The 72,089-nt window shown below is 35.9% G+C and overlaps 7 protein-coding genes across 13 annotated transcripts; 5 read left to right on the top strand and 2 right to left on the bottom strand.

Annotated features, from left to right (window-relative positions):
* Positions 1-10,914: 10,914 nt before the first annotated feature.
* LOC111895348 (probable rRNA-processing protein EBP2 homolog) lies at positions 10,915-12,538 on the top strand. 3 transcript variants are annotated; one of them, XM_023891432.3, is made up of 2 exons: positions 10,915-11,045; positions 11,426-12,538. In XM_023891432.3, the coding sequence occupies exon 2, from the start codon at positions 11,434-11,436 to the stop codon at positions 12,340-12,342; it is 909 nt and encodes a 302-aa protein (XP_023747200.1). In that variant the 5' UTR covers positions 10,915-11,045; positions 11,426-11,433; the 3' UTR covers positions 12,343-12,538. The 3 variants fall into 3 exon arrangements, with proteins under 3 accessions (XP_023747200.1, XP_023747213.1, XP_023747205.1); XM_023891445.3 differs by lacking the exon at positions 10,915-11,045 and adding an exon at positions 11,067-11,091; XM_023891437.3 differs by lacking the exon at positions 10,915-11,045 and adding an exon at positions 11,178-11,200.
* A 4,420-nt stretch (positions 12,539-16,958) lies between these two features.
* LOC111895337 (subtilisin-like protease) lies at positions 16,959-19,500 on the top strand. The gene has a single exon (XM_023891420.3). It carries the CDS (start codon positions 17,123-17,125, stop codon positions 19,352-19,354), a length of 2,232 nt encoding a protein of 743 aa, XP_023747188.1. The 5' UTR covers positions 16,959-17,122; the 3' UTR covers positions 19,355-19,500.
* Positions 19,501-24,042: 4,542 nt separating this feature from the next.
* Positions 24,043-26,848, bottom strand: LOC111895366 (subtilisin-like protease). Its single transcript, XM_023891452.3, has one exon. The coding sequence runs from the start codon at positions 26,379-26,381 to the stop codon at positions 24,156-24,158; it is 2,226 nt and encodes a 741-aa protein (XP_023747220.1). The 5' UTR covers positions 26,382-26,848; the 3' UTR covers positions 24,043-24,155.
* Positions 26,849-27,226: 378 nt separating this feature from the next.
* On the top strand, positions 27,227-29,776 carry LOC111895375 (subtilisin-like protease 4). Its single transcript, XM_023891459.3, has one exon. The coding sequence runs from the start codon at positions 27,227-27,229 to the stop codon at positions 29,510-29,512; it is 2,286 nt and encodes a 761-aa protein (XP_023747227.1). The 3' UTR covers positions 29,513-29,776.
* A 9,899-nt stretch (positions 29,777-39,675) lies between these two features.
* LOC111895799 (uncharacterized) lies at positions 39,676-49,193 on the top strand. Its single transcript, XM_023891862.1, has 18 exons — positions 39,676-39,877; positions 40,353-41,838; positions 42,667-42,974; positions 43,507-43,836; positions 43,916-44,260; positions 44,390-45,055; positions 45,146-45,352; positions 45,431-45,574; positions 45,641-45,958; positions 46,046-46,170; positions 46,302-46,519; positions 46,795-47,022; positions 47,097-47,332; positions 47,591-47,835; positions 48,069-48,228; positions 48,486-48,634; positions 48,723-48,781; positions 48,883-49,193. Exons 1-18 carry the CDS (start codon positions 39,676-39,678, stop codon positions 48,908-48,910), a joined length of 5,454 nt encoding a protein of 1,817 aa, XP_023747630.1. The 3' UTR covers positions 48,911-49,193.
* Positions 49,194-58,695: 9,502 nt separating this feature from the next.
* LOC111895383 (protein GAMETE EXPRESSED 2) lies at positions 58,696-66,632 on the top strand. 5 transcript variants are annotated; one of them, XM_052764772.1, is made up of 18 exons: positions 58,698-58,992; positions 59,524-59,853; positions 59,933-60,277; positions 60,375-61,037; positions 61,128-61,334; positions 61,404-61,483; positions 61,582-61,723; positions 61,816-62,133; positions 62,215-62,339; positions 62,474-62,691; positions 63,020-63,247; positions 63,335-63,570; positions 63,868-64,112; positions 64,497-64,656; positions 64,973-65,148; positions 65,232-65,290; positions 65,392-65,509; positions 66,244-66,632. In XM_052764772.1, the coding sequence occupies exons 1-17, from the start codon at positions 58,833-58,835 to the stop codon at positions 65,507-65,509; spliced, it is 3,810 nt and encodes a 1,269-aa protein (XP_052620732.1). In that variant the 5' UTR covers positions 58,698-58,832; the 3' UTR covers positions 66,244-66,632. The 5 variants fall into 5 exon arrangements, with proteins under 5 accessions (XP_052620733.1, XP_052620734.1, XP_052620732.1 ...); XM_052764771.1 differs by lacking the exon at positions 66,244-66,632 and having other exon boundaries at positions 65,392-65,698; XM_023891484.3 differs by lacking the exon at positions 66,244-66,632 and having other exon boundaries at positions 58,699-58,992; positions 61,413-61,483; positions 65,392-65,698.
* Positions 66,071-68,052, bottom strand: LOC111895415 (subtilisin-like protease 4). The gene has a single exon (XM_023891500.3). It carries the CDS (start codon positions 68,030-68,032, stop codon positions 66,071-66,073), a length of 1,962 nt encoding a protein of 653 aa, XP_023747268.2. The 5' UTR covers positions 68,033-68,052.
* Between the last annotated feature and the right edge of the window lie 4,037 nt (positions 68,053-72,089).

Below are 72,089 nucleotides of genomic sequence, written 5' to 3' on the forward strand. Positions count from 1 at the left end.
AATTGGTTACAAATTTAGATAATATGTTTTTCTAGACCATATTAGTAGAATGCCAATATTTACATCCCCAAACTAACAAGTCTTGTAACATCTCAAAAATATGGTCCAAAAATTTCGTTTTAAATCATATAAGAAAAACTCATAATTCATAAAACAACATAATAAAATCACATGTCGTGTATCTCAACCATCATATCAAAATACTGTATCAAAACCATATATCAAAATATCAGAGTCTAAAATATCACAGGCTGAAAAACTGTGGTGTGTGCCATGCAGTCATCCCAAGCTCTTCCCTTTGCAACCGGAAGTACCTGAAACCAAAATTGAAAACTATAAACACGAAGTTTAGTAAGTTTCCCCAAACTACCACATACCATACACATATACATGCAACTAGGAGATACGGGCCCCGCCTACACTCATGGAGATACACCCCCTCCCCCCTCCCCCCCACACATACACACACATACACACTCCGCTAACTAGGAGATACGGGCCCTGCCCACACTTCACTGGCTATGAGATACGGGCCCTGCCCAAACTCAGTTACTATAAGATATGGGCCCCGCCCACACTCGGCTGTTATGAGATGCGGGCCCCACCCACACTCAGCTACTATGAGATACGGGCCCCGCCCACACTCGGCTGCTATGAGATACGAGTCCCACTCACACTCAGCTACTAAACATACATACAAGTATCACACAAACAACAAGTATAACTAAATCTATCAATCAGTCATATATATCCATACTCAAATAAAGCTATGAGATACGGGCGACACCCACACTCGGCTACTATGAGATACGGGTCTCGCCCACACTCAACTACTAATCATACATATGTGGGCAGGCCTTGGTGCCTTCGACCCGTTGATAGCTTATTTTATTTCCTTATTTTATTAGTTTATTTTTAGATTTTTAGATCTTTTTATCATTAATGCATTGTAATTTATTTATTTTTCTTTAGTATGGATCATACCGGGTGCTTGTTATGTTGCATGAGATATTTTGTAGGTTTTTCGGTGCTTGTTGCGGTTGCGGGTTGATTGGAGACGGGCATAGTGGGCTCCCGAGGCATTATTGGGCTTGGCGGAATCAAAGAAGAAGAGTTGGGCTTTGAAAGTTATTGTCTTGGATTATTTGGGCTTGTGAAGATGGATCATAAATTTCTAATTTTGGGCTTGGAGCATCCATTTGGTGGCTAAATGATGATTAGTGCATTTCAAATTACATGGACAAGGGAGGGGGGACCAAAGGAATCTTTGGTAGTGGAAGGGTGGAGTGGCTTGGTGGACCAATAAGATTACAGCAACATTTGCGCTGGTGAAATTTTCGTCGAGCGGGTACCCGCGCAACTGCCCAGTTTGGGCATTTTGGTCATTTGGCTTGACATAACCTTTAGGGATCAGATCTAGAGGCTAATTCACGATTTTTCCACCATTGGAGACCTGCAAGAGGCGATTTTGGGAGCTAGAAATCATTTCCTTTCATCTTTCCAAATCTTAGGTAGTTTCTTTATGCAATTAGATTATTGTTCTTGTTACTTTGTTGCCATGAGTGGCTAATACTCTTATTTGGTTGACTTTGGCTGAAAACCAATGAATGTTTGTGGGTTTTGAAGGATTTATGTTGATTATCAATTTATTCCATGTTTATGATTCTAGTTTGCAATTCTTATGCTTATTTGATGCTTTGATCATGAGCTTATTATTTGATTGAGCAATGGTTGATTTATTTCATTGATTTTGCATTGGATCATTGAATTTATCTAGAACAAAGGCTTTATGATGGTAGAAATCATCTCTAGCTTATGAATCATATCTCCTTTATGGATGTGTAAGCATTTGACATCCTCTAGGAATTGGGGATTCCTTCATTCTTAAGGCTAATTGATTTCTTGGGATTGATTGCTTCAATTGGCCCTTGATCTTAATTAAGAAGGTGTGTTGTGGGCTTCCCCAACCTCCATACTACCTATGAGGAATCTTGGCATATCATGCTTCATGATTATTATAACCAATTTGGGATGAAGAATAAGCTTTGTATTAGATCCTAATGATAAACACACAAATGTTCATTGTGTTGAATTGCCTTAGTTAACCAATTATTTCCAACCTTTGAGCATCTCATCAACTTGCTTAATTGCAAGGTTTTTAGTTATTCAAATATTTTAGTTTTCAAGTAATCAAACCCCCCCCCCTTTTAGTTTAATTGTAGTTAATTAGTTTAATTTCACTAGTTCTATTGAATTGCATTGGTGATTGAATACAACCATTTCCCCGAGGATCGATACCCCTTTTTACCATTATATTACGTTTATTTAGCAATCAAAGGGTGTAATTTGCTTGGTGGGCTTGACATCCCACCACCCGTTCTTCTGGAGGAAAACTCAACTCTCAAACTGGCTGCTGATATCTCACGTGAGGAATCTCCGATGGCTGCTCCAGCGACTACCCGACTATAAATTCACAAGGAACACTTAGTCAAAAACTAAAAATCCTTCTAAGGGTAAAATGACCATTTTAACCCTGGTTAAAGTAAATGCTTTGGTCAAAGTCAAAGTCAAGGTCAAGTTCCAGTTGACCCAACTCGTCGAGTTCATATGCTATTCAGACTCGTGATAAGCCGAGTCAACTCGTCGAGTCCCTTTACAGACTCGTCGAGTTCCACCTAGTACAGAATCGGGACAAATCGACTCAACCCGTCGAGTCCCCTTCTGGACTCGCTGAGTCCCCTTGTCTGTTTGGACTACTTGATGGATTAACTCCCTACACTTCAGATCCAAGCTTTATACTTCACATAAACCCTGAAAATGTCCTTTTAAGGGTAAAGTTTCTAACTTTACCCGTTAATACCTCTTCTTTATGGGTCTGGCTCAAACCCTAACTCCTTGGGGCCTAAAACTTAGTCCTTAAGCCATACATACACCAACTAAGACTTATAACCACATATCTAAACCCCTAACACTACTTAGACACATAAAGCCCCCGCCTTTCTCTTCATGCTTGGCCTTTTTGGGCTAAAAAGGCCAAAATAGCACTCTATGGTTTGCATGGGGGCTCTAATGGCATAAAGTTTGCACATTTATTCCTTAACAACCCTTAATGATCCCATATCAGAAAGGAACCTTGCTTGGTACGTCCAAATCCCAAAGGTCAAGCTATTTGAATCAAAACCCTCAAAAATGGAAAATGAGTAGATCTAAAGAATAAATGATCAAGTTATAGACTTGATTACCAAAAAAGAAAGGGAATGAAACGTTGCTTCTAGATCTATAATCTTTTCTTAGAGCCCTCAAGCTTCTTCTTCCTCTTCAAGCTTCAAAACACACAAAAACACTCAAAAATGGCTCACACACTCACACAATGCTTTAGGGGTTTCGTGGATTAGGGTTTGGGACTTGGAGGCTAGAAATGAGGCCATAAGGTAGGGATTAAGTTGCTTAAATAGGGTGTAGAACCCCGAAATTAGGGTTTCATCCTGGCAGGCCTACTCGCCGAGTTGAGGGCTCTCGACTCATCGAGTAGATGCTTTAAACCCACATCCAATACCGCTTCTACTCGACGAGTATGGGGCTCCCAACTCGTCGAGTAACTCTACAAAATAAAGAACATACAATTTAAATGCGTACCAGGAATGAGGCGTTACAAGTCTAACACGTTTTTATTCGGGTAAATGTCATATTAACCCATCAAACTTATCGTGTTTGTTTTAAAAGGTCGCTAAACGTTTTTTTTGCACATTAAAGGAATAAACTTACATTTCTTTGTTTTAAAATACCCTTATGTTACCTGAAACCGGGTTCAAAGGTAATACACATGTTAGGAAGGGTTTGACCGCCATGTCAACATCCACCTGGTTTATTATTATTATTTTGTTCTTGAAACTTTCTTTGGTCATGTTCATTATGAAACACAATATTATTTATATTGTTTGTAGAACATTCAAACACCATCACCTTAAACCGCCATCTGCAACCTTATATCACCATCTACAACCACCATCATGATTTCCCTTTCAACTTCTACAGATAAAAATTTACATAGAAAATATCCTTTACTAGCAAAAGTATCTTCCAAACAACACGCTCCTGAAAAAGTCACCATTAACACCCTTTCTTCATCTCCAACCCTTCAAACGTACAACAATATTTTTATCACAACCAATAACAATAACAAAAAATTCGAAAAGGGTATCCCCTCCATTTCTATACACAGAAAAAATCATCCTCAATTCTCAATTGTTAATTCCAAATTCAAATAAGAGTCAAATCCAAAAGATTATTTTTACTGTTGCGAAGAAATCTAAGATAAATAAGGGATAGATGATATACAGGTGCAAAAAATAGTGGATAGGAAGAAATGTCATCAGGGTAATCAATACTCGGAGTAAGGTGGCAGATTCTGGTGATGACGTGAACTCGCCAAACGTATCCAACGTGGAATCCAACTCCGCCTCTATGAATAGAACTCCCTCTATGTTACAGTTAATCATGATTTTGTTGATCTCATCTCTATCCAATCTCCCTGCAATGGGTTCTGAAGGAGGAATAGTGGATGATTTCTTTATATTGATCTTCATCGTCATCTTTTGATCACTTACCATGGTGAAATTGAAGAGAAATGGAGATGGGGTTTGAGAAATTACACACACAAATGTGTGTGATTAGAGGAAAGAACGAAGAATGCAATTAGATGTGTAGAGAGGAAAGGAAAGAAGGAGAAAATGATTTTGAAGTGACGTAGATCAAAGTAAAATGGCAAGTTAAACTTGGCAACTTATAAAATCAGGTAAAATGGTGTAATTAACAGGTTACCAACAAGTTTAGTGACCTATTGCACAGAAAATAACTTTGGTGACTAAATCGGACAAATGTGAAAAGTTTGTTGGATTAATATGACATTTACCCTTTTTATTCACTTGTTTTCCCCAAATAAAAACTAACAAGTCTAACACGTTTTTATTATATTGTATTTATATAAATAAATAAAACATCAAAAATAAAAGTAACTATTTTCGAAAAAAAAACGTCAAACGAATAAAAAAGATTATGTAAATGAACTAAATGTCAAAAAATGTATTCGAAAATATGCCAAAATGTTAAAAAAAAATAATCTCAAATTCATAAAAATAAAAATAAACAATAAAAAAATGTTATATAACTTAAATAATTGAACTAAAAATAAAAAAATTAATAATTATATCATCAAACAAAAAAATATGATTGTAAGTTGATTAGCCATTGATGACATAGGGTTTGTTTAAGATTGTAGTTTTTTTTAAGATACCCCTATTTTTAAAGTAAATAGTACAATTTCATTTTGTTTATATTTAGGTAACTTTTTTTTTGTAAACAATTGACCATCAAACTTGTTATGTTTATATGTTATCATTTTTATCTGAGATAGCCGGTGACAATGATAACATGTGAATACATTTAACAAGTTTGCAAAGATGGAGTTAGGATTTAAGAAATAAAAGGGGCTGACAACCTCGCATTGTAATAACATATTAAAATATAATGTTATACCCAAATAAGTAATAGAGTCAAAAAATTAAAATAAACTCACAAAGAATAATTCATTGAGATGTACTAGAAGCTACATCAATCATTATAAGAATCAGTCTTAAAGAGTTTTCAACAGAGAGTAAGTTAACTCATATTCATCCATTAGCATCAATCTTAAAATGTTTTTAACCAACTTTAAGCATTGAATAATATTTATCTAATAACCTTCTTAGTGAAAATTGATGATGTATACATCTTATCAGACCTTTTTTCAGGTTCAGGCGTACGTTGTGCGGCTAAATATGGTTCTGCCAACCAGGTTTTGTTCGGTCTTCTGCTAATGGTTCGGTTCAGCCGTTCAGGTTCGGTTTGGTCTTTTGTTGATGGTTTGGCTCTGTCATTTAGGTTCGATTCAGCTTTCTGTTGATGGTTTGGTTCCTCTATTCAGGTTTGATTCGATCTTCTACTGATGGTTTGGTTCAATAATACGTTTTGCTTCTTCCCAAGACTAAAGGTATACCAATCATCTAAATCATCTCAAGTACAGTTGTTAAGCTTCCTCTCCAAGAAAAAGGTACTTCCAACTATATATATACCTATCACATACAACTCGGGGTAAGCTCAAAATCTCTCTTATACACATCATACATACATATAGTTGCTTTCCTTCTGCTCGAAGGATCTGATCCATATATCGTATCGATACTAACTTGATCATTGGTGGCCGCTCCCGGGACGCAAGTCTTGAGGCGACTCTAACGATCTCATTTATGATTGTAATATGAATCACATCAGGGATCACTAGCGGCATCCAAGCACATATACGAGATCTCGACTTGATCAGCCCCATGGTGATTTTTTAGGTTTCATCATGGAGCGACATCCGTGGGACCATTAGCAAAATAGTCGTTGCCTTGTGCGTTCTAACATCATTCATACAACGATCTCCGCAGATTCAACACTATTCACATCAAGATCTCAACCCCCCCCCCCCATTGAAAAAGTTATGTTTCTAAATAATTTTTCATGCTTCAAGATCTCTATTATTGTATTTTTTATGGCACTTCAAAATTCTTGCTATTAACACTTTTTTTCCTTGAATGTATTTTGGTACAAAAGTGGAAATTCAAGCAAAAACTAGGATTTAAGGGGTCATAAAAAACACAAATCTTACCCCCACATCCTGATATATTATGTGTTCTTTTACGTGTAATATATAATATACCCTCCTCAAAACCATTTTTGCATCGAAAATAAAACTTTGTGCATCAAAGCCAAAAAAATAGAGGCCTAATAGTTGTAGTTGTGAATTCCATAAAGCCAATAAAAATTTTTAGTAAAAAAACATACATGCTTCATAAGGGTGCACCTTTGGCTTCAAAATAAGTAATTTCAAGAATACAAAGTTCTAAATACAAGATTAAAGTACAAGAAATATATGGAAAAGAATTGTTAAAGCTACACGTTCCTAAAAATTGAGTTGTTTACAATTGTTTAGCCACAAAAAGAATAGTACTGACAAGGTTTTACATAACACATGGGAGACAGTGTCAAAGCACCATTTAATTCTTTTTGTTGACTGTGATAATTTAGTTAATCCAGAAGTAAAAAAAGGCATTACAATTATTCAAGTTCTGTACACTTTCTCCACCACTAGGAATGAGTTTATAGGATACGGTGTCAAAGCTTTTTTAATATGGCTTGGGTTACTAACATTTCAGAATGACACTGCATGCATCACGTTTGTCAGACCAAAGCATCATGGGGTAGGCATCCAGATCATCATCTTCGATAACACCATACTCAACCCCGACATCCATCTCCGATATTGTCGAACAATCGATCACTCTCGAATCTTCATTTTAAGGATTGTTAGTCGTCTGGGCTGCTATTGGAAAACTGACAATAAGTTATTCAAGATCTGTTCGGTTAATTATCCAAAATAACGATCAAAAAAAGAATGAATTTGATGTCTCTTGATACAAAGTTATTATTTGAAACAATATTGAGAACAACATATGTTTTTTGTGCAAAAGAGTACCCAATAAAGATAAATAGATCGACTCTAGGCATAAACTTATCTCTTCCAACATAAGTAATTGAAACAAAGGATAAACAACCAAAGGAATGAAGTTATATTAAAGATGGATTTGTCCCATATAACATATTATATGGAGAAGCTTTGTGCAAAACTTGAGAAAGCAATCTCTTAATGATATGAATTAAAGCTTTGATAGATTCACCCCAATATGTAATTCAAATGCCCAATTGAAAGAATAGAGCTCTTGAAATCTCTAGGATATGTTTATGTTTTCTTTACACTATACCATTCTATTGTGATGTATGAGGAGTGGATTTTTGATGTATGATTCCATTTAATTGAAAAAAATCCAACTGCTTCATGACTTGATTCCAATTCTATAGCATTATCAGTTTTGATTGCTTGATGTTTATATTATATTGGGTTTTAACAAGTTGTACAAAATCTTTAACAAGGGAAAACATAAACCTTATGTGAAAGTAAATGAATCCATGTGATTCTGATATAATCATCCATAATTGTGATAAAATATTTAAAACCATCATGAGGTTTGTACTTGTATGGTTCCCAAACATCAATGTGAACTAGATCAAATGAAGCTTTTAGAGTTTGACTATTTGGAAATAGTAATTTGTGTTGTTTTTCTTTTGAAAAAATCATACATGATTTAATATGCGAATTATGCATAGTTGAAGGTATCAAAAAAAGATTATGAAGAGTATCAACAGAAGCATAACCATGATGAATGTGTCATTTCAAAGCATCATTTTGTGCATTAGCACTCATTACAAATGATTTAGAATTTGAAAAAGATGAAAAGACTAAAAGATTGAATGATAGATTATGTTTTATATGTTCATGTTCAAAAACATACAAATCATTTATTTTAGTTCCAAGAATCCCCAAAGCAAAGTTACTCTTCAATGAGGGGTCCTGCAGAAGACAGTTCTCATCAGTAAAGATGACAAAGGTATTTAACTATTTTGTCAATTTAGTCATAGATACCAAATTGTATTTGAAGGTGGGAACATATAAAACATCATGAAGAATAATGGAATCATAAATTTGAACTTGTCATGTATAAGATAAAGAAGTATCATTTCCATTAGGAAGCCCAATAAAGTGAAATTGATGAAGTTTTGTCATGGAATGGAAAAAAAAATCTTTGTTAGATCACATATGATCAGTAACACCAATGTCAATGATCCAAGAACTATGTGTATGAAGAAGATGAACATATTTAAGAACATTGGCACAAAAATAAAAGAATGAGAAACGATTGCCTTGAGAATTCATAGCTCTATGAAGCATAGAAGCATTAACATGACTTGTGGAAGCAGATAAATTATTTGAATGGTTTTTAAACATTTGCAAAAGTTTTTGGTATTGTTCATTGGTGATGTTTAGAGATAAAATAGAATTAAAAGCAACATTAGCACTTTGAAATATAGATTGATGATCATCCTTATATCCTTTTGTAAACTTGAAATTTGCAGAAAAACCGATTAACCGATAACATTTTACTTTGGCGTGTCCTGATTTCTTATAGTGATTGCATGTCAATAATTTATTGCAAAATGAATCTAGTTGATCAACAGAAGCACTCATTGCAATAACATCATGATTAATGATAGGAAATATATTGATCTCACGTTGATGTTTTTCTTTAATGATTAAAACATGAGCAGTAGACAAAGAGGGAAAAGGCTTCATCATATGAATCATTTAAACCCATAAGAAGCTGAACCAAACATTGATCTTCAAGAGATTTTTTTACCTTAGAAGCAGTACCACAATAACTAGCAAGAAATTCTTGAACCATTCACATCTCATCCCTATAATTCATCAATTTTGTATAATAGGTTTGAAAATTGTTAGAACTTTAAGAAATTGAGTCAAGTTTTTGCTGAATTTGATAGATCGAAGCACCGCTTGTTTGCTCATACATTTGGTTGATTTCTATCAAGATTACTAGAAGCAGATTGAAAAAATAAAATGATATCATCAATGTTTTTGTGCAACGAGTTCAAAAGCCATCAACAAAGCATAGAATTCACACGATACCATTATGAATAATTTTGAGAATTAGTTGCAGCTGCAGGTTGAATAATAGAGCCATCAACAAACACTCATTTGTTCTTTGTAGATAGATCAATCACCATTGATCTTTTCCAGCAGCGAATCCAACACCATTGATGACATTGGATACAAGAAGCAAACTAGGATTATCTTAAGATCCTAGATAATATAGGCTTGAAACAGGAATTATAGATGAATCATTGGTGTTAAGAGCATGAATTTCTTTCATTGCAATGAATCAACTGAAAAAAAGAATGATCAAGGAAGAATCGAAGAAGTTTTAAAAAACATAATAAAATTGATGAACAAGATCAAAGAACCATGATTCAATGGAAAACTTCTCATTAATTGATTAAAAAATGAATAACAAGCTACATATATACAACAAATCAACCCGAAACCTTCTAACTAACAATTTCTAACCAGCAAATTCTAACAACCATTATATTAAATTACAAAAATGCTCTTGAGGCCGTTTATTTTGTTATTTACTAAGTTGGTTAACATGTTTTGGTAAGTTATTTATAAAAGAATATAAGGAATTGGTAAATCCTTTTTCAAGACACTATTCTAGTTAGTGGTGCACAAAAAAACCGGTTCACGATCCGAACCAGTGTCCGAGCCGAAAACCGGTTCACATCTGAACCGGTCCAAGCTAGAACCGATCTGATGCCGAACCGAACCGGCGGTTTGAACCAATTCGTATTTCCGAACAACAGGACAGGTTTCGAACCGATTTACAATGAATCGGACTTCCAAACTGGTTTTGGACCGATTATGAACCGGTTTTTGAACCAATTATGAACCGGTTTTTCGAGATGTTTGAAGATGTTTTTTTTTATTATGTAACCTATAATATCCCAAAAAACAAAACAAACAATCAAAAAAATATACAATTTCTGCCGGTTTTTTTTAACATGTTCGAAGAACCGGTTTAAGATGATTCGGTTTGAAGTGAACCGGTTTGCAATAAACCGAACCGGCTTGTATAGGATCGGATAAATTTGATGGTGAACCAGTTTGAAACCGAACCGGTTTAAGGGTGAACCGATGTTGACTTTGTTGACTTGAACCGAACCGGTTCGGAAAAAAACCGGTTTGTACACCTCTTTCTAGTGGACTGTTTTTTCTTTTTTTTCTTAATGCTTATTAAGCCAAATAGTGGGTCATTTTTATGGGCTTTATTCCAGACGTTGGGTCTATGTATATATAAGGCCGATAAGCAGCAGCGCACAACGATTATACAACGATTATGAGGTTTAGTTTAATGGACTCAAATACTTCAATGTCATTTCTATGGGCTTTATTTCTGGGCCTATATATAACATAGACAATCGTCAGCGAAACATACACTGCGTTCTTTGAGGGTTTAGGGTTTATACATCCACACATCCGTCTCGCCCTTTTCAAGGTTAGTTCTCTACATCATCTGTCTACGAATATCATCACTTATCCAGGTAGTTTGATGTCAAATAGTCGGACTCCTGTTTTCTATGCAGATGTCCATTACATGTATGATTTCGCAAGTTTGGTGTTCTCAGATTAGCGAGAAACCTGAATAATCATGTAATTTTTCATCAGATAATCGTAAAAAATTACAGACTTTATGTTTTTATTATGGAAATTTATGCATTAAGGATTTACTCGATAATGACCTGTCTGTTGCTGTTAATTATGTTTTGTAACTGTTAGAATGTCGGTCGATAGGAAATTTGGTAGCTGGAATGCTTGTTTCTAGTTTGAACTTGTGGTATACTCACAAAAGATTTGTTGAATGATATTTCTTAACAGATTACTAGATGGCCATAAAAAAGCCCACACCAGAATTGTTACCTGAAGATCTCGATGTGGAGGCTTCTGAATCGGAACAAGAAACAGATTCTGAATCAGAATCAGAGTCAGAAGGAGATGAAGATATAAAATTATCAGAACCTTCAAAAACCTCCATATACAACAAAGAAGGTCTACTCGATAAACTTAATGACATCACCTGGCCTGAAGACATTGACTGGATCAACAAACTATCACTAGACATCCAACAAGAACAAGAAGTAGATGTCAATGATGACCTGGCACGTGAGCTGGCATTCTACACTCAAGCACTAGAAGGTACACGTGAAGCCTTTCTGAAATTCCAAACCATGGGCCTCCCATTCCTTCGCCCCACAGACTACTATGCTGAAATGGTGAAAACCGATTCCCACATGGAGAAAATCAAGGGAAGACTTTTATCTGAAAAGAGAAGAATGGAAGAAGCTGAAGAAAGAAGAAAGATGAGGGATAATAAAAAGAAGGCTAAAGAAGTACAAGCTGTGAAACAGAAAGAGAGGGTGAAACAGAAGAAAGATGAGATTGAATCTGTTAAGAAATGGAGGAAACAAAGACAACAAAGTGGGTTTGCTGAGAAGAAAGATGGTGACATGGGTTTGCCATTTGAAGGAGGAAAGGAATCAGATACATTTAAGAAGAATAAGAGACAAGGGGTGTCACCATGGGATAGGTCAGGTGGAAAAGGGAAAGGGAAAGAGCAAAAAGGAGGGAATGGAAATGGGAATGGAAAGAGGAAGAGTAGGGAGTTTAGGGATTCAAAGTATGGGTTTGGTGGAAAGAAAGGAATGAAGAAACAAAACACTGCTGAAACTACTAATGATTTTAAAGGGTTTAGAAACAGTGATTCTGGTCAAAACAAGAAAAGAAAGAAGTTTTGAAAGATTTGATGGATGCTTTTCATTGGTGTACTCTATGTTGTTGATCCACATCAGTTTTGTTTGTTTTGGGTCAGATTTTCAAGTTTTAAAATCGATATTTTGTTTTCATTTTGTGGCTTTATTTAAGTTGAATGTTACATTTTACTATTTTAGTTTCATTTAGGAATCAAATGAAGATATGACATTTTGGTTTTGACATATGCAGAGTTATGGAGTGTAGAAGTTCATTTTTCTTTTACTAACTCATAATATCAACTTACTTACATTTTCTTTACAGAAAACACCAATGTACATACAATTCTTTACTCATTATAGCAACGTACTTACATTACATTCCTTCACCGATAATTACCAAATGTAAAAAAAAACATACTTTTCACTTTTACCAAACTATTTTTGTTTAACTGGTGAATGTTGAGCATATGAGCTTGCAAAAGCTACTAAAGAATTAGGACCTGGTGAAATTTTGCTCAACTTTGAAATAAAACAAGAACATATTTTTCAATTTTTTTAAAGTTGAAAAACAAGGTGATGGAAATGATTTCTTTAGGCAGTGTTGTGCAGGTTAATGACGGTGGCTGAAGGTGGTGGTGGCGGCTACTTCTTTTAGAGAGAAAGAAGAAGATTATGGTAGAACGTAATAGGGATGAGATTTAAAACCAGAAAACTAGACCAAAACCGAAACTGTTAGAATCGGAATATGTAGAACAAGTTCGGGTTCTGGGTTTAAATAATGACTTTATCCGGGTTCCGGGTAATCCTGGTTTTGTGTCCTTCGCGTCAGCGTATACCAGGTTTAAGAACCAGAACGAGTTTTTGTACAAAATTTTAAAACATGCATATCTTATTCGTTTGAAATCAGATTGGCATGATTTTTTTTTCAGAGTGTAGTTTATAGTTTTTACATGATTTTCAACTATAATTTTGTCATTTTTGGTTTCATATTTTATTGACTTGTAGTCCCCTAAAGTTGAAATATCAAAGTTGGAAAATTTCTGTTTTTTTTTTCTTTTTTTTCTTTTTTTTTTTGTATTTTGTATTCAATGAAATTTTAAAACATGTTTATCTAATTCGTTTGAAGTCGGATTATCATTAGTTTTTTACAATTTTATCATTTTTAGTTTAATATTCAATATAGTCTCCGAAATCGGGATATAAAAGCTGGAAATTTTCAAAATTCAACCAACAAAGTAATTACGAAAAAATCTTTTTCAGTTATAGAGTCACTTGACCCGGTCCCATCTGACCCACTTTGATGTTTCCAGGTTATCCGGTTCTAGATCCACTTTACCTCGTACTTACCCGGAACCGAACTGGAACCGGTTCCTATATACCAATCAGGTTTCCGATACAATATCCTGCTAAATGGTTCCGGGTTTTCTAGGTCTGGTTTGGACCGACTTTCATCCCTATACTATACAGTTGATTAAAAGAAATATTAAATAGAAATGAGAAGGAATTTTACCTGGTAATGCAATAGATAAATTCAATAGTTGAAAACAAAATATGTGATAAGCGGAAATTCTCAATAGTTGAAAACATAGGAAAGTGCCTAAAGTGTCTTAAGATTACAATCAAACCGAGAGCCAAGATTGACATGATATTGAAGAAATCAATATTTCTTAACGATCATGTTGATTTTCTTTCTGATTTGGTTGTGGTTTACTGAATTTCTATCTTATCGACTGACAGTTCGGTTCTTGCCTTTTCTGCATCGGTTAAACAACATTAAAAATACAATAATTTGTAACACCCGCAAATTTGAGGAGCAACTTTGGGTATAAATCACCTTTTGAGGATTCGACACGACATGTTGGAGGCACCAACACGTGTGTCTAGATAAGAAAAGACGTGTGTTTCATTATGGGCAACACGACATGTTTCCTCTTGGAACACGGTGTGTTGATGGCTAGAATGAAACCCTAATCTACCAGTCATTCTACAGGTTTTGTGAGCGTACGAGGTAGACTGTAGGCCGGTGGGGTGTTCCATTCAGAGTGAAGGCTCTGTATGTATGTTGTTTACTATTATTGTTATGATTATGTGTTGTGTTGGTACTTTGGGGGAACTCACTAAGCTTCGTGCTTATAGTTTCAGTTTATTGTTTCAGGTGATTCAGATGTTTTGTGGCGAGACAAAGGTGTGACCGTACACATCCTTGATTTTACTACCGATTGGATCTTGAGAGACTGATTTTAAATAATGTTTTGGAAACAATGATTTTGTGAACACCTTTATTACTAAATGGGTTGATTTTAAAAGTTTAAATTTTCTTGAAATTTTTGGGATGTTACATTATTCTTGATAATCAAGCATTTCGTTTGGAATAACGTCAAATGTTTGTACTTCTCGATCTCCTCTATTACTCACCTTTGCCTCCGCCTTGTATTTGCTTCCATGTTCACCGGAGATCTCCTCCAACAATCTCTCTTTAGTCTCCGTAACTAAAAAGGTAAAGAAAACCCCCAACATATTCGTCACCGCCAAGATGATCATTGCTTTCTTAATCTTATGTCTATCACCATGCAACATGTACATTTGAATCCCAAAAGCACCCACCATTTCCCCGACCTTCCAGCGGCAACACTCATTGCATGGCAGGTTGATTTCACCCTGGTCAGAAACAGTTTTGTCAGTAAAACGAAAGTCGTGTTGTTAGGCCTGAAATTTGCGAAGAAGAAGGTCAACCCATATAGACTAGCAAACAACCATTTGTTTTCATGAGTGAAGAGGGCGTTGTACTTGATTCCGATATGAACATGAAAATGGACATCATGAAAAATCTTATAAACTGAATGTTAAACATGCCAGAAAAATTTATTATCAAATAATTTAAGATTGATGAGTCATGTTGTCAATGGCAAATCTAGGAATTCTGTCAGTTGGGGTCAATGGTGAATTCAGAGGCCCACGCTGAAAAAAAATGACGGGTTGCACTTAAAGATAATTTACAATACGTCTGAAAAGTTCTCAAAAAAATGTTCATTATGATCTACAATTTGAAGGGCCGTCTTTACTGGAAAAAAGTCCACAAATAATATATCTAATTATAACATATCATCTTAATATAAAATAATTTTCACTTGTGGACATGTACATTTTTAAAATCTAAAGTAGTGATAGTAAAATAAATGAAATAGAATGTTATAATAGTGATGTATCGATAATGTTTACTTGTAAAATATTTAACATGATCAAATGGTTTAGCAATTGTATGTTTGTAAGTTGTAACATTTTTTTATTAAGAAAATACAATTGACTTAAGAAAACCCACATAAACCAAGACGATTTGGTCAAATTTACCAAAATCAAATAAACATAGGATTACATATTAAAATTATCAAACAAAAATCAAGTTAAAAGGTTAAACTTATTTTGTGAATAACTCTTGATGACAATACAACTGGAGGTAGGAGTGAGCAAAAACCAAACCAACAAAAAAAAACCCGACTAAACCGCAACAAACCGCAACTGAAAAATCGAAACCGATACAAAAACCGAAAATGCGGATTTAATCTTAACAAAAACCGAAGTTATTGGTGCGATGCGGTTTTTATGTAGAAACCGGTCCATCAAAACCGAACCACACCGCTGGAGTATAAAGTATAAACATTAAATTACTCGATTATATTATATACGATTGTATATTATTTAAAAGACTAATATATATATTATATGTTGAATTTGAAGTACGTAGGGTTAACAATAAATGATTCTAAAACATTTAAAAGAAATCACACAAGTTTGTGAATCACTAAGAATTTCATAGTGTGTTTATTTATTTTATTTTATTTGGTAGTGTGTTTATGTTGGAAGATGCTACTGCAAATGGAAATGGAAGACTAATATAATTAATGGGATGCAGACTAATGGTACGAATCTGAATATATAAATCATTTATCTTGTATTTAAATAGAAATACAAAATGTCATTATACTCTTTATTTTTCCAATTAATATGGAAAACAAAGGAGAGGTTACAGTGATACTTATTATTTCAAAAGATTTTCAAATCAAGTAATGAATGTCAAAACCATACCAGTGAACATAAAAAAGCGCACCCAGTTTGACTCAATTTAAAATGACACCGAACCGATACAAACCGAAACCGCATTCGAAAATCGCAAAACCGAACCATTGAAAAATCGCACCCAATGGTTTTTACAATGCAAAAACCGCACCTTGCGGTTTGTGGTTCGGTTTGGCTCTAAAATCGCACCATGCTCACCCCTAACAGGAGGAGTAAATTAGGCGGTGTTTGAACTTTGAAAGTCAAAAAGACTTCGTTGCATGTTGTATTTGTTTTACTTTAGTTCTTAGGCAATTGAAGGCCTTTATTATAAAATGAATAATTAAGCCCAATTTAACAGACTAAATTTATTGTCCATCAAAAGTCGTTGGGGGCATAGGCCCTGCTGTTTGTAAATCAGATTAATACAATGCCTAAAAATTAAAGAAGATCCGTTCAATAATAGATACAAGTTCTTAACTTTAGCCAAAATTAAGAGAAAAAGTCAACTAAATATCATGCTTCTATTCTTGGTTATATCAAACTAATTTACTCCTTGTTGGCAAATCCAACAATGCTGCTTAGAAGTAATCCCCATAGCTACTTACTATGTAAGAACTTTTTTTTTAGCTTAGCCCTTTCCCAAAATCCAAAAAAGAAAGGTCATTTGCCAAATATCATCAATAAAGCTCTATCCAAAAACGTCCTGTGTGCTATATATATAGAATCTACAAACATTCAACAAGATGTATACTCAAATTGTTCAATAATCATGGATAGGAAGAGATATAACTTCCTACCAGAACTTTCTTTTTTGTTGGTTCTTACTTTCACCAACATCTTTGACACCACTTCTGCAAATTCCAACCAAGCGGATACCTATATTGTCCACTTAGATTCTCCTAACAGCATTGTGTTTGCTAAACCAGAAGAGCGTGAAAAATGGTACAATTCTTATTTGTCTGAAAGCAGCACTGGATCGGATGAAAAACCGAGCATGATTCATGCATATCACAATGTGTTCACTGGGTTTGCAGCCAAGTTGTCTACAGATCAAGTAAAAGCCATGGAAAACATGGATGGATTCATATCTGCAAGACGTGAGAGGGTGTACAAGCTGCATACAACACATACTCCCAGGTTCTTGGGATTGCATCAAAATCTAGGATTATGGAGAGGATCAAACTATGGAAAGGGAATCATAATCGGGGTTCTAGACACTGGAATTACACCAGGTCATCCTTCTTTTGATGACAAAGGAGTCCCTCCTCCTCCTCAAAAATGGAAAGGTAAATGTGAAGTTGCAGGGTGTAACAACAAGTTGATTGGAGCAAGGGATTTTACTGATAGTGCTTCGGGTTCACCTCTTGATGATGAGGGACATGGGACCCACACTTCTAGTACAGCTGCTGGGAACTTTGTTGATGGGGCGAATGTCTATGGAATGGCTAAAGGCACTGCTGCAGGAATGGCACCACTTGCTCACGTGGCCATGTATAAAGTGTGCGATGATGATGGGTGTTCTGATAGTGCTATCTTAGCAGCCATGGATGCCGCCATTGAAGAAGGAGTAGATGTGCTTTCACTCTCACTTGGTGGACTTTCTCTTCCATTTTATGAAGATGGTATTGCAGTAGGTGCGTTCAGTGCTATTCAAAAAGGAATCTTTGTAAGCTGTTCAGCTGGAAACTCCGGGCCTTTCAATTCAACTTTGTCAAATGAAGCCCCATGGATTCTCACAGTTGGTGCTAGTACCATGGATAGAAACATAAGAGCAACAGTTTATCTTGGAAACAAGGCTTTGCTTGATGGAGAATCTTTATTCCAACCAAAAGATTTCCCTCAAAACTTTATGCCTCTGGTTTACCCAGGTTTGACCGGTGGTCAACAGGCAGCATGGTGTGCGAAAGGATCATTAACATCCATTGATGTCAAAGGAAAGGTAGTGATTTGTGATCGAGGAGGTGGTGTAGCAAGAATTGACAAAGGACAAACAGTAAAAGACGCAGGAGGAGCTGCCATGATTCTCATAAATCAAGTAACCGATGGGGATTCTACAGAAGCAGATGCTCATGTTCTTCCTGCATCACATGTTGGCTATTCAGATGGTGTGTCAATCAAGACATATTTGAACTCAACCTCATCTCCTGTTGCCACCATCATCTTTCGTGGAACTGTAATTGGTGTAACTACAGCTCCCGAAGTTGCATCTTTCTCATCCAGAGGGCCCAGCGTGGCAAGCCCAGGAATCGTGAAGCCCGACATTATTGGGCCTGGAGTTAGCGTTCTTGCAGCTTGGCCTGTTTCTGTTGAAAACAAGACCACAAATTCAACATTTAACATGATCTCAGGCACATCAATGTCATGCCCTCATCTTGCTGGGATATCAGCATTGTTGAAAAGCGAACATCCTGATTGGTCTCCTGCAGCTATTAAGTCAGCAATCATGACATCAGCAGGTCAGGTAAACCTAAATGGTGACCCAATCGAGGATGAGAGAGAGCTTCCTGCTGACATTTTTGCCATAGGTTCTGGGCATGTCAATCCATCAAAAGCTAGCGATCCGGGATTGATTTTTGATATACAACCCAATGATTACATACCTTATTTATGTGGTTTAGGATATACAAGCAAACAAGTTGGAATCATCGTGCAGAAAAGAGTTACATGCTCAAAAGTAATTCCAGAAGCACAACTCAACTATCCTTCCTTTGCTGTTACTTTAGGAGTAGGGGATTCCAAAACTTTTACAAGGACAGTGACTAATGTTGGTGAAGCTAATTCAACTTACACCATAACAAGTTCTTCTATTCCAGATGGTCTAAATTTAGGTATTGGCACTGGGGGGCTTAAGTTCACTGCATTGAACCAAAAAGTGACATTTGAAATGTACTTCATACGGGATAGTCAGTATGTGGTCAAAACTCCATATGCGGAAGGATTTATCACTTGGGGTTTTGGTAAATACTCTGTCAGAACTCCATTTTCTATCAAGTTTGTGTGAGGGGAATTAATTAACAACCAACGTGGTGATACAGAATCAAATAAATTTTCCAAGTTTTTGTTGAATTCCACTCTCTTTCTGGCTTGTTTCCATTGATGAAGAGCATGGTAGTTCACCATTAATAATACTTTTGTTATTCATGATCATATCATTACACTGTCAACTGCATTTAATGTTGAGTGTCGGGTATCAAGTACTAAAACCTCAGAAACATACCATACTCTGTACGGCCTCGTAGATATTTTTCACAACAATAACACTCGGAGTAAAACTTCTTAAATATAAATAAATAAGAGAATGATATTAGTTTGTTAAACATACGCATCAAGTTATAGACTTGTGATTCATGAATATAGATTCATTTCTGATTTCCCGACAGTTACTCATGATTTACTCATATTTGTATTGACAGAAAGATATCGATTTAGCGAACTCCTCGTGAATTAGGGGTGAGCAAAAACCGACGCGCAAACCAACAACACCGAAAAAACCACATTAACCGAAACCGAAAAACCGAAACCGAAATGAAAACCGATGGTGCAGTTTTTAGTTTTGCAAAAACCGAAAATACTCGGTGTGGTGCGGTTTCTAGTCTCGCAAAAACCGCCAAAAACCGAACCGCACCGCACATATATATATATATATATATATATATATATATATATATATATATATATATATATATATATATATATATATATATATATATATATATATATATATAAAGTGTTGATATTTGTAAGAACCAAGAACTTATGACAATTAAAATTTCTATAAATGTAAATATTTATCTTATCTATCGGAGGATGATTGTATATTTTTAAACATACATTAAGCGGTATTTACAATAACAAATAATGTTTATGACCTTTTTTTTTAATATTCAAATATGAAGAGTACTAGTGATATAGTACCATTTTTATGAATACATTAATTGATATTATCGTATGTACTTATGAAACAAATATTATATTAAATTCATATTATATTAAAAGCATTAGAAACATGTTGATTGAGTAGTTATGTAATTTGATTTCAAACCAAGAGGTGGTGGTATCGGTTTATCTCCAATTAATGATTAACACTCCTCATTTGAGTCAAAGTAACTCGCTAAGTTACTTGAGATTGAGTAAAAAGGCAAAACGAAAAAAAAAGTAACAAAAAGCCGCAAAAAAAAAACCAAACCGCAATAAACCGCATTAAAAAACCGCAAAAACCGAACCGCATAAAACCGAACGGTGCGGTTTATAAATTTCAAAAAACCGAAGTTGCGGTTTTCGGTTCGGTTTTGGCCAAAAACCGCACCGAACCGCACCATGCTCACCCCTATCATGAATCATTTGCTTATCTTTTTTAAAAGTGGATAATGGGATCGTCATTCATGGTATTGACTTAACTAATTATAGTCAAATAAATAGGATATGCATATTTTTAGAACCGATGTATGTAAAATATAAACAACAAAATTGATTAAACAATAAAACGAGGAGGATCCTTAAGGATATTTAGCCCCAATTAGTTTACGTTGTTGGGTTAAACACGCTAAGACCCTCCCATCTCGAGTCTAGAAGATGTAGGCAACAACCATCCTACAATCTTCTCCCACGAACATAAGGCCGGACGGAGTGATGCAGGAACAGTGTGCGGGACTCGTTCCCGCTCGTAGGAAGGAGGCGCGGGGAGGAGGTGAGGTGAGGGTTTTTTTTTTTTTTTTTGAGTTGCAGATTTTAACCAGAAAGAAGATGAATGTTTTTGGAAATTACATATTTGGCTCCTATGTTTTGGTCTTATGTCAGAATACATTCAGTTTTGAATTCTCTTCATAAAAATAGTTTTTGAGAATTACAAAATAGACCTTATATTTTTAATTTTCTACTAATTTAAATACTAGGTTTAATATAATTTTTATTTTAATTCATTAAATACTTTTTTTAATTAAATTATTGGTTGTTTTTAATTTAAAAATTTTAAATCATAAATATCAATTAATTTTATTTAAAAAATATATAAAAAAATAGTAAGGAGAGCTTCCCACTCATTCATTGAGTTTTAGGTGAGGGAAAAGGTGGTGTGGCCCACAAAAAGTGAGGGAAACATCCCTTCCATACCCTCTGTGATGTGTTTTCTATGATGAAACAAAAATCTAAAAAAGTGAATGATGGAAAATCAAGTCTAACAACACTAAGCAAACAAAAATTATTTCACAAATAAAGTGATAAATACTACATTGCCCCAACTCTCTAACGAATTATTCCATTCTCTCCAAGGTGAAAGACCGAAGGGAAGAGATAGTAAAGCAGCAGGAAGGAAAAAGTAAAACACATAGGGTGCGTTTAGTTGCGAAAAAATGGGCCGTTTTCCGGAAAAAAATTTAAAAGAAAAATGAGAATTTTGAAAATGCGTTTAGTTCGTCTATTTTTCTAAATTTTTCACGGAAAATAAAAATTTTCTGTTTTTTTTTTAAATTACAAAGAAGTTGGAATTTTTTGGAAAACCGATAATCATTGTTTTCCATATTTTTCTAATTCTAAAAGTTTTCTAAAATATAAACACTCACTCTCACCCCATCAATCTCTACCTATCCTAATCTTACTACCCCCAACCCACCACACTCCTACCTACTTACACTCACTCCCAAACCCACCCCAACCCCCACAAACACACACACACCCACACACACACACACACACCCACAAACACACACGCCCACCCACACCCCCTTAAACATACACACACACACACACACCAGCACCCACAAACACACACACACACCCACAAACATACATACACAAACACCAACCCCCACAAACACACACACACACACCCACCCCCACAAACACACCCACACCCATACCCACAAACACACACACACACACACAAACTCTCACCCCCCCCCCCCCCCACACACACACCCACCCACCCACCCAACACCACTACCACAATCAACGATCTATCATCACCATCATCACCACTACTACCCTATCACTAGCACCACCACCGCCGCCATCACTACCACTGTCACAATTATCGCCGCCACCACCACTGCTTGTCATTACCCTGCTGCCACCACCATTACCACTGTCGCCATCATCAACACCACCACTGCCCCTTGCCGCTGCCCCCACCACCGCCATCATCCCTACACCTACCCTACCACCGCTAACGTTTTCTAAAAATAAAAACCGATAGAAAAATACACATCTAAACATATTTTCTAATTTTTTAAAACTGAAAATGAAAAATGAATAAGTATTAACTAAACGTGTTTTCTAAATTTTCTAATGAAAACCGAAAACGGAAAACGAAAACTGAAAACTAAAAACTGAAAAGGGAAAACAAAAAACAAAAAATGAAATTTGTTTTTCCGTAACTAAACGCAACCATATTTTTTTGAGAGGCCGATGATGATCATGTATGTCGAAATGAAAAAACACAGAATGGACAGGTCGATGATGAAAGTCAAAGTTAAAAAACGCAGTGAGGAGGTAGATGATGATGATGGAGGTGAAAAAAACGAAGTGAACAAGACGGTTTTTCTTTTCTATGAAGTTGAATATGCAAGGGTAATTTTGGAAAGTTTTTTGTTTTTCTATAATCAACCCAATTTGACGGATTGTTTAGTTTTTTTTTTACCAAAAGAGTGTATTTGATATTTAGCATATAGTTTCAAAAACTTTCACAAAATATGTATAGTTTCAAATTTTTATATTTTTCAAAAACTTTCAGGTTTTTAACTATTTTTACATATTCTTTAAATATATTTTTTTAACTTTTTTGTAACTTTTTGTTAATAATTATCAATTTCCTTTAGAAACCCGATTATAACAAACAATTTTTTAAATCTCAACCAACAATAAATATTTGCAAAAATCAACAAACAATTTGATCCGATTTTGATGTTATGGGTCAATTTTTGTAAAACGTGAAATTCAATTTTTTGATTGTTGTTTGACTTGACACCCCATTGCTTGGGAGATTTTCTTTTCACAAACCTGTGAATTATATCATAATTAAGAGCTGAATAGTTCATTACTACTATCAAAGTTTGACAATTTTATTTTAAAACCAACACATTTGCAATTTCTTTAATGCATTTGAAACCTAAGACACTAACAGTGGCCTACATTTTTTATTCAACAATTACAAACATATTTTTTGATAGCCCACAAAGGCACAAATACATTTCATTAAAGCAATTGAACTTCAATGTTTAGAAGTTACAAACACTAACAAACAAAATGAAATTTAAATTGTTTAATTATTTTGAAACATCCCACAAAATGAAAATGAAATTGTTTTTGTTTTCAATCACCTATTGAAAGGCTAGAGTCGGCCAAAGTCAAAATATAGTATATATCATTAGTATCAATTTCAGTCAATCGGTTGATAAATATGATTAGCTTAAAGTTACAAAAAGTAAAAAATAAACATACTATAAGAAAGTAAAAAAATTAGTTAAAAAAAATGAAAGTTAAAATTATTTGATAAATATTTTTAAAATTATACTTATTTATAAATATATTTTTCAAAAACACCATTTTGATTAAAATCTCAAAAATACCCACTCTTTTAGTACTTTTGGGGGCTGCAAGGATCGAACTCGGATCCCTTGTGTAATCAATCAGCGCCCCTTCAAACTTGCATTGGAATGGTATTATTAATGACAAACAAAAAGCATAAGTATTATTAATGACGAACATCCATGTTCTTCATCAAAGGAAAAAACCAGATAGAGAACGGAATTACAACAAAAACATGAAAAACGTATGTGACTCTTTACAACACTAATTGGTTGTGCCCCTCAGACAAACTTGATAGAAAATGGAGTCCTGACCGAGTATTTACCAAAACCCCAAGTTATATATCCTTCCGCATATGGAGTTGTGACCTCAAAATCTCTATTCCGTAGGAAGAACGTTTGATATGTCAAACTTTGGTTCAATTCAGTGAATTTGAGCTCTGTAGTGCTAATACCTAAAAATAGACCATCTGGAATAGAAAAACTTGTTATGGTGTAATTTGAATTAGCTTCACCAACATTAGTTACTGTCCTTTCAAAGGCTTTTCCATCACCAACTCCAAGAGTAACAGCGAAGGATGGATAGTTAAGTTCTGCTTCTTCTATTCCTTCTGAGCACGTAACTGTTTTCTTCACGATGATCCCAACTTGTTTGCTTGTATATCCTAAACCACACAAATAAGGTATGTAATCATCCGGTTTTATATCAAAAATCAACCCTGGATCATTAGCTTTTGACGGGTTGACATGTCCAGAACCTATGGCATAGATGTCAGCAGGAAGCTCTCTCTCATCCTCGACTGGGTCACCATTTAGGTTTACCTGACCTGCTGATGTCATGATTGCTGACTTAATAGCTGCAGGAGACCAATCAGGATGTTCACTCTTCAACAATGCTGATATCCCAGCAAGATGAGGGCATGCCATTGATGTGCCTGAAATCATGTTAAATGTTGATTTTGTGTGTGTGCTGTTTTCAACAGACACTGGCCAGGCTGCAAGAACGCTAACTCCAGGGGCGATAATGTCGGGCTTAATGATACCCGGGCTTGCCATGCTTGGCCCTCTGGATGAGAAAGATGCCACCTCGGGAGCTGTTTTATTCCCAATTACAGTTCCATGAAATGTAATTGTAGCAACAGGAGATGGGGTTGAAATCAAATATGTCTTGATTGAGACACCGGATTCATAACCAACATGTGATGCAGGAAGAACATGAGCATCTGCTACTGTGGAAACCCCATCTGTGACTTGATTAAGTAGAATCATGGCAGCTCCTCCTGCCTCTTTTACTGTTTGTCCTTTCTCAATTCTTGCTATGCCACCACCTCTATCACATATCACTACTTTTCCTTTGACATCAATGTTGATTAATGATCCTTTCGCACACCATGCTGCCTGTTGACCACCGGTCAAACCTGGGTAAACCAGAGGCAAAAGGTTTTGAGGGAAATCTTGTGGTTGAAATAAAGATTCTCCATTAAACAAAGCCTTGTTTCCAAGATGAACGGTTGCTCTAATGTTTCTATCAATGGTACTAGCACCAACTGTGAGAATCCATGGAGCTTCGTTTGACAAAGTTGAATTGAAAGGCCCGGAGTTTCCAGCTGAACAACTTACAAAGATTCCTTTTTGAATAGCACTGAATGCACCTACTGCAATACCATCTTCATAAAATGGAACAGAAGCTCCACCAAGTGAGAGTGAAAGCACATCTACTCCTTCTTCAATGGCTGCATCCATGGCTGCTAAGATGTTACTTTCAGAGCAAGCAAAATCATCACACACTCTATACATGGCCACGTGAGCAAGGGGTGCCATTCCCACTGCAGTGCCTTTAGCCATTCCAAATACATTAGCACCGTCCACAAAGTTTCCAGCAGCAGTACTAGAAGTGTGGGTCCCATGTCCCTCTTTATCAAGCGGTGAACTATTAGTAAAATCCCTTGCACCAATCAACTTGTTGTTACACCCTGCAACTTCACATTTACCTTTCCATTTTCGAGGAGGAGGAGGGACTCCTTTGTCATGAAAAGAAGGATGACCCGGTGTGATTCCAGTGTCTAGAACCCCGATTATGATTCCCTTTCCGTAGTTTGATCCTCTCCAGAATCCAAAATTTTGGTGTAACCCCAAGAATCTGGGAGTATGAGTTGTATGGAGCTTGTACATTCTTTCAGGTCTTGCAGATACAAATCCATCTATACTTTCCATTGCTTTTACTTGATCTGCAGACAGCTTGGCTGCAAACCCCATGAACACATTGTGATATGCATGGAGGATGCTCGGTTTTTTATTCGATCCGATACCGCTTGATGATAAAAAAGAATGGTACCAACTTTGTTGGTCTTCTGGTTTAGCAAACACTATGCCATTAGGAGATTCTAAGTTGACAATATATGTTTCTGCTTGGTTGGCATTTGCAGAAGAGGTGTCAAAGATGCTTGTGAAAGTTAGAATCAATAGAATATAAAGTTCTGGTAAAACGTTATATCTCTTTCTCTCCATGACTATTGAAAAATTTGAGCATATTTCTCATCTGATGTTTATGAATTCAATATATATAGCACATGGGGGATTTTGTTGGAGACAGCTTACTTCATTGATGATATTTGGATTTTGGCTTTTTTTTTTTTTTTTTTTTGGATTTTGGGATAGGGCTGGCTTAATTGGGTGAATGGATGATATTTGATCTTTCTTGTTGGATTTTGGGGAAGTCTTACAAAGTAACCAACGATAGTGATTACTTTAATAGTAGCATTGTTTGAACTGTTCTAACAAGGAGGGGGTAAGTTACTTTCATATCTTAGCAAGAATACAAGCACTGTTTTTAATCGACTGTTTTCTTGATTTGGGCAAAAGTTAAGTACTTGGATTATTTTGCCTTAAATATAGGGAACCATGGAAGGAGGTCTACTTTGAAGCCCAATTATAATTTCGTGGCCCATCAGCCCATTTCACAAATCATATTGCATTGATATAGATAACTTATTTAACTTTGATGTTAATCTTTTAGTCGTGGGAAATAGAATTGAGGTTATTTTGGTCGGTTGGCTCTCTGTGTAAGCAATTTGACTATCATTTCCATGTTGACCTTATCTTTATATATAAAAATGAACATGTGTTGTTTTATATATTTAAATAATATACCATGAGATCTACATCTACCAAAAGCTAATTACTTTTTCTTATTATAAGTCTTTGGATCCAAATACAAAAACGCAACCCAAAACTTAAAATGTCCAAGTAATTTGTATTTGCTAAAACTACTTAAACCCTTGTACAAATTATAGACAAAGTTCTTAAAAAACCATATATAGCAAATTATTCTAAACCTCCCTCTTGTCTTCTCCATGATCTGTAAACGCCTGTCACGGATGACTATCAACGCACGCCTAATTTTCATCCAACTATTCCTTACATTCTCTGTTACCATTGCTGCAGGAGGTACTGAATCTGAAAATACACGTGTCAGTAGTACTGGCTTGAAAAATTACATAGTCCATGTAAAGAGACAAGTAGCTTCACTATCTACAATAAGCAGCGAAGATCTGAAGGCATACCATCGATCATTTCTTCCCTTTAATACTCGTCTTGCATCCTCGGAGAAAGAGGAACCATTACTTTACTCATACCAAAATGTTGTCAGTGGTTTTGCAGCAAGACTCACTGATGCCGATATTGAAGCCATGAGTAAAATAGATGGGTTTGTATCAGCTCGTGAAGAAAGAATCTTGAAGCTTCAGACGACTCATACCCCAAAATTCTTGGGTTTGCATCAGAAATCAGGAATTTGGAAAGAATCTGAGTTTGGGAAGGGTAGCATCATTGGAATGTTAGACACTGGGATTCTACCGGATCATGCTTCATTTAGCGACCATGGAATACCACCTCCACCTTCTAAATGGAAAGGAAGGTGCGAGTTCAATGCCTCAACCTGCAACAACAAACTCATAGGTGCAAGATCCTTTACAATTGGTGCAATGGCTTCAAATATAAGCAGGACACCAATAGATGAATTTGGACATGGGACACATACTGCAAGCACAGCTGCTGGACGATTTGTTAAGAATGCAGAAGCATTCGGTGGTGCTGCAGGTGGAACAGCCGTCGGAATGGCACCCTATGCTCATCTGGCAATTTACAAAGTATGCTCCAATGGAGATTGCCCTGACAGTGACATACTAGCGGGGATTGATGCAGCAGTGGCTGATGGAGTTGACGTGATATCAATGTCTCTTGGGTTGGAGGAAAAGTTGCCCTTTTTTCACGACAACATCGCGATAGCTTCATTTGCTGCAGTTGAGAAAGGAATCTTTGTGAGTTGTGCAGCAGGGAACTTCGGTCCGATTAATGGCACTGCAACAAATCTAGCGCCGTGGGTTCTAACAGTTGGTGCTAGCACCACCGACCGGAAAATCAAAGCCACCGCAAAACTGGGAAACGATAAAGAATTTGATGGTGAATCTTTATTTCAGCCGAAAGGCTCCCCTTCTTCTACACTTTCACCACTCGTGTACGCTGGTGCTAATGAGAAACAAGATTCAAAGTTATGTGTCAACGGATCACTTGAAGGTATGGATGTCAAAGGAAAAGTTGTGTTGTGTGAGAGAGGTGTGACAGCAAGAATAGACAAAGGAGAAGTGGTGAAGAAAGCAGGTGGTGCAGCTATGATATTGATGAATCAAGAAGAAGAAGGATTCAGCCTAAATGCCGATGAACATGTCCTCCCTGCAACACATGTGAGTTATGCAGCTGGAGAAAAGATCAAAGCTTACATTAACTCCACACTTACACCAATGGCATCTTTATTGTTCAAAGGAACAGTAATCGGAGATCCTTTAGCTCCATTTGTGGCTGCATTCTCTTCTAGAGGCCCAAATACAGTGAGCCCAGGAATTCTGAAACCGGACATTATTGGACCAGGAGTTAGCATTCTAGCAGCATGGGGAAGCGTTAGCAGCAGAAAGCCCTCATTTGATCTGCTGTCTGGAACGTCAATGTCATGCCCGCATCTCAGTGGTGTTGCAGCACTGCTGAAAGCTACTCATCCTAATTGGACACCAGCAGCTTTAAAGTCGGCTATAATGACTTCTGCAGACCTTGTTAATCTCAAAGGTACACCAATAGTAGATGAAACACTCCAACCAGCTGACCTATTTGCTACGGGTTCGGGTCATGTTAACCCATCAAAGGCAAATAATCCTGGATTGATCTATGATATCCAACCTGATGATTACATACCCTACTTATGTGGGCTTGGGTACAGTGATGAACAAATTGGGATCATTGCACATCGGCCGATTAAATGTTCAACAAAATCTAGCATACCAGAAGGCCAGCTGAATTATCCTTCGTTTGCTGTTAAACTGGGACCACCTCAGACATTTACAAGGACAGTGACAAATGTTGGAGAAGCTTATACATCGTATGTTGCTAAAGTTGTTGCACCAAAAGGAGTATCTGTGAGTGTTAGGCCCAACAAGATCAATTTTACGCAGATGAACGAGAAAGCCACATACTCGGTGATCTTCATCCGCACAAATGAGGCAGCAGGTGATCATTCTCATGGCTATATAACGTGGGTCTCCACTAAATACATGGTTCGAAGTGTAGTCTCTGTGACCTTCATCATGTAAAACCAGCATATGCGGTACTTATCTGGGTACTTCCGCGTGTTGAAGACCAAGTCAGAACTGATCAATTGAGAATAATCTGTGCTGAAGTCTTGAAGATGAGTCATAATCGGATAAGATCTAGGATTAGCCTAACATCTCTCCACGTGCTGTTAGCTGAATTTCCTATTTTCTAGGTACTTTTTCTAATGTGTTTTTGTATCAGCCAAATAACGACGGAATAGGTAAAATGATATATAATTCGAAGTCTACCTATTCTAAAATGAATAGGTCTGTTATACACATCATTCTTGGAGCTTCTCATTATAATTTTTCTATTTGTATAGGAAGTACTAGTATGTTTAACATATTCTCACATAAGCTTTTTGATTTTGGGTAAATGATATTGTAGCCCTATAATGTTTTGGGTTTTGGTCGAATCAGTCCCTTAACTTAATTTCTTGCTTTTTAAGGGAATAAAGTCCATTTTGTCGGGTCTTTTTGGCCATTTTGTAAAATATGAAGGGGTAAACCGGTTACCCCTTGCCACCTCGTTAAATGAATTATCAAATATGTTTTCCAGCTTATTTTCACCTTATTACTCCATTTATTATCTTCTGTTATTGTCTTTGATTGGGTCCATCGTCCTTATCTCAAAAAGAACATTATCTCCCCTGAAAAATTCCCTCCACCCTCGACAACTCCGCCTATCAAAATTGTTTCTTCAACAAATCCAAATATGTGTTCCACTTCCTATATCTCCAACCTCCATAAACATAAAAAAGAATCGAACGACATGGAGCGACATTTGAAACCTCCACATTTCATGTCGGACTAGCGGCGGTGGTTGCAGATTGCCTTCAATGCCTCCCTTGATTGTTCACCATCATCGATGATGTTTAGGTCTCTAAGCTGTTTCTCAATCCATGCATCACAATTCTCCAATAGGAGGAGATATCTTTAATGAGGTAGTGTTAGGGTCCATAGGGATCCACTACACTCCTCGGCCTCTTGACCATCGTCGACCTTTAGACCAGCATCAATATTGCAAACTCCATGATGAAGCATTTAGTTTGTGATTAGTTTTCTCATCATATTTTAAGCAAATATATGATCATATGAGGTTTGTGCTAAGTATATTCTAATTTGTAATTGTGATTTGAGGTTTGAATTGCATATATGAGGTTTGTGTTAGTTTGATTCTGAGTTTGTACTGATAGTGGTTGTCGGAGGTGAATTGGGTGCCAGTAGGGTGTGTCTGTAATGTTTTTCTTGTGTATTGAAGCACTATCGACTTCATAATTCTCGTATTAGTTGTGCATGTGTGTGTGTCTGTAATGTTTCTTTTTGTATTTACTTTTGAACTTGAAATCAAGGTAAGTTTGTAAGTGTGTTTTATAGAAAATCTTCGAAATAGTAGCGCTATTATTTGCTTGAAAGAAGATTAAGACAATTTGTGTTGTAATTTCTTGGTCTTTTATTACGAACAGAAGCAAATGATAAAAGCTCAAAAAACAGGGGAGATCAGCATGTCTGAGAACAAAAGCAGCTAAACGGTTGTAACAATTTCCAGTGGAGAGGGGGGGGGGGGGGGGGGGGGGGTTAAACTCATGACGTGATGATCAAAGCTTGATAGTTGATAAGTCGGTGTGAACAGTAATGGTGTATGTATGTTTATATGTTCCATTCTACAGTTCTTTAATTTTGACTTACAAGCCACGTCATCTTCGATCGATTGTTTGGAAGATAGAACCGGTTATTCCAAGTTAAGGGGACCAAATAAACAGGTCAACATACATTTTATTCCCTTAAAAAACAATAAATTAAGTTAAGGGACTGATTCGATCAAAACCTAAAACATTGTAGGGCTACAGTGTCATTTACCCTTTGATTTTTTTAAAGTCGTATGAGCTTAGCATTTCATAGGTTTGATTTTGGAGGAAAAAATTAAGAAAAAATAAATAAATACAACCACAAACACTAAAAGGATAATTATTTAGCATTAAAATAGTGTTTGAATTATAATCAACCTCTAAAATGGTGGGTTTTAAAGACTTTTACATTTGGCTTTTATATATAGTGTTAAAATGTCGCTAAATTTGAAGGTCCATTGGAGTATTCTAGCCCTTTAAAATACAAAAATTGTGTATGGTTAGAATTGCCCTTAGCACAGGGTATACCTTCAACTTTTTGGGATTTTTTTTAATGAATGTTAGAAGATTAAGATAGGGCTTCTTAAATTTTTTATTTTTTTATAATTTGATTCATTTATGAAAAACATTAAGTATTGTGAGATATTGACATAAATTTGTATAATTTAAAATTTTATGTTACCATAAATATCGTAGTTATTACGGTATTAGTTATAAACTATTCTTCAATTACATGATTAGGTTTTATAATTTTTTGAGGAAAAAAATTTTCTTAATAAAAACTGATATCTAAACAGTTTTTTTTTTATTTGTTTTTTTTTTTTTGCTATTTCAAATAAATGTATGACTCATTGCTCATGATAAGTATTAATAAAAATAAATACTAACAAAACCTTAATCACATATAAAACTACTAAAGTTATAAAATATAGACAATCTTTTTTGTTTCATAGATAAAATCTGATATAAAGAAATCATGGACACATCATAAATGAAGTCTTACATATGAAAGTATAAACGCTAGTTTGTTATAAATAAAAAGTAATAATATTAAATACAATAATAAAAGTAACAAATAGTAGAGGATGATCATAAAAAATGATAAAATAATATAAATTCGGATTGTAATATATATATATATATATATATATATATATATATATATATATATATATATATATATATATATATATATATATATATATATACCTTAAAAAGCATTTACAAGATTTTGTTGAATTTTAAGAGGTACAAGACCTTATGCAATATATACAATTAATTTATGCATACAGAAAAAGTCTCTCTAATCGTTTGAAATCTAATCTGGTCAAAAGTCAAATTTAATCCGGTCAAAAGTCAGATTATAGTCTTGCCTCCTCCACTTTATATCTTTCCTTATGTATCGGTAGTTTGTTACTTTAGTTGAATCGGCTCCATTTTATATCACATGCGTATAGATAGGTCAAGATAAGATTTTGAATCAGTCAATCATACCCTAATTGTCGGCCGGAGGAGATGAAAACCCGCTCAAAGAGCTCAACAGATTGAAATTTCCACTGATCTCCTTTAAAATCTGCCATCAATCTCTTAAAAAACCTAGCTCCTACCACTACCTCCGGTATGTTTCTTCGTGTATTGTGTTCATCTATGTGTTCTTTATTCACCATCTTCTGTCTTATTTTATTTTAAAGGTACGCTCGGCATAAGAGGAAAGAGGGGAGTGGTTTCGAATGATCTTTTGCTTCCTTCTCTTTTCTAGCATCGTCGATCATGTCGTCTCCATTAGAGTATCTCTCTCTCTCTCTTTCTCTCTCTCTCTCTCTCTCTCTCTCTCTCTCTCTCTCTCTCTCTGTGATTATCACGATCTTCTTCTCCCTTTCAAAATATCTTTCGTTCTCTCTCCTCACCTCCTCACACACCTCTTATGCTCACCAAAACTTAACCACAGGCATCTACTTCTCACTAGAAATCGACCCTCTCATCTTCTTTCTCATCTACTTATATTTGGCATTTAATGAAAGTTTCTTACAAAAGGGTTTGCAATTGAGAAGGTCAAGGTTAGTGCTTGCTTGAAGTCATCAACTTTTGATTTTAGGCACCGATTGGGTTTTGTTTCATCTCTGTTACGATATTTTATTTAGGTTTTCAATTGGAATATTTTTTTGAAGATACGATGAAATGCTACCTGTTTGTATTTGAGTATCTCATGTGATGTTTTCAGCAGGTGCTGGGAGTTTAAATGGAATGTGGGAACTCATGAATATCGATTATGATATTGATGTTTAGTATTGTTTGGTGTTTGTGTTTATAATTGAATTGGGTTCGTTTGATCATCCATGGATTCATCAGGTGATTTTTTATCTTATCTCATATGCTCTTTTCTTTCCATGGTTTTTTTTCTTTTCTTTTTTTCTCCTGAACTTTGATGTTTGTCTTTTTTTAGCAAATGAGAAGTGAATGATAATAAGTTGATTACTTTCAGATGTATGTATGAATTGTGGTTGACTTGTAACACCCGAAATCAGAAAGGCCAAGAAAGGAAATGTAAAATCCCAAGTCAGAATCAAGAGTTCAGGGGGTAAAGTGTAAATAAAGAAGGGGACTCGACGAGTAGGTATTCCGAGTTAAGTGACTAACTCGTCGAGTCGGTAGTTTAACTCGACGAGTTGGTGCTGAAGAGAGAAAAACCCTAATCACGGGGTTGTGCCCTATATAAAGAATGTTATGTTCCTCCTTCAACCTCTTTACCTTCCCTTTGAGTTCCAGAAACCCCAAAATTCGTGTGAGGCTTCATTGTTGAGGAGATTGGGGGCTTAGAAGAGGAAATTGGTGGAAGGAGCTTGAGAAATTGGAAGTTAGCATCAAGGGCTTGTATAGATCTGTGATCTACATCAGTTTTGGGCACATCTCTGAGGTAAGGAGCCTTATCTTAAGCTATTTCCTTGTGGTTTATCCTTGGTGGTTGTTTTGTGAGTCCCTTAGCTTGTTTTGAGACCTATCTCGGATTTGGGAGTTAGATCTAGAGTTGCTGCTCCAGATCTAGACTCATGATGGCTTAGAATGTCATAAAGCTTCAGTTCTTGGGTTGTTGGTAAAGCCCATTTGTTTAAAACCCAAGCCCTAGTGTGTTTTGGGCTTATATCTCCTTGGTATCACGTAAAGTTTGCAACTTTACGTGAGGGATAGCTTGTAGAATGGTAGATCTATGGATTGGAGCCCCTGCATGGCTTGAAATGCCTCTGAATGGATTGAGAACTGAAGATACTCGGCGAGTCACATGAGTGTACTCGACAAGTTGTATGAATGTGTGCATGAACTCGGCGAGTTGGAAGAACAACTCGGCGAGTCTGTTGAAGATTGCCTTGGACTCGGCGAGTCTGGTCATGGAACCCTAACCTTTTCTGGTTAAGTCGTGAATCAGTGAGTCAAGGGACGACTCGGTGAGTTGAGCAGGATGGGACTCGAAGATTCTTGGACTCAACGAGTCAGGGGGTTGACTCGGCGAGTAGAGTCAGTCAGGTAGTTTGACTTTGACTAAGGACTTTGACTTTGACCAAGAGTTGACCAGTTGACTTCTAGGGGTGTTTTGGTAATTATTAGTATTTATTGAGTTTAGTTATTTGGTGTTGACCGGTGGAGGAGTCTGTGTCGGTGGTTGGAGCAGCATGATCTTATATCTTCAGCCGACAATTGCAGGTGAGTCTTCTCACCATACCAATGGGTCTAAGGCACCAAGGCTGGCCCATCTTATGTTGTGTGATATGATAGTTAGGTTTATGCTAAGCGGTATGCTGGTAATTATGTGATATGCTAGTTGTCTTTGTGATACTTTCATGGAATACCATGTAGGGTAGCCCATGACACATATGCCACAAAACCCCTACAGCCCTGCTGTAGACTCTGTCTTGCTCTGGCGGCCGAACAAAATGCTGACCCTGAACGTGTACCCTCGTTGTACACTGAAAGAACTCCCCCACTAGGATCTCGAATCGACACCAGTTGACGCTTGCAGTCTATCAAAGCTCCATGACGGCTCAGCCAATCCATACCCACTATCACACACACGTCCCCCATCGCGATCGGGACCAGATCTATCGGAAACTCCACACCGAAGATCTCAAGGACACATCCTCTAATCACATCCAAAGCATACAAAGCTCGCTCATCAGCTATGGAAACTCGCAGAGGCCGATCCAATGCCTCTCGACGGGTACTAATATGCTGACTAAATGTTATGGAAACAAACGACCGACTCGCACCCGAGTCAAATAACACCAATGCAGGCACAGAATTCACAAGAAAAGTACCTACGCATATGATCATATAAGCATAAAATCTCAACTCAAATAAAAGATGAAAAGAAAATACATACCAGCCACAACATCAGGCGCTGCGCGGACCTCCTCCGCGGTCAATTGAAACGCTCTCCCACGATCCCTCGGGGCCTTGGCCTTCACCGGCTGAGTCTCGGTAACCCTAGCAGCAGGCACAGATCCCTGCGCTGATTCCTGTAGAAGCTGCGGGCACTTGGCCTTTCGATGGCCAGTCTGGTTGCAATGAAAGCAAACCGCGAATCCCTTGGGGAATTCTCTTACGATATGCCCCTCCTTCCCACACTTGTAACATACTCCAGCTCTGCAAGACCCCTCATAACTCTTACCGCACTTCCCACAAGTGCGGCCCTTCGCGCCCCCAGATCTCGAATCAACGGGTCTAGCCCGCTTGGCTGCCGGATGAGACTGGGCCGGCCGCCGATCCATCCTCTGAGACTCGGCCTCCTCCCTAGCCTGAGTCTCCAGCTCGATCTCTCTCTTCCGGGCATTTTCCTGGAGCTCAGCAAATGTCCAGTAAGTCGAGTTCACCACGAACTCCCGTATATCTCTCCTCAGAACACCCAGATAACGGCTCATACGAGCCTGCTCCGTCGACACCTGCTCAGGGCAAAACATCTCCCTCTCATGGAACTTCCTGGTGATGACAGTCACTGAATCAGTACCCTGCTTGAGGGTCAAGAACTCCTGGATCAACCGTTCCCTCTCTACCGGGGGAACATACTCCTCTCGAAACATAGTGGTGAACCTCTCCCAGGTCATCTCAGAAATCTCAGCCAAAGTAAAGTTCGCCGTCATGAACTTCCACCAATCCTTCACTCCCACTCGGAGCTGGTTCAAGGCGAACCGAACCCTCAAGTGCTCTGGACAAGAGCACATATAGAAACATCCCTCGATGTCAGAGATCCACCTCATAGCGGCAATTGGGTCCTGTGTCCCGTCGAACTCTGGTGGCTTCGTGTTGCTGAACTCCCGGAACAACAACGAGTCACCTCCCTGAGGTCTGGCAGCAGCAACAGCAGCAGTAGCTGCTTCTGCAGCAGCCTCAGTCAACGCGGCGTACCGCTCATCAAAAGTCTCGATCAATGTGGTCTTGATGTCTCCAAACATCTCAGGAATCTCAGCCCGGATGGCAGCAGCCACCTCCTCATGAATCATCCGACGGATCTCCTCGTCGCTGACACCACTGGTCTCAGGTGTGTGTCGAGTCCCAACCATGATGTCTCTGAAATACAACGAAAATTATCAGAGATTTGATCGAACATGCTCATACTCGATGACGCAACCCTACTCGTCCTTCGTCGTCCAAAAGATTCTTACTTGAAATGTCCACTGATCTGGTGTCTTCAGTAGTACGGGCCTAATACTACTGACCACACCGCACCAGCATTCACTTCAAGTCCTCCTCCTTGGATCTTGGATTACAAGTACTCTATTCTCATGAGCTCCTAACTGTTATTACTCGCTCTCAAAGCATCTCAGCAGCAGAAAACTCCTAGGCTAAGGCATCACAAATCAGGCCACTCTAGTCCTAATATGAATACTTAGCCTACTCTAGCATGCATAATATAACATATCTCATAACACATAATGTAAGGGTACTTTTGGGGAATTCGTCGCTTGGGCACTGGCTGATCGTACACACGACTCTGCTCTGTTTGTCTCAAAACTCTGTTACTCTTTTCAAAAATTTCATTTTATTATAAAGATTCTCCTCAATTCCTCAGTTTGAGTTCAGATACGCCCGAAGATGCATCCGAATCCCTCAAACCAAGGCTCTGATACCAACTTGTAACAACGTAAATTTTCAAAACAAAATTTTCATTTTTAAAACCATCATTCTTCACAAATAACATCAACATATTGTTTCAAATGTATATTTATTACAAGACATCTCCCCCAGAATCCAAAACATAAACTCCACAAGTGTGTACGGATCATGCCGGCGCCTTCCCGCGCTCATCACTGGTACCTGAAACACATCACACAACAACTGTAAGCACAAATGCTTAGTGAGTTCCCCAAAATACCACATACAACACATACGCCGCTCAAGGCTATAATACGACCCTCCGGTCGATGTGTCTTAGCGGGACCCTCCAGTCCCGTAGCTCGTTGGACCCTCAGGTCCGGTCATAGCTCGTTAGGCCCTCCGGACCGGTCTGTATCGTTAGACCCTTCGGTCCGGTCTATATCAACATACAACATACACATAGCACATAGCACATAATCTCATACATAACACATAAGACCCTCCGGTCTACACAATATACCACTCTAGGTAAGTATAGTGAAAAGAATCACCTCGATGTCTCGGTAAATATCTGTCTTGGAAAAAATATGATCTAGCCTCCGCCTAATCACACAAAGTAATACACTCATAAATATAACTGCACTCAACCCTAAAGGTCAACAAGGTCAACGGTCAACTTTGACCGAACTCGGCGAGTGCACTAGGGCGACCCGGCGAGTCTATACGTGTCCACTGACTCTCTTGGATCCTCTCTTGACACGTCGAGTACTTCTCTGACTTGACGAGTTCCACCTGACATGAATCGCAGTGCCACCACGACTCAACTCGCCGAGTCTCAAGAACAACTCGGTGAGTTCCGGCTTGACTCAGTCCCCCTGACTCTCCCTGACTCACTGAGTCGACCCCTAAACTCGACAAGACCACTCAGTGAGTGGTTACTGGCAAACTTCATGCTACTCGCCGAGTCTGTTCTTCAGACTCGGCGAGTTCATGCCATGCATAAACTCAAACTCACTTCTGAGGTCAGATCTGTTCCATACAATCATAGATATGGCCTCCCCAAGCATGATAATCATGTAAAGTCCAAACCTTGGTGCTCAAACAACAACTATTTGCTCCTATATGATGTTTTAGCCCCATATCTCATAACCCTTGATCAAAACTCCCATGAATCCTCATAAAGCTTAAGGAATAGAGCTTCTCTGGACCTCTATGGATCCCATTCCAAGCCTCATCACAAATAGGGACGAAATAGACATCAAATCTAACCAACAAAGGGGTCAAGAAACCCAAAACCCCCATGTTCATCATAATAACAGAAAAGAGAGCCAAAATATACCTCCAAAATGATGCTTTGAGCTCCAAATTCGAAGGATGTTCACCCCCTTGCCTCCTCTTGGCTAGAAACTCCTTTGCCTTGCCAAACAAAGCTTCAAAGGTTAACAATGGCCTCCTCTCTCTCCCAAAACGCTCAAAATCTCTTTAGGGTCTCTCTCTGGGGTTGGTGGCCGCAAATGACGGCCATAAGCCCCTTTAAATAGGTTCAAACCCTGGAAATTAGGGTTTCATTAAACAGCGTGGACTCACCGAGTCCACTTTTGGACTCGCCAAGTCCAGACGCGAACCCGCGTGCAAAACCGCGATCCTACTCGGCGAGTTTAGACTCCAACTCGCCGAGTCTCCTCACATCATTCAAAAATTAAAAGAATAAAAATAATACTTGGGAATCCAGGTGTTACACCGTTGCTGTCTTGTACTCTTTTCCGGTCGCCGGATTGTTCAGTCCGTTCATATTGTATGCTCTCTCTCCTCTTTGCTAGCCGTCGTCTCGCCGAAGCCTGGACTGTTGGTTGTTGAAACCTGAACTCCGACTCCATCGTCGCCGGAGCCTGCACCTTATTCAGTCTCCGTTGTCTTCGTTCTCACTTTACGAGGTACATGAGTTTCCTTCTTTTTCTTTATACATCTATTAATCGGTTATATATATGAATATATCTTAGTCTACATATTAGGGCTCTAGGCAAATAGACATTACTTTATTAATAAAGTAAAAACTATGCATTTTGAATTGACTAATGACATACATATATTGAATCAATATATTAGATATACAAATTGAATTAATATATACGTAATATGTATATATTATTTTATATTTATTAATTTATTATTCATGTTGTCTTATTATATGTATTAGTTTATTATTCATTATTTCTAAAATAAATGTTGATTTATTTGCATATAAATTCCTAAGAATTGTAAATCGTTGGACTAATATATATATATATATATATATATATATATATATATATATATATATATATATATATATATATATATATATATATATATATATTTGTTGTTTTGATATGAAACTAATTTATATCATAAATATTTTATATTATCTTTTTAAAATAAAAAAATCATTTGTTTGTTGTAGTGGATATCAACATGAAAAAACAATCAACTATTGATGGGTTTTTTAAAAGAAAACACCAAAGTTCTGATCAAGATTCCGAAAAGCCACCGGAGATCGTTTTGGATGAAGATGCCCCCACACTCAATGTTCCTAATACTGATAGTCATTTCAAAAAACCTCATCTTGAAATTAATGAAATAGATCTTAACACACTTGAACGAGATCCTGGTTTGCGTAAGCAAATTTATGATTATTCGGCTAATTAACGAGATACTATTAGGCGAGCATATATTAATCTTGGTCCCTTTCAACGAACACTTTCTGTATATCCAAAATCTGGACCAGAAACCCATAAACGTAGTTTTCAAGCTTCTTGGTTTAAGTTATATCATTGACTTGAATATTCAGAGAGCTTAGATGCTGCGTTTTGTTTTCCGTGTTTTCTATTTAACAAGCCTTATGGAATGGGACATTACGGCCAACAAACATTTACTATAGATGGATTTCATAATTGGAAGAAAGTTGGTGGAAAAAGTTGTGCTTTTTTTGCATCACATAGGGACTGATTGTACATCTTTTCACAATGTTGCACAAAAATCATGTGATGATTTGTTAAACCAGGCACAAGATATGTGAAATGTGTTTGAGACATTTACAGAAGAAGAGCGTAAAAATAATAGATTAAGATTGAAAGCTACAATTTATGCAGTATGTTGGTGTGCCTTTCAAGGAGTTGCATATAGAGGCCACAATGAAGGATTAGATTCCATAAACAAAGGAAATTTTCGTAAAATGTTGAAGGCAATTGGCGATTTTAATACGGAGATGAAAGAATTGTTTCGTACTGCTCCTAAATATGCATCATATATATCACAGTCAATTCAAAAAGAGGTTCTAAACCTTATATCAACTAGGGTGAAGAGGATGATTTGTGCGGATGTTGATGGTGGAAAATTTTGTTTAGTTGTTGATGAAGCACGTGATCAGTCTAATAAAGAACAAATGTCAATTGTTTTGAGATTTTTAAATAAAGATGGCTTTGTTATGGAGCGTTTCTTTGGGCTTGTTCATGTACCTGACACTACAACACAAACGCTTAAGAATGCAATTTATTCTGTATTGTCACATAATAATCTTGATCTTAAGTCAATTCGAGGGCAAGGGTATGATGGTGAAAGCAATATGCAAGGTAATTTCAAGGGTTTGCAAGCATTGATTTCAAATGATTGTCCATTTGCGTATTATGTTCATTGTTTTGCCCATCGATTGCAATTAGCATTAATAGCCGTTTCACGAGGAGTTGTTGCATTACAGAAGTTTTTTACTCGATTATCTTTTGTTGTCAATGTTGTTGGTGCTTCCTCCAAGCGTGCCGACCAACTTAGAGATGCACAAGCCGAGGAAATTTCATATAAGATTTCTATTGATGAGTTAGAGACGGGTAGAGGTCTTAATCAAATTGGTACATTACAACGAGCTGGTGATACTAGATGGAGTTCTCACCTCAAATCAGTTTCGAACTTAATCAAAATGTTTAGTCCAACTTGTGAGGTTTTACTTAAAATTATTAAAGATGGCACCGGTTCAATCAAAGGCGATGCGAATTCAGCATATGAGGCTATTACTACATTTGAGTTCATTTTTATTCTTCATCTTGAGAAAGAAATAATGGAGATAACGGATTTACTTTGTCAAGCTTTACAAAGACCATCTCAAGATATTTGTAACGCATTGAGGCTAGTTGCATCTACCAAATTGTTATTACAAAAAATGAAAGATGAAAGATGGGATGGTTTGCTCTCTCTTGTTATGTCATTTTGTCAGGAACGCAACATTGATATCCCTGATATGTCTTCTCCATACTTTAGTAGAGGGGCTCGAGCTCGTAACGAGTGTAGTGATCATACACTTGAACATCATTACCGAGTGGATATATTTTTTGAAGCAATTAATTGTCAAATAATGGAACTCAATCATCGATTCAATGATAGCTCAACGGAGTTGCTTCGACTCTCAACAACTTTAGATCCTAAAAGTGTTGATGAGCCTTTTCGAAGTGGTGATATAATTAAGTTAGTAAATAAGTTTTATCCTGAAGATTTCAATGAACAAGAGAAAGTAGTTTTGAAGATACAACTTCAACATTATGAGATTGATGTCGTTCAACATGCATATTATAAACTATTGACATCTCTGTCAGAATTGTGTCAATGGTTGATAAAGACTAGAAGAGTAGCGAACTTTCATCTTATTTATAGAGTAGCTAGTCTCATACTTACTCTTCCCGTTTCTACTGCTACAACAGAGAGATCCTTTCAGCAATGAACCTCATTAAAACAAGGTTACGGAATAAAATGGAAGAGGAGTTTTTAAATGACTCATTGGTTTTGCATTTCGAAAGGGAACTTGCTGAAAAGATTAGTTTAGAGACAATTATTATAGACTTTAAAAATGCAAAAGATCGTCGTGTTCCACTTTGATTAACAATGTAACAATATTTATATTAGTTTTCTTGTTTATACTTTTGATATGTCATTATTTTGAACCAAATAAAACTTGTTAATATAATTTAATTATGAAGTTTTGATATGTTATAATATAGTTCAATTATGAAGTTTTGATTCCGGCCCCCCAAGCTATAGTGCTTGTGTTCCATTCCGGCCCCCCAAGTTGTAGTGCTTGTGTTCCGCCCCTGCTTCTAACTACCAAATTCATGATCTAGTAAGTGTCATCTTGATTTTTATGGTTGTTTTTAGGATTTCGTTAGTTTTTTATATTTTTCTTGTACAACAAGTAGGTGCAAAATTGCAAAAGTAAAATCATGGCCAATTTTAATGAAAACCTTTTACGCGCATTTTCGTTTTTAATACGAAATGGTTCACTTTAGTGAGAATAGAGAGACGTGTTGTATTACATTCGCAAGCAACACATCAACACCCTTTCTGTCAACCCTTGATTGAAACCCTCAAGAATTTAACAAAACCAAAGTTTGGATTACACCTGTCATTTTAAGTATACTTCAGGGACCGAACTTGTAATTTACCCTTAGGAGACGCCTTTCGTCCAAATAACGGTCTACTTTCTGGAGATACGCCGGAAACCTCCTCTTCCTTTCCTTATCTTCCGATAGATGCGGCCACAACCGATTTCCCTCCCTCTGAATACAATTACGAGTTCAAACCGCCATTTCACTATGCAACTTCTTCTTCTTCTACTCAAAATCCCTCAATTCTGCGGAAAACATCCTCGACCATGGCTGCTCAGTGGCTCTTCTGCAACGCTCTCATTGCCCTCCTCATCCTCTTCATTGCTCCTCATTTATCAAAATCAGGTTAATCAATGTCATACGCACTCACTCACGATTATATCTATGTCCTCCTCATTGCATATAAAATAGCGTAATCCGTTTATATTGAATTTCAATACGGTGATAGGGGAAAAACAAATTGAACACAACAAAATTTTCTAGGCATAGAACTCGAAAGATCTATGTGAAATTCGAATTAGGAACTAGGTTTGGATCTTCTAATGCAGTTACATTGTTCATGGAATGAAAGCACACTCTGGAACAAAATGAAATATAAATTAATCAAAAGCTAATTCAGAGAAGTGAAGCAACAACATGTGATTATCGTTCTCAAACAATGGAAATAATGTATCTATTCAAATTTAACAACACAAAACAGGACAGGGTGAGCACCTCCTTTATAGACGAGTATGCTACTAACAGTATTGGAAGTTTACCCCACAACTCTTAACTAACTAAGCAACTAAACTATTTAGAACAGGCTACTACTATCACAAGTCTAAGAATGGATCATATCTGTTCTACATTGTCTAATTTGCTGTACCATGTGTTGCAGATGATAGCTCAACACAGTCACCAGGTTTTGCTTATAGTTGGATGGATGATGATGATGAATTTTACCCAGGTGATATTGCAACGATTAAGGTTAAAATATTGGGGAATTACAACAGTGAGGAATACAAATACCCTTTTAATCCGAACATCACAGTGAATGGCTCAATGGGGAACAGTAGTTATGTTACTGATGTGCATTCCGATTTTGGCAATGATACGAACAACTGGCGGATTCTTTTTAAGCCAATCATGGTTGGAGTTTTCTACATGGTTATTGATGATGAGCATTTCAGAGTGCATGACAACTCTTTGCATTTCCACGTTTCACCAGGTTTTTGTTTTAAATACACTTCTGGTTTTTATACTTGTATGTTCATACATCCACTTATTTGGTGTACATTTTGTTGCAGCTGATTCGTATATACCTCCTCATTTTATGTTTCGTTGGCTGAATTCGAAGAGTGAGTTTCAGGCAGGTGATACTGCAACTATTCAGGTTATAGTATCTGAGAATTTCAACACCAAGACATACAAACACCCTTTTAATCCCAACATCACAGTGAGTGACTACGATGGAAAGAATGAGAAGATGGGAAATAGTAGTTACATTACTGGGCTTTTTTCCAATTTGGGCCCTGCTATGAACAAATGGGAGTTACATTTTATTCCAATTATGGTTGGGACGTTCCACGTGCTTATCAGTCAAGAAAATCTCAATGTGTCTGACACCTCTATGTCTTTCATTGTTACACCAGGTTTTTGTTTCGAATAAAGTTATGGTTTTTGCTCAATTTCCTTATCCTATGTTGTTATTGATAATGATACAATGTTTTTTTTTTTTTTTTTTTTTTTTTTTTTTTTTTTTTTTTTTTTTTTAACTAAAGGTAAAATTTATAGACCTGGTGGGATTGTGTCATGGATGGGTGGAGTCAATCATTTTGCATTTGAGGCAAAAGCTGAACTCTTGATAATTCCTAAAGATGCATTTGGGAACAATCTTACATATATAAGTGAAAATTGGAGAATTCACTTTTTTGATTTATCTGCTACAGATGCAAAAGGTGAGAATGCATATTTGTGGAATTTGCAGCAGCCCGGATGGAGTAGATTTGGTGGTTTCGAGGCTTGGTTTATTGCAACCATATCAGGAAATCTCTTACTTCACGTAAAAGATAAAAACCAAGACTTGATTGGATCCCCGTTGACTTTCACGGTTGACCATGGACCACTTGATGTTGGTAACTGTGTGCCAGATTGGACCATTGAATCAAAATCTTTTCAGATCTTTTCCACTATGGAAACATTTATAACTCAACGAGATAAATTTGGGAACCTTGTTCCAGAATTTTATCCATTTGATTTTGATGTTATTGGTATGAAGGAAAATTTGTCTTTGCCTATTGGTGATGTGCAATTTCAGGAAGTGGCTCCAGGTGTTCAATCATTATCTTTCAAATTACTTATAGATGGGGATTTTACACTCATCATTACGGATAAGGATAAGAAACAACAGATCAAGGATATGCCACACGAATATAGGGTCTATGTTGGTGAGTTTTGTTTTTCTTTTATTTTTTGTCATTTTACTGTATTTTGTTAAAATGGTGATGGTTTGAATATGGTAGGCGACTCTTGAATAGGGTATTGTGATGGAATGAAGAGTATTGTTAATGGATCTGGTTTACAAAACTCTGTTGCTGGAGAAGTTTCAAAATTTTCTATCTTCTTAAGGGATATTTATGACTATCCTTCACCATTCAACTTAATTACAATTCGAGTAGAAATCACATTGCCTTTAATCTCGCTTGATGTGGATCCACACATTTATCCAGTGGATCCTCACAATGGTATAATTTTCTTTTTCTCTTTCAAAATTTATATTTTTATATATAGATTAACAAAAACATTCAGAGATGTGACAACAGGTGAGAATGAGGAATGGGAAAGATGGAATAGCGACTTTGAGGTTTTTTATACACCTGAAAAGAGTGGGTTGTATGAGATTCGTGTATATTGTGGCAGCGTTCCACTGAATGGAGGAAATCCATTTACAAAGTTTGTAAGTCCAGGTATTGCTGAAAACCTAACAATTGTTTGATTAGGTGTTTGGATTATGATAACTTAATTTGATGCAGGCAAGGTCAATGCATCCGTATCAAGAGTTGTAAAATATGAATCAAGAGTCTCAAACACGGTTTTACATGGTGTAGATGTGCAACTGATGGATTCTTTTTCTAATCCAGTCTTGATAAAAGCATCAGAATTGTCCAAATTGACACTGGATCCTGATGAAATCAACAGATCATTTTTTATGGTTGTAATGTTTGTAGACAACAGGGATGGGACATACACTGGCTTCTACATGCCAATGATTCTTGGAACATACAAGATATGTGCTTCATTTGAAGGAAAGAGTATCCCCCCATGTCCCTTTGAGGTGACTACTTACAAAAGTAAGTTTAATCAGGAATTTTGAATATTTAAATACAAATTTTGAATACGTGTCTGTCCATATGACCTATAACTTTTTTGTTCTTCAGGGGAGGACCTTCCTATAGCCTATGGTCTTGATGTCTCTGTTTGGGAGGATGAATCCATAGTTTTTAATGTTCTAGTAAACGATTACTTTGTTGGTGGAAAGGCAAAAGTTGTTGAATATCAACAGGTATGATTTATAGTTATACTATCTAGTTTTTCATTAAACATCCATCATCATAAATCATAATTGTTTTTAATGTTTGAAAGGAAAAAAAAACAAAATATTATTACTGAATGAAATATATTTTATATTGGCAGCCAGGTCATGGTTCACTTTTGCAGCATGGAGATCTGTTTATATACACTCCATTTAAGAGATTTTATGGAAATGATTCATTTCCATACTCAATGTCAGATGCAAATGGCAACAATGCTTCTTCTCATGTAAACATATTTGTCGTCTGTATTCCCCCACAGTTTGTTTCTTTTCCACCTCAATTGCAGGCAGATGAAGATATCTTCAGTCCTAAATTTGGGTAAGGTGTTAGACGTGTATTACAACTTACTAAAATACCCTTTTACCCTTGCATTCCGGAAAACAAATTCACAATATTCATCAATTGTAACGTGAGATGAGTTGGGAGGAAAAAAAAAAGAAGCAAATAGGTAAAAGGCTTGTGTCTTGATACATTAAGCCAGACTTTTTTAGTCATTCTTTCCAGATTATGTTCTTAACCCATTTAGTCAAAAAGAAACAACCTCTAACATTATTTGGTAAAATCTTATACTATATGGTTGTTTCTTTTCACAGTGGCTATTCAGGGTTTGAGATCACATATTCGGATTCAACAGAGAACATCTCTATTATGTTCACTGCACAACATGGATCATTCTCTCTCTCTCCTCTACTGATGCAACTTTGGGATCCCATGTGGAAGGAGATTACAGTCACTAAAATGGAAGGAAGGTCTAAAGAATTGATTATAAGTGGTCGTTTGGAAGCTATCAATTTTGCCATTAAATCACTCAAATACATCGGGTACTCAAAATTCAACCAATTTTTTCACTACTTTCCCTTTACTTTTAAGTTTTAACCTCTTATTTATAAATCAGGGAGGGGAACTTCAGTGGTGAAGATACTCTTAGGGTTACCACCATGAACAAGCATGGGAAGCATGATTGGGATATTCCAGTCATTGTCAACCCAATCAATGATCCTCCATTTATTAATGTCCCTGAGTTCATCATGTTGGAGAATGTGACAGAAGATGAAGGCTTCTTGATCTTTGATAGACAACGAGACAATTTTAACTTCTCTATTGGGGATCCGGATCATCTTCACTTTACAGGTATTGTAAAAACATTTTACTTTCATTTCTCTGTCTTACAGTTTACAAACACTGCATTTTTCATATATTTTTTTTATTAAGACGCTGTACTTTGAAAAATCTATGAGGTTATAGCACTTTATTTCCACTTTTTTCTTATTAGGATTGAAAAATCTACTGAATTGGAAGAAATGTATAATTAAAAAAAAAAAAAAAAAAAAAAAAAAAAAAAAAAAAAAAAAAAAATTGAAAGTACATTGCTATTTATTGAAAATGCAGGAAATAAGAGTCACTTCCGCTTGATGTTTTCTGTGGAAGTTAGTTCAGGGTATTTCTCAGCAAACCTTCCAGCTGAGCTTACAAGCACAACTGAATTAAAGTTAAAGAATGGCAACAGCAATCAGTGGCAACCCCTTCTAACATTTATTGAAATCTCAAGACGTTTTTCTCTCAAAGCAAAAGCCATTAGATTCAGGGGAACTATTGAAGATTGCAACACTCTCCTCCAACAAATCCTTTATCATGTGAGTTTTCTATTTTATTTGTTTTAAGAAATTGCAACATACTTTTATTTACTTGTTCACTATACCATCTTACTTTCATTCCTTTATATCACAACACCCTACTTCAAAATAATGCATTTTACTTTAAAAATCCACCCAATTATACCATTGTTCTTTCAACTCTTTTCTTATTATGACATTGTTTTAACTCGATAGAATCTAACTGAATATCTGTAAGTACAAATAAAATACAGGGGGATGAGGATGGTGGGGTGCTTACAGTGAGTGTTAATGATATGGGGTGGTATGGATGTTATCCAGAAGATTGTCAAGAGATGATGTCAGCGCCTCTTATTTCTGAGGCCACCATAAACTTGATAAGAAAGATGCCCGTGGATCCGGTCATAGCTCAATGTAAGTTACATCTATGCAATCATGAATCATCTTTTTGCTAGTAATCAAGAAGAGGGAATGGAATTGCGCATTCCGATTCCTTCGTCCAATGAGGAGGGGTGTTATGTATCTTATTGAGTTATTTCTGTAAACACTTTTTTATAAGTGATTAAATTCATTCCGTTTCCTCAAGCCAACCGAACATGATAACGGAATGTAATGATCTATTCCATTCTGTTGTGATTCCATAGATAATTATTTCATTACATCATGTACAGCTCTTATGTCAGCGATTGTGATCGAAGCCATTATACTCACATTATTGGTTGCGTTACTAATATTTTTCACATGTAAATGTGTATTTGTCCTCCTACACAAAAAGATCAAAAATCAACCTCAACCTCAATCTCAAAATTTACATCACATGGTAAATTTTGTAACATTATATATTTTTGTTATCGTCCTATTTATTATTTTTAATAATTTATAATCACTTAGTCCAAACTCATGTGCAGTCAAGTACAAAAGACTCATCTGATACTATAACTGGACAGCCTTCTGGCTTATCTAAACAGTAAGTATATATTTCTTAAATGTGTTCATGTTGTGGGCTTTATTTATTTGTTAAGAAATGACAAACATTATTTAATAAATATTTTATTGGTGACATAACAGGTTGAATGAGGAATCAAAATTGGGCTAAGTGTTGATTCTCACACGTCATTCCCATTTGGAGAAAATTAGTGGAACTCTATCTGTAACCGTATTTTTCCAACTTCTTTTGGTATGTATGTATGTATATAGTCTTTAAATCAGTTAATTGTGGAGATAGTGATTTCAAATCCTTGGTTTGGAAGCATATGTGTAACATCTTACACATAGCTCCTTGTTAACACTTCCGTATATTAAAATATTAAAACGTATCTTTATTTTTTTATGTAATTACTTCTACTTCTATATAAGATCGATGAGGTTCATGTGTGTAATGACATCCCTTATGACATAGGAATTATTCCATGCTTGTAATTCTCTATTCTGAACCCATTAAACTTTGTTTATGTAAGTACTTTGACTAAGTCTTGTTAGTTTTCTCAATATAAATTTATGTCTTGCATCCTAAGATATAGACGAAAAGGTTTCATCATCATCAGGGGTTTCTTTGAATCCTTTTGCTACAAGACATGCTTTATAACTATGTGTGAGCGAACCGGTTCAGAAAACCGGTTCGGTTCCGATTCGTGAATAGTTCTGTTCAAACCGGTTCCGTCATTATTATACTCGAACCTATCTAAACCGGTTACACCGGTTCTAACCGGTTCAATCGGTTCTAAACCGGTTCACGGTTATTAAACCGGTTTCAATGTCTAAAATCTCGAACGGGTTCAAACCGGCGGTTCGGTTCTTGAATCGGTTCGGTTCATAGTGGACCGGTTCGGATCCTGAACCGGTTTTTTTGTGCAAGCCTAACTATGTATGTTACCACTCATGCCGATATTCTTCTTAAAGGTCCATTTTCACTCGATAGTCGTCTTATCTTTTGACATTTTAACTAAGTCCTAAACTTTATTATTGCACATGGATTGCATATTGGAATTTATTGTATCGATCTATTTTTTGGAATCTAACTCCGATTGGCTTGTTGGTAGTTAGCCGACTCATCTTGAATAATTGCTATTCCTTCATCATTCCTAACAAGAAATCCATATCTCTCATTTCTTAAACTCTACAAGATCGATGAGGTTCATGTGCTATAGAAGATGCCTCATCAAGCTCTTTTTGTGGCTCGGTTTCAATTAAAAGGTCAACATTTCGTAGTTCATAATTTTTTTCAAGGCAACATGTGCTATATTAGACGTAACAGTTCACATGTCTCACATGTCTCAATTATATTTTCACGTAAAAAATTATTATTTCAATTTTTCTAAGTATACATGATATGATGATACATAATTCAAATCAAACGAGTCTAAGAGATGGCACCAAACAAACAAACATTAAATAAGTATAGGGGATTACACCAAATGAACATAAGGTGACAGTTCCTAAATGTTGGTTCAACAAACAATCAAATAAACACTTATGCTTGAAATATAAATCACAACCAAAAACCAATTGATAAGACCAAGGTGTTGGTTTTAAATAGATAACCAAAACCCGACACACTTGATGATACTACGGGGATGTATGCCTAGTAGTTGATTTAAAAACTCAGTGCTATACTTGAAAAGTAGAATACAAGAATTAAAGAACACCTAACAAAGGCAAGGTGTATTATAATGAAGTGTGTCATGGTGTTTGTTTAATGAAAAATTGATTAAATACTCATATTTTGCAATATAAATTACAACCAAACATGTATTTAGTAAGACCAAGGTGTTGGTTTCAAATGGATAACCAAAAACACAAGCTTGGTTATACTATGGGGAAGTATGCCTATGGGTTGGTTTAAATAACCAAGTGCGATACTTGAAAACTAAATTACAAGAATTAAAGTACAATACAATATAAGGATAATTACAATTTTCCCTGGAAAAATAATGTGCTATGACTACAAATGTGAGATTAAAACTCTCCCCTAATATGCACTAACATCCTAATCTAGAGTTTAAAGTTGAGGGGAAGAAAAGTGAAGGAAAAGAAATAGAAGGAAACAAACCCCCTCTATTTCTTTTCCTTCTTTTTTCTCCCGAATCATCTCATCTTTAAGGGGGTAGATTTAAAGGAAACAAAATGCTCACTTTTCTTCCATTTCTTTTCCTTCCTCATGACCACACTTCATTGTCTTTCCTTTCTTTCTCATCCTTAAAAAAACTCAATAACACAACTTTCCTCTCATTTCCTTCCATTTTCATTCCTTAAAAAAACTTGAGAGGAAGGTGTAAAGGACACCAAACAAACAAATATATGACATTATAAAGAAGTGTACATGCTAGTTTAACCAACAATTAAAAATATCTATGCTTGTAATATATTTTACGACTAAAACCTCTTAACGCGGTAGACGCACCCAAAAGGATCATCGACGTAAAAAATAGGTATTTGTAACTTGCGAACCCAATAGTAAAAACCCTTATTCTCGGTTGTTTCTCTAAACTATACAGTTCATATCCTAGTTCTGTCATACTCCTGTGTCGTGAACCCATGTAATCATGTAAAATTGGCTTGATGGTCTGAGGCGATTCGGTAGCCGATGTCACCTTCAGCAGTAAGTGCGGTAAGTTGACTAGAAGTTGTAAGAACTCGTTGTGTTGTTATTCAACATTGGCTTTTAGCGCCACCATTTCCTGCTCTATTTTCTCCAAGAGGTCGATCGTCTTTGTTCGATGTTGATCCAAACTTGCTTCTATTTTAGTAGTTTCACCATGGTATTGTATAAACCAGAACTTTTTTAGTAGTAACAATAAATAGTACCCTGTGTGATGAGTGTCGTCATTGAACATAAAATTGACGAACAATGGTTTATGAATATTAGTGATTGATAGTCTTATAAAAATTTGATATGAACTCGAAACTTGGTTGAATGCAATAGTAACCAAATGATTAAGAAAACAGAAAGTTCCTTAAGATTCGAAATCAAGGGATTCTCCTTACAATTCCAATGCTAAATTTCTCATACCTTTTGTTCAACCTGCCATGAAACCCTTATTTATAGATATCCCTAACTTTGGTAGCAAAAAACTTACCTTACTAAATAAAACTACATTAGGAAAGATAAACATAAAATATGTCGGGCGTGTTCGGCACAAATGTTTTAAGAGCTTCTAGTTTTTAACTTTTAAGAAAAAAGTTAACGGTCAACCTTCCATTGACTTACATGCGGCGTACACCTTGCTCTACGCATGGCGTAGAGCCTTATCCAGAAAACAAGTGAAAACCGGCTACGCTAGGCGTAGCCCAGATTACGCCCCGCATACAGTGTTTGTTGCCAAACTTCATTTAAGCACTTAATACATTAAGACCTTTCACTCAAAAATCATATCTGGTTCCTAATAGCTTCATAATGGATAAAGTTTCCAACTTTATCCATTTAGATGGTCCAAACAAACAAGATCTAGTCTTCAAGTCTCAAAGGGACCAAAAATGCATCTTTCTTAACTTAATCCATTAAGTCCAAGTCTCCAACCTTTAGATTTGAATCAATATGATGTTTAGAAGGATAAAGTTTCCAACTTTATCCATAACAAGGTCACGCAATTTCAAGATCTAAACTTTATGCAGTAAAATGACCAAAAAATAGCAAATATGACAAATAACTAGATCTATGAAACCAATAAGCAAGTTAGAAGGTTTTTACTCACAATGGTCCAGAAATGACGTAACCTTATTGGATCTATAATTGAACCCTTCTACTATACACTTTGCCACCACCTTGCTCTTCAAGATTCAATCTTCCTATGGATAAATAAGCTCATAAACGATATCAATGTTCAAAAACATGTAAGAGGAGGCTAGGGTTTCTTAAGGAATGATCTTAGGTGATGGAGGCTAGTTATGAGAGGGTTTCCCATAAGTTAGAGCTCTTAAATTGGGCTCAAAACCGAAGAATTAGGCTTTTGATTTGTTGCGATTACGCCCAGCATACCATAAATTACGCCATACGTATGCAACGTCCTTTTTGTCAGGTATAAATTAATTAAGCAAAATTCTTAGTGTGGATCCATGGACTCGAGTACGATGGGCGTACATATGGTACGTCAGGCGTACTCCAAGGCTTGCATGAGGCGGGATGTCCCCCATGTATGTTGGGCGTACCCATGTGTACGCGGGGTGTACGTTCGTCTGGGGAAAACCCAAATTTTTAGGGTTTGCACCCTATTTAAACACATTAAGTCCTCCAAATCTTTCATCTTATCAGCCTCCATTATCTCTTGAGCTATATCTCAAAACTCTATTCTATTTTCCAAAGAGTTTGACCTTGTGTGTGTGTTTTGTATGTGTGTGGTGCTTATTGAAGAAAAATAAGAAGACTTGTGGAGAGGCATTGGACAAGAAGGAGCTTGTAGATCTAGAGGTCATTCACCGTTTCTAGCTTATTAGAGGTATAAAGCTCCTATCTTGATTACTCCATGTGTTAGATTTAGTTTATGGTTTGCTTTTATCATATAATGGTCCTTTGAGTCATCCTTGAGAGTATGTGTCACACCCCCGAACCAGACGGCGGAAACGTCCGAGGGCTGTCGTGACTTAATTGAATACCATAACATTGAATATATATGAAACATAACAACATTCGTCACCATGCATTAATATAGTACAACCGATAAAGTTTACATGGAGTACATTGTTTAAACATTACATTCCCAAAAATAAATTGTTCGATTCATAAATAAGTAACTGCAAGCCATCACTGAGTACATTTTCCTTTGGTTCACTTGTTACCTGAGAATACAAGTATTTTGAAAAACGTCAACATGTGAAATGTTGGTGAGTTCATAAGCGGTATTTGAAAAGCAACGTTTTGTATTATTTTGAAAACCACCAGAAAATCCGATATTTTCTGAAAAGAGTTTTTGAAAACGTTTGTGAAGATCCATAAGTATGCTTGTTTGTTTCTATAGTTAAAAAAATGTTCATCAAACTTGTGTACATTTCGAAACTGTATGTATTGTAAAACCCTAGGAAAACCCGATGTTTTCCTAATTCTTTGAATTCCATGAAGTTGAAAATAAAACCATCGCGGCGTGTGAAGTCATTAAATTCCAGGCGACGTCGGATTTTTTTTTGCGCATGATGAATTGCTATAAACACGCGTTACACAAACGTCCAGTTTATAACTATACTAACGATCCCGAAGGCGTCGTCCGTACTAATCACGTTATCCAACCGCCCTGACTTCAGGTAATCCCACATCCGAAGAGAAAGAGGGCACGAAGACCTCGATAACTCCGTAGTCGGTTGGGAATAAAAAAAAATGAGTACGAGGGGCCCTTGACCCGCCTCGCATTAAAATAACCGACTTTACTAGCAGTACCAAAGGACCCTTGGGGACCAATAGTATAAAAGCCATTGAAAGTCCTTTTACGCTGTGTTAGATCATGTAAGACCCAACAACTCGTAAGGTAGAAGTCTTCAGGCCTTAAGATCAGGTCATTGGGCTAGCTAGGCCCAACAAACAAGATTTTACACTTTGGGGCCCAAAGATGGTGCGTCGACGTCTGTGCACTCTCACGTGTGTATTAAATTCCCAAATGTTACTTGTGTGAATCGAGGTATCGTCGCGTTAGTAGTTTCGGGTTTTTATTGGTTCGAGACCGAACCAATTCGTTTAACAACGATTTTTGGTATTGTTGTGTATTGTATTTTGTCGGTAGTCGCGGTGCCAATATTTGATCAAGTTGAGTGTATTGAATTAGCCTTGAAAATTTTCTGTTTTCAGCCCCTCTTTATTTGTAAATTTACTTTTTCAACCCTTTGCATAAATAAATTTTCCGGTTTAGTCCTCAAACTATTTTTCTTGGCATTTTAACATCAAAACTTATTGGAATTGATATTTTTCAGCACATCTTTAGTTAAAAGCAGTTTTAGTCCCTGAAAATGCAGTTTTCTCGGTTGTAACCCCTCTTTTTCGCAGTTTTTACAATTTTGGCCCAATTTGGAAATTTTTTGCAACTTTGGTCCTTTTTAAATTTGAAAAGCATTTTAAACCCTAGAAAAGGACTTGGAACACTAGTAGTCCACTGTTTTACAGAAAAACGCAGTTTTGGCCCTTCAAAACAGAAAATTTCGCATATTGGGCCCTATTGGGCCAAAAATGCCATTTTTAGCCCATTAAGCTTGAAATTTATGTTTTTAATCCTCCAAAAAAGTATATTTTCAGAAAATACATTATGGAAACTGTTTTGACTCATCTCACCCCTCAGGATTCGAAATATTTCATTTTGGGCCCTTTAACTTTATATTTTTAACATTTTATGTCCAAAAATTGAGTTTTTGGCCCAAAGAAAATGTTACTACGCCATTTAGTTATTTTTCTTGGAACACTTGGTATGTAGAAATATATTTGATGCTAGTATCCTTTAACATAAAATATATCACGATTTTTAGGGGTTTATGGCTAGATCCAACATCATGAACACACAAAAACACCCATATAAGCATAGAAATCATACAAGGCATACAAAACACATATAGATCTACACTTTCACTTGTATTCCCCCCCACAAAACTCATAAAACAGAAAAATAGGGGGTATGAAGCTCACCTTAGAGTGTGGTTTTGGTTTTTGAAGAAAAGATGGAAGAAAGCTTGGTGATTTTTGGCCTTAGCACCCTTTTCTTGAAGGTCTCGAGTTTGAGATGGTTCTAGGATGCAAGATCACGATTTTTGCATGGATTAGGAAAAGATTTTGATAACACAAAGAACCTAAGTCATAGATCCAAGCATAACCTTACCTTAGATGAAGAGTTTGTGGAAATATCCTCTTGAAAGCCTCCTAATTTTCGAGATTTTTGAGTGGAGAGGAAGGATGTGTTCTTGAGTGTTCTTGAGAGAGTTTGTGAGATATTTGTGTATGTGTGTGTGTGTGTTTCGGCCGAGAGTGAGAGAGAGAAAAGAATTTGATAAGATAGGTGCTTGGAAGTATGAGTTGCATGCATGGAGACCCAACAAATAAAAGTGAGGTGGCAATCCAAAGTCAACTCTTCCTTTTCCTTAGGCTTGGGCCGAGAATGGAGAGGGAAGAAAGGATTTTTGGGCTTTTTGCCCCTAAGCCCAATATTAGAGTTAGTTCGGGTGATCATTGGCCTTATAAAATAAAATTGTGATTTTTATGCTTTAATAAGCTAGATTAGGTTAATCATGGATCAAAGCTTTTAATTCATTTCATTCTAGGCCCAAAATGGCCCAAAATGTTGAAATAAATGATTGTGGGTCCAATTAGAGCCCAATTAGGGTTCTAAGCCCATGATAGTCAAATTGGAAGCTTATTGGTCCATTTGGGTCCAATAAGGAAGTCCTAGTCCAAAATGGACCTAAACAAGAACTTCTAGGGTTTCCAATTGTTTGATGACCATTTGTAGTACTTGTATGATGTATTTGATTGAAGTTTTTGATGTCATAATAATAGGTATCACACATGCTCTTAAGTTTTTGATTCAACATTAACTTGAGTGTATAGATTACATGACACAAAATTTCTAGTTGTGACAGTATGAGCTACTCCAGGAGCTTAGAATATTAGATTTCATCATTTTTTATAGTGTTAGTGCATAAAAATACCATATTGTTGGATCGTGATAAACCATGCAAAGGTTGGTGTCCAATCTTTGAGGATAAAGTGTTTAAGTTGGTTTTGGAACCTTTTGAGACATGTAAAAGCATAAAGTTTGCAACATTATGGCTTAATACGTTTTAAGGAGCTTAGATCTGAAGTTGGACATTAGGTCTTAGTGAATTAAGACCTTAAAAGCAAAATTTTGCTAACTGGGGCGTATGTCGTGCGTACATGGGTGCACGTTGCACGTATGCACTTAGGGTCCTGGCGTTGCGAAGCTCTTGAGTATGTCGGGCGTACTGATGGTATACTTAGCGTACTCACCAAAGAAGATTTTAGGCTTTTAATTTCGGGTTATTTTGGACTTCGGGATTTGGGCCCTTGTTGGGCCGCAAGCCTTTCTATGATGGGCCTTTTAGACTTGGTCCCATAGTGGGCATAAAATATCTTTTGGGATTTGGGCTGGCTGGGTTTAGGCCTTGGTGTTTTAGGCCCAATAAGGCAAGGATTAAGCAACCCTTTTTACCTTTGAATCCGGGGTTCAGGATTTAGATTCTCGGTTAGGGTTAATGACCTGATTGTTAATTAGGGTTCCTTGATTTGTGATTTAGTGAGGGGACTTTACGATTCTGCGGCCCAAGTGTGATTTGATATCTTCATTCTTCAAGATGAGGTGAGTTTCCTCCATTATACTCATGGGTCAAAGGGTCCAATGTCGGGCCACTAGATTATGTTAGTAGGATGATAGTTGTCTTCGTGACAATTCCATGTTATGTTTATTTATGTTTATGTTTGTTGTCTTCGTGACTCTTGTTGATATGATTGTATGCTTAGATGTAAGGGTGAAATAGACCCGGTATCGGTCGAAAGAGAAGGGTCTGACTTGACCGCATTACATCCACCCTTATTTTCCACATTATGTGATTTTGGGATATGTACTCTGATATTATTCCACTATGATACACTTTGGTTGTTTTGATGTAATTATCGGATGTTTTGGAATGAATTAAAAAAAAAAAATTTGTTTGAAATTTTTGGGATGTTACAACGTAGTTCATTAAACCCGCGTCTAAAATTCAGGATTTACGCCCTGCGTAACTAAAAGTTACGCTATGCGTAGCAGCTACGCCCTTCTTAGCTTTCCTATGCCTTGCGTAGGACAAACCCCCCTAATTTCCACTTCAACCTCAAACAGTCATATCTTCTTCGTTTAAGCTCCGTTTTTGGCGTTCTTTATATGCACGGAAAGGTATTGAAGAGCCTCATAATCCTATCTAATTACTTTTTACTTAAAACAAACCGAACTAAAATCCTCAATTCATGAAAGAAGTCTGAAACATCACTTTTCCTTTTTTACCCTTTGACTCCAAAACACAAAGGAAAAGTTTGGATCACATAACCAATATTATCCACATCCAATAGAGTCTAAATCCCTTGTTCTCAAGCCATAGTAAAAAAACAAGTGTTCAATTATTTCTTATTACACAGATCTACCAATGAAAGTAAAATTTATGCATACAGATTAGAGATTTCCATAGGTGACACATATGAAAATCCTATTTTCATAGGGCAAATAAAAAAAAATCTTATTTTACAGGTGTCAGCTACGAAAATATTTGATGTGCATGAGAAAAAACCTATTTTCATTGGTAGAACTTATAAATAGATAAATAGATAAATTATAATGTAAAACACTATTTTAAATTTTAAAATCTAACCTAATAAATGAAAACCATTTTTACCAAATGTCATGTTCTCATTGAAATTGACACATATCATTTTTTGAGATTTTTTGAATTATTTTTTCCATTTGTTATTTTCTTAAAATATATAAAAAGGAAGAAGAAAAACTTATCGTAAGTTGTAGATTGTTATCGTGTCGAGCCATTTTCGTCCGAGAGAGCTTTTCATATTGTTGTCATTTTGAGCCATCCATACCCATTTCGTAGTGCACTAAGGCGTTTTTTTCGCATCCCACTGACTTAGCTCATCGAAGATCTCTCTAGTCAACTTCATGATTTTGTAGATATCACTTTGGCATTATGAGGGTATTCGTAGGATCTTGATAGTTTTTATTTTTTTTTCTTGGAAAACATGTATTTTAATTAAATATTTTTGTCTTTTTCTATTTTGAAATACCTAATTAAGTAAACGACGAGTGATTAGATTTGATGATCTGCAAAACTACAAAAAGGAGAACCACATGGCCAAGTTTTTAACAAAATCGAAGCTTGGAATAAATCTATTATTTTAAGTATATTTCAGGGACCGAACTTGTAAATTACCCTTTGGAGACGCCTTTCGTCCAAATAACGGTCTGCTTTCTGGTGATACGCCGGAAACCTCCTCTTCTTTTCCTTATCTTCCGATAGATGCGGCCACAACCGATTTCCCTCCCTCTGAATACAATTACATGTTCAAACCGCCATTTCACTATGCAGATTCTTCTTATTCTACTGAAAATCCCTCAATTCTGCGGAAAACATCCTCGACCATGGCTGCTCAGTGGCTCTTCTGCAACGCTCTCATTGCCCTCCTCATCTTCTTCATTGCTCCTCATCTATCAAAATCAGGTTAATCTATGTCATACGCACTTACTCAAGAATATATCTATGGTCTCCTCATTGCATATAAAATAGCGTAATCCGTTTATATTTAATTTCAATACGGTGATAGGGAAAAAACAAATTGAACACGACAAATTTTCTAGGCATAGAATTCGAAATATCTATGTGAAATTCGAATTAGGAACTAGGTTCGGATCTTCTAATGCAGTTACATTGTTCATGGAATGAAAGCACACCTGGAACAAAATGAAACACTAATTAATCAAAAGCTAATCCAGAGAATTGAAACAACAACATGTGATTATCGTTCTCATACAATGGAAATAGTGGATCTATTCAAACTCTACAACACAAAACATAACAGGGAGAGCTACCTCTTTTATATAGGAGTATGCTACTAACAATATTGGAAGTTTACCCCACAACTCTTAATTAACTAAGCAACTAAACTACTTAGAACAAGCTAACACTAACACAAGTGTAAGAATGGATCATATTTGTTCTATATTGTCTAATTTGCTGTACATTGTGTTGCAGATGATAGGTCTACACCGTCACCAGGTTTTGCTTATAGTTGGATGGATGATGATGATGAATTTTACCCAGGTGATATTGCAACGATTGAGGTTAAAATATTGGGGAATTACAACAGTGAGGAATACAAATACCCTTTTGATCCGAACATCACAGTGAATGGCTCAATGGGGAACAGTAGTTATGTTACTGATGTGCATTCCGATTTTGGCAATGATACGAACAACTGGCGGATTCTTTTTAAGCCAATCATGGTTGGAGTTTTCTACATGGTTATTGATGATGAACATTTCAGAGTGCATGACAACTCTTTGCATTTCCACGTTTCACCAGGTTTTTGTTTTAAATACACTTCTGGTTTTTATACTTGTATGTTTATACATCCGCTTATTTGGTGTACATTTTGTTACAGCTAAGTCTTATATACCTCCTCATTTCATGTTTCGTTGGCTGAATTCTAAGAGTGAGTTTAAGGCAGGTGATAATGCAACTATTCAGGTTATAGTATCTGAGAATTTGAACACTAAGACATACAAATACCCTTTTAATCCCAACATCACCGTGAGTGACTACAATGGAAAGAATGAGAAGATGGGAAATAGTAGTTACATTACAGGGGTTTCTTACACTTTGGGCCCTGATACGAACAAATGGGAGTTACATTTTATGCCAATTATGGTTGGGATGTTCCACGTGCTTATCACTCAAGAAAATCTCAATGTGTTTGACGCCTCTATGTCTTTCAGTGTTACACCAGGTTTTTGTTTTGAATAAAGTTATGGTTTTTGCTCAATTTTCTTATCCTATGCTGTTATTAATAATGATACAATCGTTTTTTCTTTTTTAAACTAAAGCTTTCATTTATAAACCTGCTGGGACTGTGTCATGGAGAGGTGAAGGCAATCATTTTGTAGCTGGGACAACAGCTAAAATCATGGTACTTCCTAAAGATGCATTTGGGAACAATGCTACACGTAAAAGTGAAGGAAGTAATGTCATTTTTGACATATATGCTACAACTGAAGAAGGTGAGGATGCAACGGTGTTGGATGTGAGTCAAAATGGATGGAATACATTTGGTGGTTTATCCACTAACTTTATTGCAGCCACATCAGGAAATCTCTTACTTCACGTAAAAGATAAAAACCAACACTTGATTGGATCCCCGTTGACTTTCATGGTTGACCCTGGACCACTTGATGTTGGTAACTGTGTGCCACATTGGGGCATTGAATCAAAATCTTTTCAGATCTTTTCCATAATGGAAACATTTATAACTCAACGAGATAAATATGGGAACCTTATTCCAGGGTTTTATCCATTTGATTTTGATGTTATTGAGAAGGGGACAAATTTGTCTTTGCCTATTGGTGATTTGAAATATCAGGAAGTAGTTCCAGGTGTTCAATCATTATCTTTCAAATTACTTCAACATGGGGAGTTTTCACTCATCATTACAGATAAGGATAAGAAGAAACAGATCTTGAATATGCCATACGAATTTAGCATCTACATTGGTGAGTTTTGTTTTTCTTTTATTTGTTGTTGTTTTACTGTATTTTGTTAAAATGGTGATGGTTTGTATATGGTAGGAGAATCTTGAATAGGGTATTGTGATGGAATGAAGAGTATTGTTAATGGATCTGGTTTACATAACTCTGTTGCGGGAGAAGTTTCAAAATTTTCTATCTTCTTAAGAGATGCTTATCAGTATCCATCACCAATTGAGGTACATAGACTTCGAGTAGAAATCACATTGCCTTCACTCTCGCTTCATGTGGATCCACAAATATATCCAATGGATCCTGACAATGGTATAAGTATTTTTTTTATCTGTTTCAAAATTTATATTTTTATATATACATTAATGAAAACATTCAAAGATGTAACAGGTACTCAGTCAACTGGAATGTTCAACTTTGGTGCATTGGAAGTTCCATCTATTTACTTGCATAACAACAAAGTAAGGACTTGTTTATGTTGCTCTCAATGCATTTTACATTCTACATATTAATAAAATAATAATAATGATAATGATGGTTTCTGTTTCTTATATTATAGTCTGATGAGGATTGGAAAACGTGGAATAGCAACTTTGAGGTTGTTTATATACCTGAAAAGAGTGGGGTATATGAGATTCGTATATATTGTGGCAACATTCCACTGAATGAAGGAAAGCCATTCACAAAGTTTGTAAGTGCAGGTATTGCTGAAAACTATCAATTGCAACATTTGTTTGATTAGGTGTTTGGATTATGATAACATAATATACTATGTTCCTTAATTTTGATGCAGGCAAGGTCAATGCATCCGTATCAAGAGTTGTAAAATATAAAGCCAGAGTCTCAAAAGCAGTTTTACATAGTGTAGATCTGCAACTGATGGATTCTTTTTCTAATCCAGTCTTGTTACAAGAATCAGAATTATCCAAATTAACACTGGAGCCTGATTCAATCAACAAACCGTTTTTTATGGTTGTATTGTTTGTAGACAACAGGGATGGAACATACACTGGCTTCTACATGCCAATGAATCTTGGAACTTACAAGATATGTGCTTCATTTGATGGAATGAGTATCTCACCATGTCCCTTTGAGGTGACTACTTATAACAGTAAGTTTAATTAGGAATTTTGAATATTTAAATAGAAATACAATATGTGTCCATATGACGTATAATTTTTTTGTTCTTCAGGGGAGGACTTTCCTATAGCTTATGGTCTTGATGTCTCTGTTTGGGAGGATGAATCCATAGTTTTTAATGCTCTAGTAAATGATTACTTTGTTGGTGGAAAGGCAAAAGTCGTTGAATATGAAAGGGTATGATGTTTACTATTTAGTTTTTAATTAAACATCGATCATCATAATTGTTTTTAATGTTTGAAAAGTTTCAAAATACTACTAGTATTCAGCTGCAATATTATTTCTGAATGAAATATATTTTGTATTGGCAGCCAGGTCATGGTTCACTTTTGCAGTATGGAGATCTGTTTATATACACTCCATTTAAGAGATTTTATGGAAATGATTCATTTCCATACTCAATGTCAGATGCAAATGGCAACAATGCTTCTTCTCATGTAAACATATCTGTCCGCTGTATTCCCCCACAGTTTGTTTCTTTTCCAACTCAATTGCAGGCAGATGAAGATACCTTCAGTCCTAAATTTGGGTAAGGTGTTAAACGTATTACAACTTACTAATAAGATAGAGTGTTGTATGTCTGGATGAAGTGTTGTATATATGAAGTCAGACTAGAAAAATGAGAGACCATTCTACCCTTACAATCCGAAAAACAAATTCAAAATATTCATTAATTTGAATGTGAGGGGAGTTGGGAGGAAAAAAGAAGAAAGGAGAAAATAGGTAGTAAGCCAGACTTTTTTAGTCATTCTTTCCAGATTATGTTCTTAACCCATTAAACCCATTTAGTCAAAAAGAAACAACTTCTAACATTATTTGGTAAATTCTTATATTATATGGTTGTTTCTTTTTCGCAGTGGTTATTCAGGCTTTGAGATCACATATTCAGATTCAACAGAGAACATCTCTATTATGTTCACTGCACAACATGGATCAGTCTTTCTCTCTCCTCTACAGATGCAACTTTGGGATCCCATGTGGAAGGAGATTTCAGTCACTAAAAGGGAAGGAACATCTAAAGAATTGATTATAAGAGGTCGTTTGGAAGTTATCAATTTTGCCATTAAATCACTCAAATACATCGGGTACTCGAAATTCAACCAATTTTTTCACTACTTTCCCTTTACTTTGGAGTTTTAACCTCTTAATATTATATGATATTTGTAAATCAGGGAGGGGAACTTCAGTGGTGAAGATACTGTTAAGGTTACCACCATGAACAAGCATGGGAAGTATGATTGGGATATTCCAGTCATTGTCAACCCAAGAAATGATCCTCCGTTTATTAATGTCCCTGAGTTCATCCTGTTGGAGAATGTGACAAAAGATGAAGGATTCTTGATCTTTGATAGACAACGAGACAATTTTAACTTCTCTATTGGGGATCCGGATCATCTTCACTTTACAGGTATATTACAGTTTACAGGAAATAACAATGTACTTTTATTTATTTGGTTATTGTCAAAACATTTTACTTTTATTTCTTTCTGTTACAGTTTACAACAAGTCAACACTGCACTTTTCATTTATTTTTTCTTATTAAGAGATTGTACTTTGAAAAATGTATCAGGTTATAGCACTTTACTTCCACTTTTTTCTTATTAGGACATTATAGTTTGAAAAATCTACTGAATTGGAAGAAATGTATAATTAAAAAAAAAAAAACAAAAAAATTCAAAGTACGTTGCTATTTGTTGAATTGCAGGAAACAAGAGTCACTTCCGTGTGATGTTTTCAGTGGAAGTTAGTTCTGGATATTTCTCAGCAAACCTTCCGGCTGAGCTTACAAGCACAACTGAGTTAAAGTTGAAGAATAGCAACAGCAATCAGTGGCAACCCCTTCTAACATTTATTGAAATCTCAAGACGTTTTTCTCTCAAAGCAAAAGCCATTAGATTCAGGGGAACAATTGAAGATTGCAACACTCTCCTCCAACAAATCCTTTATTATGTGAGTTTCTATTTTATTTTAGTTTTTAAGAAATTGCAACATACTTTTATTTACTTGTTTACTATACCATTCTAATTTCATTCCTTTATATCACAACACCCTACTTCAAAAAAAAATTATTTTTTATTGTATTTTCATTTTTTGTTCTTATTAGGACACTGTTCTTTTAAAAAATTTACCTAATCATAGCAGTGAAGACTCTTTTTGGGTTTGGAATGACTTTGCTATAAATAGGTAGATTTTTCAAAGTATAATGTCCTATCTAGAAAAAAAAGGTTGAAAGTACAATGTCATAATAGGTTAGAATTTAAACATACAATGTCCTAAACCCTAAACCCTAAACCCTTGACTGACTCAATGTCTGTAAGTACAAATAAAATACAGGGTGATGAGGATGGTGGGGTGCTTACAGTGAGTGTTAATGATATGGGGTGGTATGGATGTTATCCAGAAGATTGTCAAGAGATGATGTCAGTGCCTCTTATTTCTGAGGCCTCCATAAACTTGATAAGAAAGATGCCCGTGGATCCTGTCGTAGCTCACTGTAAGTTACTTCTATGCAATCATCTTTATGCTACTTTTTGCTAGTAATCGAAGATGGAATGGAATTGAGTATTCTGATTCCTTCGTCCAATGGGGAGGGGAGTTTTTTTTTGTTAACTCTTTGATGAAATGGAATGATATATTATAAGTTACTTTCATCAATATAATCTTCAATAACAATAATATATTTAAAAGTTTCAAAACTTCAATTAAATTGTTTTTTGTTATTTTCTAAAAGTAAGTAAAACTGTTTTTTGATGTAATTTTCTAAAAGTAAGTGAAACATCAATTAAATTAATTCATTACATGATGTACAGCTCTTATATCAGCGATTGTGATCGAATCCACTATACTCTCATCATTGACCACGATACTAATATTTTACACATCTAAATGTGTATTTGCCCTCCTACACAAAAAGTTCAAAGATCAACCTCAACCTCAATCTCAAAATTTTCAGCTTCATAAGCTGCAAAGCTCCCATGAACACATGGTAAATTTTATAACATCAAATATTTTTGTTATCGTCTTATTTATTATTTTAAATAATTTATAATCACTTCCAAACTCGTGCAGTCAAGTACAAAAGATTCATCTGAGAATATAACTGGACAGCCTTCCAGCTTATCTAACCCGTAAGTATATATTTCTTAAATGTGTTCATGTTGTGGGCCTTATTTGTTTGTTAAGAAATGACAAACATTATTTAATAAATATTTTATTGGTGACATAACAGGTTGAATGAGGAATCAAAAATCGGGCTAAGTGTTGATTCTCACACATCATTCCCATCTGGTCAAATTAATGGAACTCTATCTGTAAATTCCTCCTCATTAGTTAAAATCCTTCACTAGGTCAGTAACTGTATTTTTCCAAATTCTTTTTGTATGTATGTATAGTCTTTAAATCAGTAAACTGTGGAGATATTGATTTCAGATCCTTGTTTTGGAAGCATATATATACGTGTGTAACATCTTACACATAGGAATTATTTCATGCTTGTAGTTCTCTATTTTGAACCCTTTCAAAACTGTCTTTGTAAATACTTTGACTAGGTCCTATTAGTCTTCTAGATCTAAATCTATATATCTTGACTCCTAAGATATATATAAGACCCAAGAATTGTCATTATGCAAGGCCAAGAAGCTTTCTATCAGTAGTATTAGATTATTGTGCTCTAACTAACCTTGTGATCACATGGTTGATCTTCATTCTCAGAAACTCAAACTCTTTGATTTTATAATCAAAATGCATTTTCCAACATAAACATATTAAAGTTACTGAGTTAAACAATTTCCAGACTCACAATGTATAATTATAAAAAATTCTCCAACAAGACAAGTATTGTGTCTAATACAACCAAGAACAATTAAGTATTCAGTCTCACATTCATCATAAGTAGTACATAGCTAGTTTTAAACGAAGTTCACAGAGATTACACTTCGAACCATGTATTTAGTAGAGACCCATGCTATATAGCCTTGAGAATATTCACCTGCTTCCTCATTTGTACGTCTGAAAATCACCGAGTATGTTGCCTTCTCATTCATCTGCCTGAAACTAATCTTGCTGGGATTAACACTAACAGATACTCCTTTTGGTGCAACAACTTTAGCAACATACGATGTATAAGCTTCTCCAACATTTGTCACTGTCCTTGTAAACGTTTGAGACGATCCAAGTTTAACAGCAAACGAAGGATAATTCAACTGGCCTTCTGGTATGCTAGATTTCATTGAACATTTAATCGGCCCATGTGCAATGATCCCAACTTCTTCATCACTATACCCAAGCCCACACAAGTAGGGTATGTAATCATCAGGCTGGATATCATAGATCAATCCAGGATCATTGGCTTTTGATGGGTTAACATGACCCGAACCCGTAGCAAATAGGTCAGCTGGTTGGAGTGTTTCATCTACTATTGGTGTACCTTTGAGATTAACAAGATCTGCAGAAGTCATTATAGCTGACTTTATAGCTGCTGGTGTCCAATTAGGATGAGTAGCTTTCAGCAGTGCTGCAACACCGCTGAGATGTGGGCATGACATTGACGTTCCAGACATCATGTTAAATGGAGATTTTGTGTTGGTGCTTCCAGGAAGTGGGGTTGTCCATGCTGCTAGAATGCTGACACCTGGTCCAATAATGTCTGGTTTCAGAATTCCTGGACTCACTGTATTCGGGCCTCTAGAAGAGAATGAAGCCACAGATGGAGCTAAAGGGTCTCCAATTACTGTTCCTTTGAACAGTAAAGCTGCCATTGGTGTAAGTGTTGAGTTGATGTAAGATTTAATCTCCAGTCCAGCTGTGTAACTCACCTGTGTTGCTGGGAGGACATGTGCATCTGCATCTAGGCTGAATCCCTGTGGTTGTTGGTTCATCAATATCATAGCTCCACCACCTGCGTCCTTCACCACTTGTCCTTTCTCTATTCTTGATGTCACACCTCTCTCACACAACACCACTTTTCCCTTCACATCCATACCTTCAAGCGATCCATTGACACATAACTTGGAATCTTGTTTGTCATTAGCACCAGCGTACACGAGTGGTGAAAGTGTAGAAAAAGGGGAGCCTTTTGGTTGAAATAAAGATTCACCATCAAATTCTTTATTGTTTCCTAGTTTAGCTGTGGCTTTGATTTTTCTGTCAGTTGTGCTAGCACCAACTGTTAGAACCCATGGAGCTACATTTGTTGCAGTGCCATTGAACGGACCTGAGTTCCCTGTTGCACAGCTCACAAAGATTCCTTTTTGGATAGCTGCAAATGAAGCTATTGCAATATTGTCTTGAAAAAAAGGCACGTTTTCTTCTCCAATAGAAATTGATATCACATCAACTCCATCAGCTACTGCAGCATCAAGCCCGGCTAATATGTCACTCTCTGGGCAATCTGGACCAAAACAAACTTTATAAACCGCCAGATGAGCATAGGGTGCCACCCCGACAGCTGTCCCTGCAGCACCACCAAGTGCTTCAGCATCCTTCACAAAACCACCAGCAGCTGTGCTTGCAGTATGTGTCCCATGTCCGTCTTCATCTATTGGTGTCTCGACTTTCTTGCTTGTGTTTGAGGCCATGGAAGCGATGTTAAAAGATCTTGCACCTATGAGTTTGTTGTTGCATGTTGAGGCATTGAATTCACACCTTCCTTTCCATTTAGAAGGTGGAGGTGGCATTCCATAGTCACTAAATGAAGCATGATCTGGTAGAATTCCACCATCTAATACGCCAATGATAGTACCTTTCCCAAAGTTTGATTCCTTCCAAAAACCAGACTCCTGATGCAACCCCAAGAATGTTGGTGTATGAGTTGTCTGAAGCTTTAGAATTCTTTCTTGATGAGCTGATACAAACCCATCTTTCTTTCTCATGGCTTCAATATCTGCATCAGTGAGTCTTGCTGAAAAACCACTGACAACATTTTGGTATGAGTAAAGTAATGGTTCCTCTTTCTCTAAGGATGCGAGACGAAAGGGGAGAAATGATCGATGATATGCTTTGTGATCGTGATCTTCACTTTGTGTGGATAGAGAAGCTTCGGGTTTCTTTACATGGACAATGTAAGTTTTCAAGACACTAACACTTGTCTTTTCAGAGTCGCTGCCTTCAGCAATTGCAAGAGATAATGTAAAGAGTAAGATCGAAATTAGGAGTGGGTTGATCATCATTTCTAACAGGTGTTTACAGATCATGGAGAAGTCAAAAGGAGGTTTAGACTTTGCTATGGTTTTGGTAGAACTTGGTTTAGATATATATATAGACCCAAAAAGAGTTTGAGCCATGTGTATTAAGCGCCTAAAAGAGTATATGGTATTGCCACATGTTAAGACATGAATAACCTAATAGTGCAAGAATCTTGAACGGCAGAACATATTATGGTCTTAATTTGTTTGAAAAACTTTCTCTACAACATTTTCCATCTGGTCGTTATCATTTCATTATTTCATTACAAAAAATCATAATAATTTTTTTTGGTCAAGACATTAATTCCCATATCTTTGTAACTATTGAAAACTATCTTAGACGTTTAAAAAATAGACAACATTTTCTAGAACTATATAGATTTAAGCCGATGTTGCAATGTTGATTTGTGGAGCATGATCTTCCCTTTGACCTCATGGGGGCTGTGGAGACAAGCATTAATGGTTTTTAGGTCCAGTTCACAAGCAGTTTTTTAGCTCAACTTGTCTCTATAAATAGTTATACAAATATAACCCTAAGACACAAAGCGTGTGTGACAACTATTATTTATGAAATCTCTATAGTTCATCTATGGATGTAGCTCGATTGATTTTTCTGATTGAGTGAACCATGTTAAATCATTGTTTTCTTTACATTTTTATATCTCGTGTGATTGTGTGTTTTCTATGTTTATTGAAGTCCTTGATATTTACTTTTCATAGGATGATAAGAACATTTTTTTGGGTTTGAGATGTTGTATCTATCATGCTTCCGCTAATGGATGCCCTTTTAAACTGTATTTACCAAAAAAAATTCTTATAAAAATCTCAAACTTATAATTAAATTTATTCAATGGTATTCAAACTAGTTTTAAATAGAAATGTTTTGTTTAAGACAAAGATAAATAAGGGGCAAAAAGAGCATAACCGTATGGCATGCCAAGGCTTGTTTAACTTTATACCATCGGAATCTTGGAACAAATCAACATATTATATATGTATCATTATGATTTTGTTTATAATATGATTTATTTATTTGTTTTTATAATTGGATTCTTGTGTTTATCATGGTTCAATGATCGGATGATCCTTTCTTCCGTCCTTAATTCAACAATGTCATGAAACTCATAAATGGTAAGTTATGATCAAAAGCCCTAACAGTTGAATCCCAGCATGTCCTACAAGATAATTAAATAATAATAATAATAATAAGCCCATGTCCCGAAGGTTGTATTTTCGAGTTTCGACTTTTCTAAATAAATTTGCGACAGAAAGTCCATCAATATGTCTCTAGTGAAGTTTATATTGTCATTAATGTCGCCCAAAAAACGTGTATCGTGGTGACTTTTCTCTAAGCTAGCGGCTAAATAGCTGTCATTAAGGTCGTATTTGGCGCAGACTAGCATGTAGATGATAAGGTAATTTATGAATTTGTTATGTTCAGTAAAAAAAAATAACTTATAAACTAGATTGCAAATGTAAAATAACATAAATGAACATTTAGATATAAGGGCATATTTAGAATATTTTGAAAATACTCATCAAAAATTATCTCAAGGTAGTTTATCAAAAACCTAGTTCATAAGCTAAAATAAGTTATTTTTATGGTTTTAACAAATAGTAAATTACAATAAGCTGTAATAAGCTTTTTGCCAACCAGGTGTCCTAAATTGTTTCAATATATGACAAACTTTGACCAATTTAGGACAGAAATTCCGACATTAATTTAACGATGTGAACTTCATCCATTGGTATTTATGGTTTATATCTAGCGATTGATTTTCTGTTTGGTTGGTATTTTCATGGGAAATTAGCAACCAAATACATAAGCATATCTTGAATGTTGCTCGATCCTTATACTTTCAATCTCATGTTCCCATTGAATACTAATCTGATTATTTTATCATTGTTGTATTATTGATCAATGCCTGATTATTCTCCATTTCGAACATTTTGTATGTTTAGCATTTGCTTCTACACTTCAAGCAAGTAGAAGATCTAGAAGATCAGTCACAATTTATATTGTGGTTGTTAGAAGACATGGGTTTACTTGCTGCTAAATCCCAATCCAGCTCAATTTCATATAGATCCTACATATACACTACAAATAAAACGATGTTTAGTGGCACAAAAAAAGTGTTATTGAAAACCAAAAAAGTGCCACTAAAAACACCAATGGCAATCAACGACACAAAAAAAAATGTCACTACAAACGCTCCCACTAAAGGCTTTTAGTGGTACTTTTTTGTTGTGTCGCTGCAGCCCTTTTAGGTTTTAGTGACACTTTTTTTGTACCACTATAGCACTTTGGGTTTTTGTGACACTTTTCTTATGCCACTATATGACTGCTAAAATAAAAACAATTTGTATGTTTTAGCGGCACTTTTTTTTACAACAAAACATTTATATTTCAAAATTAGATCCAATGTATTTTTCATAAATTTAAATGGGATATAAAATAATAAAAAACAATTAAGATAATAAATGCAAAACACAAAAGCATTACTTAAATTAATACTTAACTTGTCTTACTGTAATATTCTCAATATTTAATACAAAAATATATTCCAAAAAACTATAATAAGTCTAAACATTGTGCTAGTAATTACTTAAAATATTAAACTATCAAACTTAATACTTGTTGGAAAGAAACACCAAAGTTGACATGAAGATGAAATTTGCATAGTTGCTCCTCTTGTTTATCCATCTTGAACAATTGCTTGTAATATAATTATAATAAATCACATAAAAATATATAAGAATATCACTAATAATCACATAAAAATATGTGATAATATCACTAATAATCACCACACATAAAAAGAACCATTGATCAAATGGTTATCCTAGTTGAAAGTACATACCATTGTAACAGTTACGTGTCAAAAGGACCATTTTTGTAATATATCCTTGCTACAAGGACAATTTTAACAGTTTCTTAAAGGACCATTTTTGTCATGTTTTCCTGTAATAAGGACTATTTTTGTAACAATTACCTGCCACAAAGACCATTTTTGTAATATATTCATGCATCATGGTCCATTTTTGTAATAATTACCCCAGTTGGAGTTATTTCAATCAACATTAAAATTAAAACAATTCATCTTTTCTTTCATATTTCATAATACTATAACTTTTTAGTTTTAGAAATCTATACGAGTATAGCAACGTACTTTCACTGATTTGTTGATTATAGCACTCTACTTTCATATTTCATCACATTAGAGCACTAAAATGAAAGTATGATGCTATGATTTATATGATTTATTGGATATGATTAACATTTCAGGTAGTTACCAAAAGACATATTTTCCCTCATCCTTATTATCATAATGAATTATCTTTGGTTATAAGTGACCTAATCAATAAGACACTTACCAAAGAAATCTAGGATCATTTTGCATCCAATCAAACACACAGATATAGAAGAAAATGTTGACCTAACATCAACCTATTTGTAATGTCAAACATGGATAAACCTTCCAAAATTCAAAAAGTATAAGCATCAACATAAAATGAATGATTATTTAATGAATAAGAAGCAACACAAGAAAAACATTGTCTATTGCTTGCTCCAAATCATTTCATAGCCAAATGGACGGAGGCTCATTCAAATCTTTACCCAATCCACGTCTCAAATAACAAGTAATAATCATTCTACAGTTCCATGGATTTACATATGGTTTAGATGATCTAATGGTGCCACCAGATTGTGACAAAGAAATGAAGATGGAACTTGAAGGTGAAG

This window comes from Lactuca sativa, chromosome 6 (genome assembly GCF_002870075.4).
Source record: "Lactuca sativa cultivar Salinas chromosome 6, Lsat_Salinas_v11, whole genome shotgun sequence".
In the NCBI taxonomy this organism is placed as follows: domain Eukaryota; kingdom Viridiplantae; phylum Streptophyta; class Magnoliopsida; order Asterales; family Asteraceae; genus Lactuca; species Lactuca sativa.

What these genes read in the sequence shown, in the direction of transcription:
- LOC111895383 (XM_052764772.1), top strand. Translation starts at nt 58,833, where the DNA reads ATGTTCAAACCGCCATTTCACTATGCAGATTCTTCTTATTCTACTGAA. An exon ending in TCCAATGGATCCTGACAATG is followed by an intron (nt 61,335 to 61,403) that starts GTATAAGTATTT and finishes AAACATTCAAAG; the next exon opens with ATGTAACAGGTACTCAGTCA. An exon ending in CACAAAGTTTGTAAGTGCAG is followed by an intron (nt 61,724 to 61,815) that starts GTATTGCTGAAA and finishes ATTTTGATGCAG; the next exon opens with GCAAGGTCAATGCATCCGTA.
- LOC111895375 (XM_023891459.3), top strand. Translation starts at nt 27,227, where the DNA reads ATGATCTGTAAACGCCTGTCACGGATGACTATCAACGCACGCCTAATT.
- LOC111895366 (XM_023891452.3), bottom strand. Translation starts at nt 26,381, where the DNA reads ATGGAGAGAAAGAGATATAACGTTTTACCAGAACTTTATATTCTATTG.
- LOC111895415 (XM_023891500.3), bottom strand. Translation starts at nt 68,032, where the DNA reads ATGAGAAAGAAAGATGGGTTTGTATCAGCTCATCAAGAAAGAATTCTA.
- LOC111895348 (XM_023891432.3), top strand. Translation starts at nt 11,434, where the DNA reads ATGGCCATAAAAAAGCCCACACCAGAATTGTTACCTGAAGATCTCGAT.
- LOC111895799 (XM_023891862.1), top strand. Translation starts at nt 39,676, where the DNA reads ATGAAAAAACAATCAACTATTGATGGGTTTTTTAAAAGAAAACACCAA. An exon ending in TACAAAGTTTGTAAGTCCAG is followed by an intron (nt 45,575 to 45,640) that starts GTATTGCTGAAA and finishes AATTTGATGCAG; the next exon opens with GCAAGGTCAATGCATCCGTA. An exon ending in GGATCATCTTCACTTTACAG is followed by an intron (nt 47,333 to 47,590) that starts GTATTGTAAAAA and finishes TTGAAAATGCAG; the next exon opens with GAAATAAGAGTCACTTCCGC.
- LOC111895337 (XM_023891420.3), top strand. Translation starts at nt 17,123, where the DNA reads ATGGATAGGAAGAGATATAACTTCCTACCAGAACTTTCTTTTTTGTTG.